Genomic DNA, 70,066 nt, shown 5'->3' on the forward strand with positions numbered 1-70,066 from the left:
CCAAACACTACTACTACCCCTAAACACTATTACTACCCCCAAACACTACTACTACCCCCAAACACACCTACTACCCCCAAACACTACTACTACCCCTAAACACTACTACTACCCCCAAACACTAGGCTACCCCCAAACACTACTACTACCCCCAAACACTAGGCTACCCCCAAACACTACTACTACCCCCAAACACTCCTACTACCCCCAAACACTACTACTACCCCCAAACACTCCTACTACCCCCCAAACACTGCTACTACCTCCAAACACTACTACTACCCCCAAACACTACTACTACCCCCAAACACTAGGCTACCCCCAAACACTACTACTACCCCCAAACACTCCTACTACCCCCAAACACTACTACTACCCCAAAAACTACTACTACCCCCAAAAACTACTACTACCCCCAAACACTCCTACTACCCCCAAACACTACTACTACCCCTAAACACTATTACTACCCCCAAACACTACTACTACCCCCAAACACTCCTACTACCCCCAAACACTCCTACTACTCTCAAACACTACTACTACCCCCAAACACTAGGCTACCCCCAAACACTCCTACTACCCCCAAACACTACTACTACCCCCAAACACTCCTACTACCCTCAAACACTAGGCTACCCCCAAACACTCCTACTACCCCCAAACACTAGGCTACCCCCAAACACTCCTACTACCCCCAAACACTAGGCTACCTCCAAACACTACTACTACCCCCAAACACTACTACTACCCCCAAACACTACTACTACCCCCAAACACTACTACTACCCCCAAACACTACTTCTACCCCCAAACACTACTACTACCCCCAAACACTGCTACTACCCCCAAACACTACTACTACCCCCAAACACTACTACTACCCCCAAACACTACTACTACCCCCAAACACTAGGCTACCCCCAAACACTACTACTACCCCCAAACTCTACTACTACCCCAAACACTGCTACTACCCCCAAAAACTACTACTACCCCCAAACACTCCTACTACCCCCAAACACTACTACTACCCCTAAACACTATTACTACCCCCAAACACTACTACTACCCCCAAACACTCCTACTACCCCCAAACACTACTACTACCCCTAAACACTACTACTACCCCCAAACACTAGGCTACCCCCAAACACTACTACTACCCCCAAACACTAGGCTACCCCCAAACACTACTACTACCCCCAAACACTCCTACTACCCCCAAACACTAATACTACCCCCAAACACTCCTACTACCCCCCAAACACTACTACTACCTCCAAACACTACTACTACCCCCAAACACTACTACTACCCCCAAACACTAGGCTACCCCCAAACACTACTACTACCCCCAAACACTCCTACTACCCCCAAACACTACTATTTTTATTTATTTTTGGTCATTTAGCAGACGCTCTTATCCAGAGCGACTTACAGGAGCAATTTAGGGTTAAGTGCCTTGCTCAAGGGCACATCGATACTACTACCCCCAAACACTATTAATACCCCCAAACACTCCTACTACCCCCAAACACTACTACTACCCAAAAAACTACTACTACCCCCAAACACTACTACTACCCCCAAACACTCCTACTACCCCCAAACTCTACTACTACCCCTAAACACTATTACTACCCCCAAACACTACTACTACCCCCAAACACTCCTACTACCCCCAAACACTACTACTACCCCAAACACTACTACTACCCCCAAACACTCCTACTACCCCCAAACACTACTACTACCCCCAAACACTACTACTACCCCCAAACACTCCTACTACCCCCAAACACTACTACTACCCCCAAACACTACTACTACCCCCAAACACTACTACTACCCCCAAACACTACTACTACCCCCAAACACTACTACTACCCCCAAACACTCCTACAACCCCCAAACACTACTTCTACCCCCAAACACTACTTCTACCCCCAAACACTTCTACTACCCCCAAACACTACTACTACCCCCAAACACTACTTCTACCCCCAAACACTTCTACTACCCCCAAACACTACTACTACCCCAAACACTACTACTACCCCAAACACTCCTACTACCCCCAAACACTGCTACTACCCCAAACACTACTACTACCCCCAAACACTACTACTACCCCCAAACACTACTACTACCCCCAAACACTACTACTACCCCCAAAAACTACTACTACCCCCAAACACTACTACTACCCCCAAACACTACTACTACCCCCAAACTCTACTACTACCCCCAAACACTACTACTACCCCAAACACTACTACTACCCCCAAACACTACTACTACCCCCAAACACTCCTACTACCCCCAAACACTCCTACTACCCCCAAACACTACTACTACCCCCAAACACTACTTCTACCCCCATACACTACTACTACCCCAAACACTACTACTACCCCCAAACACTACTACTACCCCCAAACACTCCTACTACCCCCAAACACTACTACTACCCCCAAACACTGCTACTACCCCCAAACACTCCTACTACCCCCAAACACTCCTACTACCCCCAAACACTACTACTACCCCCAAACACTACTTCTACCCCCATACACTACTACTACCCCCAAACACTACTACTACCCCCAAACACTACTACTACCCCCAAACACTCCTACTACCCCCAAACACTACTACTACCCCCAAACACTGCTACTACCCCCAAACACTGCTACTACTCCCAAACACTACTACTACCCCCAAACACTACTACTACCCCCAAACACTACTACTACCCCTAAACACTACTACTACCCCAAACACTCCTACTACCCCCAAACACTAGGCTACCCCCAAACACTACTACTACCCCCAAACACTACTACTACCCCCAAACACTACTACTACCCCTAAACACTACTACTACCCCCAAACACTACTACTACCCCCAAACACTACTACTACCCCCAAACACTACTACTACCCCCAAACACTGCTACTACCCCCAAACACTAGGCTACCCCCAAACACTACTACTACCCCCAAACACTAGGCTACCCCCAAACACTACTACTACCCCCAAACACTACTACTACCCCCAAACACTACTACTACCCCCAAACACTACTACTACCCCCAAACACTACTACTACCCCCAAACACTAGGCTACCCCCAAACACTACTACTACCCCCAAACACTACTACTACCCCCAAACACTACTACTACCCCCAAACACTACTACCCCCAAACACTACTACTACCCCAAACACTCCTACTACCCCCAAACACTACTACTACCCCCAAACACTACTACTACCCCCAAACACTACTACTACCCCAAACACTACTACTACCCCAAACACTACTACTACCCCCAAACACTCCTACTACCCCCAAACACTACTACTACCCCCAAACACTACTACTACCCCAAACACTCCTACTACCCCCAAACACTACTACTACCCCCAAACACTACTACTACCCCCAAACACTACTACTACCCCCAAACACTCCTGAAGTGGATTTAACAAGTGACATTAATAAGGAATCATAGCTTTCACATGGATTCACCTGGTCAATCTATGTCATGGAAGAAGTAGGTTTTTTTAATGTTTTATATACTCAGTGTATGTTAGCGTGGGAATGCTGTACTAGTAGAGAATATGTTAGTGCAGGAATGATGTACTAATAGAGAATATATCAGTGTATGAATGCTGTACTAGTAGAGAATATATTAGTTTATGAAGGCTGTACTATTAGAGAATATATTAGTGTAGGAATAATGTACTAGTAGAGAATATATTAGTGTAGGAATGCTGTACTAGTAGAGAATATATTAGTGTAGGAATACTGTACTAGTAGAGAATATATTAGTGTAGGAATACTGTACTAGTAGAGAATATATTAGTGTAGGAATGCTGTACTAGTAGAGAATATATTAGTGTAGGAATACTGTACTAGTAGAGAATATATTAGTGTAGGAATACTGTACTAGTAGAGAATATATTAGTGTATGAATGCTGTACTGGTAGAGAATATATTAGTGTAGGAATGCTGTACTAGTAGAGAATATATTAGTGTAGGAATGCTGTACTAGTAGAGAATATATTAGTGTATGAATACTGTACTAGTAGAGAATACATTAGTGTAGGAATACTGTACTAGTAGAGAATATATTAGTGTATGAAGGCTGTACTATTAGAGAACATATTAGTGTAGGAATGCTGTACTAGTAGAGAATATATTAGTGTATGAATACTGTACTAGTAGAGAATATATTAGTGTAGGAATACTGTACTAGTAGAGAATATATTAGTGTAGGAATACTGTACTAGTAGAGAATATATTAGTGTAGGAATACTGTACTAGTAGAGAATATATTAGTGTATGAAGGCTGTACTATTAGAGAATATATTAGTGTAGGAATAATGTACTAGTAGAGAATATATTAGTGTAGGAATGCTGTACTAGTAGAGAATATATTAGTGTAGGAATGCTGTACTAGTAGAGAATATATTAGTGTAGGAATACTGTACTATTAGAGAATATATTAGTGTAGGAATGCTGTACTAGTAGAGAATATATTAGTGTAGGAATGCTGTACTAGTAGAGAATATATTAGTGTAGGAATGCTGTACTAGTAGAGAATATATTAGTGTAGGAATGCTGTACTAGTAGAGAATATATTAGTGTAGGAATACTGTACTAGTAGAGAATATATTAGTGTAGGAATACTGTACTAGTAGAGAATATATTCAAATCAAATTATATTTGTCACATGCGCCGAATGCAACAGGTGTAGACCTTACTGTGAAATGCTTACTTACAAGCCCTTAACCAACAATGCAGCTATAAGAATGGTGGAACAAGCTCCCTCACGACGCCAGGACAGCGGTCACTCACCACCTTCCGGAGACATTTGAAACCCCACCTCTTTAAAGAATACCTGGGATAGGATAAAGTAATCCTTCTACCCCCCCCCCCCCCCCAAAAAAAAAAAAAAAAAAAAAAAAAAAATTGTAAAGTGGTTATCCCACTGGCTATAGGGTGAATGCACCAATTTGTAAGTCGCTCTGGATAAGAGCGTCTGCTAAATGACGTAAATGTAAAATCAAATACAGGGGGTACCGGTACTTAGTCAATGTGTGGGGGAACAGGTTAATGGAGGTCATTTGTACATGTAGGCAGGGGTAAAGTGACTATGCATAGATAATAGACAGCGAGTAGCAGCGGGGGGGGGGGGGGGGGGGTCAATGTTAATAGTCTGGGTAGCCATTTTAATAATTGTTCAGCAGTCTTATGGCTTCGGGGTAGAAGCTGTTGAGAAGCCTTTTGGACCTAGACTTGGCGCTCCGGTACCGCTTGCCGTGCGGTAGGAGAGAGAACAGTCTGACTAGGGTGGCTGGAGTCTTTGACCATTTTCTGGGCCATCTTCTGACACTGCCTAGTATATAGGTCCTGGATGGCAGGAAGCATGGCCCCAGTGATGTACTGGGCCGTACGCACTACCCTCTGTAGTGCCTTAAGGTCGGATGCCGAGCAGTTGCCATACCAGGCGGTGATGCAACCGGTCAGTCTCCTTAGGGGGAATAGGTTTTGTCGTGCCCTCTTCACGGCTGTCTTGGTGTGTTTGGACCATGATAGTTTGTTGGTGATGTGGACACCAAGGAACTTGAAGCTCTCAACCCGTTCCACTACAGCCCCGTCGATGAGAATGGGGGCGTGTTCGGCCCTCCTTTTCCTGTAGTCCACGATCAGCTCCTTTGTCGACGTTGAGGGAGAGGTTGTTGTCCTGGCACCACACGGCCAGGTCTCTGACCTCCTCCCTATAGGCTGTATCATCGTTGTCGGTGATCAGGCCTACCACTGTTGTGTCGTCTGCAAACTTAATGATGGTGTTGGAGTCGTGCCTGGCCATGCAGTCATGGGTGAACAGAGAGTACAGGAGGGGACTGAGCACGCACCCCTGAGGGGCCCCCGTGTTGAGGACCAGCGTGGCGGATGTGTTGTTGCCTACCCTTGGGGGCGGTCTGATATGATTGGCCAGGGGGTTAAGAGTCTTACATGATTGGCCAAGGGGTTAAGAGTCTGATATGATTGGCCTTGGGGTTAAGAGTCTTACATGATTGGCCAGGGGGTTAAGAGTCTGATATGATTGGCCAGGGGGTTAAGAGTCTGATATGATTGGCCTTGGGGTTAAGAGTCTGATATGATTGGCCAGGGGGTTAAGAGTCTGATATGATTGGCCAGGGAGTTAAAAGTCTGATATGATTGGCCAGGGGGTTAAGAGTCTGATATGATTGGCCAGGGGGTTAAGAGTCTGATATGATTGGCCAGGGGGTTTAGAGTCTGATATGATTGGCCTTGGGGTTAAGAGTCTGATATGATTGGCCAGGGGGTTAAGAGTGATATGATTGGCCTTGGGGTTAAGAGTCTGATATGATTGGCCTTGGGGTTAAGAGTCTGATATGATTGGCCAGGGGGTTTAGAGTCTGATATGATTGGCCAGGGGGTTAAGAGTGATATGATTGGCCAGGGGGTTAAGAGTCTGATATGATTGGCCTTGGGGTTAAGAGTGATATGATTGGCCTTGGGGTTAAGAGTCTGATATGATTGGCCAGGGGGTTAAGAGTCTGATATGATTGGCCAGGGGGTTAAGAGTCTGATATGATTGGCCTTGGGGTTAAGAGTCTGATATGATTGGCCAGGGGGTTAAGAGTCTGATATGATTGGCCTTGGGGTTAAGAGTCTGATATGATTGGCCTTGGGGTTAAGAGTCTGATATGATTGGCCAGGGGGTTAAGAGTCTGATATGATTGGCCAGGGGGTTAAGAGTGATATGATTGGCCTTGGGGTTTAGAGTCTGATATGATTGGCCTTGGGGTTAAGAGTCTGATATGATTGGCCTTGGGGTTAAGAGTCTGATATGATTGGCCAGGGGGTTAAGAGTCTGATATGATTGGCCAGGGGGTTAAGAGTCTGATATGATTGGCCAGGGGGTTTAGAGTCTGATATGATTGGCCTTGGGGTTTAGAGTCTGATATGATTGGCCAGGGGGTTAAGAGTCTGATATGATTGGCCAGGGGGTTAAGAGTGATATGATTGGCCAGGGGGTTAAGAGTCTGATATGATTGGCCAGGGGGTTAAGAGTGATATGATTGGCCTTGGGGTTTAGAGTGATATGATTGGCCAGGGGGTTAGAGAGTGATATGATTGGCCAGGGGGTTAAGAGGGCACCAGACATTCTCATTGACTCCAGGTCATGAAATATCCATTGTCAAGTCCTCACCAGTAACAGGGCACTATATCTCTGTGTGTCCCAAATGGACCCCATATAGTGCACTATCCTATAGCCTCTGGTCAAAAGAGTTGGGGAGCATTTGGGGCGCACTCCATTTCTCTATCACTGGGAGGACCATTGCTGCTTTCCTCTCCCTGACTCTCCTCCTTGGTGATTTCTAACAATTTACTGTGCTGGACAACAAATGGCCCAGTGTGTGAAGCAGCAAGCCATGCAACACTGTAGGTTTAGGAGCACTTAGGTTGATTTACTCTGCACAATGTACGGCTGGAGAGACTGAATAAAAAGAAGTGGGTTTCAAACCTCTTTCATTCGGCCGTAATAAATTCAGTATATTCTCGCAAATTTAGACAAAAATGGCCTGGCATTAAAAAAAGTTTTGTTTCTTCCGGGTGATGTTAGACAATAGGCTGCGGAGACGTTTTTTACAAGGTGATAGGAGGAACAGTTCAGCTGCATCTATCACAGGGCCTGGACCTGCAGGGATAGGAGGGCTGGACATAAAGGTGTCAGGCAGAGGGCTGGGGGGGTAAATCAGGCTGGGTTATAGTACTACAGCCCGCCTAACGGCCTGCCTGGATGCCCAGCCGGAGAGGAAAACTGCCAAGTTATGCATCTGCCAGCATTACAGCTCCTTGTTCTCCAGTGAACTCTGGTTCTGCAGCTCCAAAGTCAGGCGAGGACATGTCCTTTCCACATGACACCTCTGTATTGGGAGACGCGCCTGGCCACCCTGCCTGCCTTCCTGTGTTCTCAATGCTGCTGGGGGTTCGACATGCTGCTGGGGGTTCGAAATGCTGCTGGGGGTCCTTAATGCTGCTGGGGCTTCTTAATGCTGCTGGGGGTTCTTAATGCTGCTGGGGGTTCTTAATGCTGCTGGGGGTTCTTAATGCTGCTGGGGCTTCTTAATGCTGCTGGGGGTCCTTAATGCTGCTGGGGCTTCTTAATGCTGCTGGGGGTTCTTAATGCTGCTGGGGAATCTTAATGCTGCTGGGGATTCTTAATGCTGCTGGGGTTATTAATGCTGCTGGGGGGTTCTTAATGCTGCTGGGGGATATTAATGCTGCTGGGGATTCTTAATGCTGCTGGGGATTCTTAATGCTGCTGGGGGATATTAATGCTGCTGGGGATTCTTAATGCTGCTGGGGATTCTTAATGCTGCTAGGGATTCTTAATGCTGCTGGGGGATATTAATGCTGCTGGGGATTCTTAATGCTGCTGGGGATTCTTAATGCTGCTGGGGATTCTTAATGCTGCTGGGGGATATTAATGCTGCTGGGGATTCTTAATGCTGCTGGGGATTCTTAATGCTGCTGGGGCTCCTTAATGCTGCTGGGGGATATTAATGCTGCTGGGGATTCTTAATGCTGCTGGGGATTCTTAATGCTGCTGGGGGGTTCTTAATGCTGCTGGGGGATATTAATGCTGCTGGGGATTCTTATTGCTGCTGGGAATTCTTAATGCTGCTGGGATTTCTTAATGTTGCTGGGGGATATTAATGCTGCTGGGGATTCTTAATGCTGCTGGGGGATATTAATGCTGCTGGGGATTCTTAATGCTGCTGGGGATTCTTAATGCTGCTGGGGATCCTTAATGCTGCTGGGGGATATTAATGCTGCTGGGGATTCTTAATGCTGCTGGGGATTCTTAATGCTGCTGGGGCTTCTTAATGCTGCTGGGGGATATTAATGCTGCTGGGGATTCTTAATGCTGCTGGGGGATATTAATGCTGCTGGGGATTCTTAATGCTGCTGGGGATCCTTAATGCTGCTGGGGGATATTAATGCTGCTGGGGATTCTTAATGCTGCTAGGGATTCTTAATGCTGCTGGGCGATATTAATGCTGCTGGGGTTCTTAATGCTGCTGGGGATTCTTAATGCTGCTGGGAATTATTAATGCTGCTGGGGCTCCTTAATGCTGCTGGGAATTCTTAATGCTGCTGGGGATTCTTAATGCTGCTGGGGGTTCGACATGCTGCTGGGGTTATTAATGCTGCTGGGGGTTTCTTAATGCTGCTGGTGATTCTTAATGCTGCTGGGGATTCTTAATGCTGCTGGGGATTCTTAATGCTGCTGGGGATTCTTAATGCTGCTGGGGATTCTTAATGCTGCTGGGGATTCTTAATGCTGCTGGGGATTCTTAATGCTGCTGGGGATTCTTAATGCTGCTGGGGGTTCTTAATGCTGCTGGGGATTCTTAATGCTGCTGGGGATTCTTAATGCTGCTGGGGATTCTTAATGCTGCTGGGGATTCTTAATGCTGCTGGGGATTCTTAATGCTGCTGGGGATTCTTAATGCTGCTGGTGATTCTTAATGCTGCTGGGGATTCTTAATGCTGCTGGGGATTCTTAATGCTGCTGGGATTTCTTAATGCTGCTGGAGATTCTTAATGCTGCTGGGTCATCTTAATGCTGCTGGGGTTCTTAATGCTGCTGGGGGTTCTTAATGCTGCTGCTAGGGATTCTTAATGCTGCTGGGGGTTCTTAATGCTGCTGCTAGGGATTCTTAATGCTGCTGGGGCTCCTTAATGCTGCTGGTGATTCTTAATGCTGCTGGGGATTCTTAATGCTGCTGGGTCATCTTAATGCTGCTGGGGTTCTTAATGCTGCTGGGGGTTCTTAATGCTGCTGCTAGGGATTCTTAATGCTGCTGGGGTTCTTAATGCTGCTGGGGATTCTTAATGCTGCTGGGGATTCTTAATGCTGCTGGGGATTCTTAATGCTGCTGGGGTTCTTAATGCTGCTGGGGATTCTTAATGCTGCTGGGGGTTCTTAATGCTGCTGGGGGTTCTTAATGCTGCTGGGGGTTCTTAATGCTGCTGCTAGGGATTCTTAATGCTGCTGGGGATTCTTAATGCTGCTGGGTCATCTTAATGCTGCTGGGGTTCTTAATGCTGCTGGGGGTTCTTAATGCTGCTGGGGATTCTTAATGCTGCTGGGGGTTCTTAATGCTGCTGGGGATTCTTAATGCTGCTGGAGTTTCTTAATGCTGCTGGGGATTCTTAATGCTGCTGGGAGATATTAATGCTGCTGGGGATTCTTAATGCTGCTGGGGATTCTTAATGCTGCTGGGGGGTTCTTAATGCTGCTGGGGGATATTAATGCTGCTGGGGGATCTTAATGCTGCTGGGGATTCTTAATGCTGCTGGGGGATATTAATGCTGCTGGGGATTCTTAATGCTGCTGGGGTTTCTTAATGCTGCTGGGGCTTCTTAATGCTGCTGGGGGTTCTTAATGCTGCTGGGGATTCTTAATGCTGCTGGGGATCTTAATGCTGCTGGGGGTTCTTAATGCTGCTGGGGATCTTAATGCTGCTGGGGATTCTTAATGCTGCTAGGGATTCTTAATGCTGCTAGGGATTCTTAATGCTGCTGGGGGATATTAATGCTGCTGGGGCTCCTTAATGCTGCTGGGGATTCTTAATGCTGCTGGGAATTATTAATTCTGCTGGGGCTCCTTAATGCTGCTGGGAATTCTTAATGCTGCTGGGGGTTCGACATGCTGCTGGGGGTTCGACATGCTGCTGGGGATTCTTAATGCTGCTGGGGATTCTTAATGCTGCTGGGGATTCTTAATGCTGCTGGGGATTCTTAATGCTGCTGGGGATTCTTAATGCTGCTGGAGTTTCTTAATGCTGCTGGGTCATCTTAATGCTGCTGGGGTTCTTAATGCTGCTGGGGATTCTTAATGCTGCTGGGGGATATTAATGCTGCTGGGGGTTCTTAATGCTGCTGGGGATTCTTAATGCTGCTGGAGTTTCTTAATGCTGCTGGGGATTCTTAATGCTGCTGGGAGATATTAATGCTGCTGGGGATTCTTAATGCTGCTGGGGATTCTTAATGCTGCTGGGGATTCTTAATGCTGCTGGGGGATATTAATGCTGCTGGGGATTCTTAATGCTGCTGGGGATTCTTAATGCTGCTGGGAATTCTTAATGCTGCTGGGAGTTCTTAATGCTGCTGGAGATTCTTGATGCTGCTGGGGATTATTAATGCTGCTGGGTGTTCTTAATGCTGCTGGGGATTCTTGATGCTGCTGGGGATTATTAATGCTGCTGGGTGTTCTTAATGCTGCTGGGGATCTTAATGCTGCTGGGGATCCTTAATGCTGCTAGGGATTCTTAATGCTGCTAGGGATTCTTAATGCTGCTGGGGGATATTAATGCTGCTGGGGATCCTCAATGCTGCTGGGGGTTCTTAATGCTGCTGGGGATCCTTAATGCTGCTGGGGATTCTTAATGCTGCTGGGGATCCTTAATGCTGCTGGGGATTCTTAATGCTGCTGGGGATCCTTAATGCTGCTGGGGGTTCTTAATGCTGCTGGGGATCTTAATGGTGCTGGGGATCTTAATGCTGCTGGGGATTCTTAATGCTGCTGGGGATCCTTAATGCTGCTGGGGATTCTTAATGCTGCTGGGGATCCTTAATGCTGCTGGGGGTTCTTAATGCTGCTGGGGATTCTTAATGCTGCTGGGGATTCTTAATGCTACTGGGGATTCTTAATGCTGCTTGGGGGTTCTTAATGCTGCTGGGGATTCTTAATGCTGCTGGGAATTCTTAATGCTGCTGGGGATTCTTAATGCTGCTGGGGATTCTTAATGCTGCTGGGGATTCTTAATGCTGCTAGGGTTTCTTAATGCTGCTGGGGGATATTAATGCTGCTGGGGATCCTCAATGCTGCTGGGGATTCTTAATGCTGCTGGGGATTCTTAATGCTGCTGGGGATTCTTAATGCTGCTGGGGATCCTTAATGCTGCTGGGGATTCTTAATGCTGCTGGGGATCCTTAATGCTGCTGGGGATTCTTAATGCTGCTGGGGATCCTTAATGCTGCTGGGGATTCTTAATGCTGCTGGGGATCTTAATGCTGCTGGGGATTCTTAATGCTGCTGGGGGATATTAATGCTGCTGGGGATTCTTAATGCTGCTGGGAATCCTTAATGCTGCTGGGGGTTCTTAATGCTGCTGGGGATTCTTAATGCTGCTGGGGATTTCTTAATGCTACTGGGGATTCTTAATGCTGCTTGGGGGTTCTTAATGCTGCTGGGGATTCTTAATGCTGCTGGGGATTCTTAATGCTGCTGGGAATTCTTAATGCTGCTGGGAATTCTTAATGCTGCTGGGGATTCTTAATGCTGCTGGGGATCCTTAATGCTGCTAGGGATTCTTAATGCTGCTGGGGGATATTAATGCTGCTGGGGATTCTTAATGCTGCTGGGGATTCTTAATGCTGCTGGGGGATATTAATGCTGCTGGGGATTCTTAATGCTGCTGGGGATTCTTAATGCTGCTAGGGATTCTTAAGGCTGCTGTGGTTCATATTGCTGCTGGGGATTCTTAATGCTGCTGGGGATCTTAATGCTGCTGGGGGTTCTTAATGCTGCTGGGGGATATTAATGCTGCTGGGGATTCTTAATGCTGCTGGGGATTCTTAATGCTGCTGGGGGTTCTTAATGCTGCTGGGGATTCTTAATGCTGCTAGGGATTCTTAATGATGCTGGGGATTTCTTAATGCTGCTGGTGATTCTTAATGCTGCTGCTAGGGATTCTTAATGCTGCTGGAGTTTCTTAATGCTGCTGGGGATTCTTAATGCTGCTGGGGATTCTTAATGCTGCTGGGGGTTCTTAATGCTGCTGGGGATTCTTAATGCTGCTGGGAATTCTTAATGCTGCTGGGGATTCTTAATGCTGCTGGGGATTCTTAATGCTGCTGGGGGTTCTTAATGCTGCTGGGGGTTCTTAATGCTGCTGGGGATTCTTAATGCTGCTGGGGGTTCTTAATGCTGCTGGGGATTCTTAATGCTGCTAGGGATTCTTAATGATGCTGGGGATTTCTTAATGCTGCTGGTGATTCTTAATGCTGCTGCTAGGGATTCTTAATGCTGCTGGAGTTTCTTAATGCTGCTGGGAATTCTTAATGCTGCTGGGGATTCTTAATGCTGCTGGGGATTCTTAATGCTGCTGGGGGTTCTTAATGCTGCTGGGGGTTCTTAATGCTGCTGGGGATTCTTTTAATGCTGCTGGGGATTCTTAATGCTGCTGGGGATTCTTAATGCTGCTGGGGATTCTTAATGCTGCTGGGGATTCTTAATGCTGCTGGGGCTTCTTAATGCTGCTGGGGGATATTAATGCTGCTGGGGATTCTTAATGCTGCTGGGGGTTCTTAATGCTGCTGGGGATTCTTAATGCTGCTGGGGATTTCTTAATGCTGCTGGGATTTCTTAATGCTGCTGGGGATTCTTATTGCTGCTGGGGATTCTTAATGCTGCTGCTAGGGATCTTAATGCTGCTGGGGGATATTAATGCTGCTGGGGGTTCTTAATGCTGCTGGGAATTCTTAATGCTTCTGGGGATTCTTAATGCTGCTGAGGATTCTTAATGCTACTGGGGGATATTAATGCTGCTGGGGATTCTTAATGCTGCTGGGGGTCCTTAATGCTGCTGGGGATTATTAATGCTGCGGGGGATTCTTAATGCTGCTGGGGGTTCTTAATGCTGCTGGGGGTTCTTAATGCTGTTGGGGGTTCGACATGCTGCTGGGGATCCTTAATGCTGCTGGGGGTTCTTAATGCTGCTGGGGGTTCTTAATGCTGCTGGGGGTTCTTAATGCTGCTGGGGGTTCTTAATGCTGCTGGGGGTTCTTAATGCTGCTGGGGATTATTAATGCAGCGGGGGATTCTTAATGCTGCTGGGGATTCTTAATGCTGCTGGGGGTTCTTAATGCTGCTGGGGGTTCTTAATGCTGCTGGGGATTCTTAATGCTGCTGGGGATTCTTAATGCTGCTGGGGATTCTTAATGCTGCTGGGGGTTCTTAATGCTGCTGGGGGTTCTTAATGCTGCTGGGGGTTCTTAATGCTGTTGGGGGTTCTTAATGCTGCTGGGGGTTCGACATGCTGCTGGGGATCCTTAATGCTGCTGGGGGTTCTTAATGCTGCTGGGGGTTCTTAATGCTGCTGGGGGTTCTTAATGCTGCTGGGGGTTCTTAATGCTGCTGGGGATTATTAATGCAGCGGGGGATTCTTAATGCTGCTGGGGATTCTTAATGCTGCTGGGGGTTCTTAATGCTGCTGGGGGTTCTTAATGCTGCTGGGGATTCTTAATGCTGCTGGGGATTCTTAATGCTGCTGCTAAAGGCCTCCCTGTTGATGGTTCCCAATGTGCTGGCCTCTGGTCTGCGTCTGAAATGGCACACTATTCCCTTTATAGTGTATTACTTAAGACAAAATAAGTGCCCTATATAGGGAACAGGGTGTAATTTGGGACTCTGCCTTGGTTTACTCTGCTGTTCCAGTGTGAACCCTGTGCCATCTTCACTCTCTCTCTGCTCATCTGTTCCTGACCCCTGTTATTATACAGGTCTATTGATCCTGGCCGTGCCATCACACCACCCCCCCACCCCTGTTATTATACAGGTCTATTGATCCTGGCTGTGCCATCACACCATCCACCCCCCCCCCCCCCTGTTATTATACAGGTCTATTGATCCTGGCCGTGCCATCACACCATCCCCCCCCCCCCTGTTATTATACAGGTCTATTGATCCTGGCCGTGCCATCACACCATCCACCCCCCCTGTTATTATACAGGTCTATTGATCCTGGCCGTGCCATCACACCATCCCCCCCCCCCCCCCTGTTATTATACAGTTCTATTGATCCTGGCCGTGCCATCACACCATCCACCCCCCCCCCCCCCCGTTATTATACAGGTCTATTGATCCTGGCCGTGCCTTCACACCATCCCCCCCCCCCCCCTGTTATTATACAGGTCTATTGATCCTGGCCGTGCCATCACACCATCACCCCCCCCCCCCCTGTTATTATACAGGTCTATTGATCCTGGCCGTGCCATCACACCATCCACCCCCCTAGTTATTATACAGGTCTATTGATCCTGGCCGTGCCATCACACCATCCCCCCCCCCCCCCCTGTTATTATACAGGTCTATTGATCCTGGCCGTGCCATCACACCATCCACCCCCCTAGTTATTATACAGGTCTATTGATCCTGGCCGTGCCATCACACCATCCACCCACCTAGTTATTATACAGGTCTATTGATCCTGGCCGTGCCATCACACCATCCACCCTTCTAGTTATTATACAGGTCTATTGATCCTGGCCGTGCCATCACACCATCCCCCCCCCCTGTTATTATACAGGTCTATTGATCCTGGCCGTGCCATCACACCATCTACCCCCCCCCTCCCTGTTATTATACAGGTCTATTGATCCTGGCCGTGCCATCACACCATCCACCCCCCTAGTTATTATACAGGTCTATTGATCCTGGCCGTGCCATCACACCATCCACCCCCCTAGTTATTATACAGGTCTATTGATCCTGGCCGTGCCATCACACCCCCCCCCCCCCCCCCCCCTGTTATTATACAGGTCTATTGATCCTGGCCGTGCCATCACACCATCCCCCCCCCCTGTTATTATACAGGTCTATTGATCCTGGCCGTGCCATCACACAATCCCTCCCCCCCCCCCTGTTATTATACAGGTCTATTGATCCTGGCCGTGCCATCACACCATCCACCCCCCTAGTTATTATACAGGTCTATTGATCCTGGCCGTGCCATCACACCATCCACCCCCCTAGTTATTATACAGGTCTATTGATCCTGGCCGTGCCATCACACCATCCACCCCCCTAGTTATTATACAGGTCTATTGATCCTGGCCGTGCCATCACACCATCCACCCCCCCAGTTATTATACAGGTCTATTGATCCTGGCCGTGCCATCACACCATCCACCCCCCTAGTTATTATACAGGTCTATTGATCCTGGCCGTGCCATCACACCATCCCCCCCTGTTATTATACAGGTCTATTGATCCTGGCCGTGCCATCACACCATCCACCCCCCCCTCCCTGTTATTATACAGGTCTATTGATCCTGGCCGTGCCATCACACCATCCACCCCCTAGTTATTATACAGGTCTATTGATCCTGGCCGTGCCATCACACCATCCACCCCACTAGTTATTATACAGGTCTATTGATCCTGGCCGTGCCATCACACCATCCCCCCCCCCCTGTTATTATACAGGTCTATTGATCCTGGCCGTGCCATCACACCATCCACCCCCCCCTCCCTGTTATTATACAGGTCTATTGATCCTGGCCGTGCCATCACACCATCCACCCCCCCTGTTATTATACAGGTCTATTGATCCTGGTCGTGCCATCACACCATCCACCCCCCTAGTTATTATACAGGTCTATTGATCCTGGCCATGCCATCACACCATCCCCCCCCCCGTTATTATACAGGTCTATTGATCCTGGCCGTGCCATCACACCATCCCCCCCCCCCCCCCCCCCTGTTATTATACAGGTCTATTGATCCTGGCCGTGCCATCACACCATCCCCCCCCCCCCCCCGTTATTATACAGGTCTATTGATCCTGGTCGTGCCATCACACCATCCCCCCCCCCCCCCCCTGTTATTATACAGGTCTATTGATCCTGGCCGTGCCATCACACCATCCACCCCCCCTGTTATTATACAGGTCTATTGATCCTGGCCGTGCCATCACACCACCCCCCCCCCCCCCCCCCTGTTATTATACAGGTCTATTGATCCTGGCTGTGCCATCACACCATCCACCCCCCTAGTTATTATACAGGTCTATTGATCCTGGTCGTGCCATCACACCATCCACCCCCCTAGTTATTATACAGGTCTATTGATCCTTGTCGTGCCATCACACCATCCACCCCCCCCCCCTCTGTTATTATACAGGTCTATTGATCCTGGTCGTGCCATCACACCACCCCCCCCCCCCCTGTTATTATACAGGTCTATTGATCCTGGCCGTGTCATCACACCATCCACCCCCCCCCCTGTTATTATACAGGTCTATTGATCCTGGTCGTGCCATCACACCATCCACCCCCCCCCCCCCTCTGTTATTATACAGGTCTATTGATCCTGGTCGTGCCATCACACCATCCCCCCCCTGTTATTATACAGGTCTATTGATCCTGGCCGTGTCATCACACCATCCACTCCCCTAGTTATTATACAGGTCTATTGATCCTGGCCGTGCCATCACACCATCCCCCCCCCCACCCTGTTATTATACAGGTCTATTGATCCTGGCAGTGTCATCACACCATCCACCCCCCCTGTTATTATACAGGTCTATTGATCCTGGCCGTGCCATCACACCATCCCCCCCCCCACCCTGTTATTATACAGGTCTATTGATCCTGGCCGTGCCATCACACCATCCCCCCCCCCCCCCGTTATTATACAGGTCTATTGATCCTGGCCGTGCCATCACACCATCCACCCCCCCTGTTATTATACAGGATCAATAGACCTGTATAATAACAGGGGGGGGGGTGGGGATACACTTCCCTGACTTATTGATTTTCTTTAGATAATAGAATTCCCCTGTGTTTAAAATGTCTGTAAATCTGTCATTCCTTTAGGGATCTGGTCCTCCCATCGCTGATGTTCATGGTTCGATTATCTCTCATCAGTATTTGTTCAGACATGAACTCTTCCCCTTTACTCTGACTTCTAACCCTTTAATGACTGTCTGGAGGTTTTAATTAACCCCCCCCCCCCCCCCCATGACTACACTATACCCAGTCTGCAGTGTGGTGACCTGTGTAGAGGGAAAATTACAACCCCTTTATTTTAGGATATTTCTGTTAAGATTTAGCTTGAAATTGTGATGCAACATGCATTTTCTTTCAATACCAGATCTAAATGTAATGGAAGTAAAACAACATTTTTCTTGACAAAACATGTTTTTATTAAATAAAGCCCAGACAAGAAAGTGTAATATAAATAAAGCTGCAGTAAGATACAAAAAGCTATATAACAAAATCTACAAAATGTACATAACAGAGACGCCTTAATGCAATGCCAGTGATCCATGAGAGTAGTGCCGTTTCTTTCTATAAAACATAAGATAACATATACACAACTCTATGTATTAACATATCAAACATTATAATATATGGATCATTTCATCTAAAACCATTTCAAATATTTTAGATTTACAATTTCATAGCACAGCTTTGATACGAGGCGTGTTATTGTCACTAGGTGCGGCTGTAACTAGTGAACACAGTGGGCAGGTTGTCAACAGGGTAGACCGTAGGGCCGGTCTTCATGGTCGGGGGGCCGTTCGATAGAGTCCAGTCGCAGTGCAGTGTGAGCTCTACCAGGAATATCTTGAGGAGGACCTTGGCGAACTCTTTCCCTACACACATCCTGGAGCCGCCTCCGAACGGGATGTAGTTGAAGCGTGAGGAGTCCTCCGAGGCTTTGGCCATGAAACGCTCCGGGTTGAACTCCTCTTTGTTGGGGAACACGTCGGCCACGTCGTGGGTGTCACAGATACTGTAGATAACGGTCCAGCCTTTGGGGATCTGGTAACCCTGGAAACAGAAAATAACACAGCACTGTTAAGACAACTGGTCTGGAGTTTTAGTCACTAACCCGTCAAAAGATATCAATCAAATTGACAGATTAGTATTGTATTCAAATCATCTGTAAAAAAAGACACCATTGCATTGACTGGTTAGTATTGTATTCAAATCATCTGTAAAAAGACTAACTTACATTGAGTTCGAATGTCTTCAGTACCACTCTGAAGCCTCCAGGTACAGGGGGGTTTATCCTCAAGGTCTCTTTGATGACACAGCCCGTGTACTTTAACTGGTCCAACACCTCAATGTTCACATTCTGACCCAGCAGATCCACACCTTCTTCCTCCTGAGAGAGAGAGAGAGTTATTATTCCACAATCATTCCAGAAAGCCGATGAGATCTAAAGGCTGTTATCAATGTGCAAGTAAATTACTGGATTCATATTGATTGAATGAATGATTTCCAGCTATAAATAACCGGTTCTTGCCTTCTGGTGCAGTTCTTGTCTGAGTTTGTTGACCATGTCAGGGTTGAGTCCCAGGAACATGACCAGCGATGTGGCTGCACTGGCAGTGGTCTCATGGCCTCCAAATAAAAGCTCTGTGGCTGATTCCTTAATTGCCTTCAGATAGAGAGAAATAAAATCATTAACTCTCCGAGCAAGATTCAGATTCTTATAACACCCCAGCTGGTTTAAAATGTACATTTATCATCTGTTTATATACTGCATGAAAAATAAATTTCATAAATGCATGTATCTTGTTGTTGAAGATGGGGGATCCATGTACAGAAGAGAAGAGGATAGAGTGTTACCTGCATGCTGAACGGCTCGTCCCCGTTCCTGCTGCTGTCTATGAGCTGTTGGAGCGCGTCTCTGTGTTTCACCGCTTTGACGCTGTCTATTTTACTCTGGATGTTCTCCTCGATTTTGGAGTGGATGAAATTTCGGGCTTTCAATCCCTGTAGATGAAAGAGATGGATTTTTACATTAATTTAGGCCCTGAAAATATTCTAAATAGTATTTAGTAAATACATTCTTTAAAATGTCATAGAATTAATGCACCGCTGCTTACCCGGTACAAGCCGCTGAAGGGGACATCGATGGGCAGGGAGAAAAGGTTCTTGATCATCTCTTCGAAAGCCTCCACCAGCTCCTGCTCGTCGGTCTTGATCTGGTCCGGGTCGAAGCCCAGGAGGATCCTCATGGCGATACGGAACATGAGGCGCTTCATCTCCGGGTAGACCAGCACGTAGGAGTCCTTCTCCAGCCATCCCCTCACGGCGCTCCTCACCTCCTCCTGGATCACGGGGATGTAGTGTTCCAAAGCATCCCGGGAGAACGCTCTCATTATAGCCTAAAATACAGGAGCAACTTTCCGTTAAGACGGGACATTAAAGAAAACATTAAATTGGTGCAGGTTCTAGCCAAATATCTATGCGTAAAATAATACATTAAATTTGCTATTTTAAATATTTTATGCATGCAAAAAAAGGTTTTAATCACCAACGCACCTTTTTCTGGTTTTTGTGCTGGGTCCCGTGCATATTTGAGAGCGTGTCTGATCCCAGAATAGTTCTGACGGAAGCCGGCCACTGCACGGCGACAAGTTTATGTTCACCCAGCAGAATCTGTCTGACGTTGTTCGCTCCCAGGACACGCACCGTGGGGTTGCCAAAGAGGTGCGTTCTGTAAATGTATCCATACTTCTGCCGTTTCATCCGCAGGAACTTTCTCCTCTGCAATAAGGAATAAAAAATGTTTGTTTATTATCAACGGAAGACAGATACATCCCAACAGGTAATATTATACAATATTACTATTATTAAGTTTGAAAGTGGCAATAATTACCTGGAGAAGGAGTTGGAGCGTCTCTCCGATGAAAGGTAACCCCATAGATCCAGGAGGGAGAGGGGCTCGACAGCCGGGATCCCGACCACGGATCAAATAAACCTCCCATAACTTCACCGCGACTAAAAAGAGAAAGATTGGAAGCACGAGCGTGCACAGAAGGGTCGCCACCAAAGTGTGCAAAGCCATTGTACTGGTGCGCGTAACGAGTCGATGTGACCAAACCAAAGATAGAAACTTGTGAGGACTTCAGGTGGAGTGAGAGTTTGTTTGCTATTGAAAGTCTTGGGTGTTTCCACGGCCTTTTATCCCCCTTGTCCCCAGGTCTCGGCCTCCTGTTACCTTGGCTCGGCTACAGAAATTAGTTCACACAAAGTTCATCTTTAATTGTTGTGTCATCTCGCCCCGCCCCACGGAGTAGCGGCCTCTCCAAAAAACCCATTTGTTACAGAGGCGCATTTTAATACCACCTCCTGTTGGAGACGCACAATCGGGGATTTAACTCTGAAAAGGTGTTAAGTCCCTCTAACAATAGGAACCATCCAAGGTTCTTTGTTGCAAATATTCCGCAGTTTAGACTCATTACATTTGATGAGTTCTGCATGTAATGCCCCGCGGCGGGCTTAATTGAACAGCTTTCAATACATTTCAATTTGCGCTGTTGGCTCCGAATTTAAATAATTTCCTTAATCCTCTTTAAATTCCAACACACGTGTTTTGCTTTATTCGACTCAAGCATTAAATAAAGCTTAATGTGGGTAATTAAATCATTAAACAATCGTGTGAAAGCTTTAATCCAGCATTTTCTTCTAACAACTAAGTTGTTTGTATTGTATTTTATTAGGCTATACGAATTAATGACATTCATTCTTTGGAGGCTATACAAGCCAGTTTTCCTCGATATGCCCCTTTTTCTTTGAGAGTTTGAGATATTCAGTGACGTAGTGTGCACTCTGGTTAAACTTGTCTAATCTAGAATGAGACTTTAACCTGTTTACTGTCTTGACTCTATGGTGTTCCTCTGCAGTCCGTGGCGCGGCTCTCTCTCTCTCTCTCTCTCTCTCTCTCTCTCTCTCTCTCTCTCTCTCTCTCTCTCTCTCTCTCTCTCTCTCTCTCTCTCTCTCTCTCTCTCTCTCTGTATCTGTGGAAGGGCCTCTGTTATAAAAATGATATCTTGCTTGCAGTGGGTTCAAACTTGGGTCAGTTGGTGGGAAATAAAAAAAAAATGTCTCAGTGTAAACAAGGTTACTGGTAGGCTAAACATGTAAAGTCAACACCGCTGAACCACCCAGTGCATTTGGAATTACTTTTTACGACAGCTATAACGTGGAGCGGACAGGCGAATCAGCCAGTCAAGCAGGAGACAGCGTGGCTCCACATTTTAAAGCGACACATTATAGATGTCCCGTTCCCCATTCTCTCTCTGCCGGGTCGCACCGAGGTGCTGGAGCATTGCCCTGTAGTTCACCTCGTCATTATGTATGGGGGAATCCATGCAAATGGCTTGAGGAGAAATAGCCTATGAATGTCAGGATATTCTCAGGCGTTTAAATGTACATTTCTTGATTAGGAATTCAACCACATAGCCTATCCAAGACACCGAAGGACATGTATACATGGATTATGGCATTACCCTACTACACGTTTGAGGTATATGGGCTATTTCAAACAAAGCTGCCACCATGAATAATAACATTGTGTGAAATAGTTCAGTTATTATTTATTTATTTTAATTCCATTTTTAGTCATTTAGCAGACGCTCTTATCCAGAGCGACTTACAGTTAGTGAGCGCATAAATTTTTTTTCATACTGATACCATGTCCTTACTCCACACATGTGTCAGCTGAAGTTCAAGTGTACTACATCCAGTGGTGTAAAGTACTTAAGTAAAAATACTTTAAAGTACTACTTAAGTAGTTTTTGGGGGTATCAGTCCTTTACTTTCCTATTTATATTTTTGACAACTTTTACTTTTACTCCTCTACATTCCTAAACAACATTCTGTACTTTTTACTCCATACATTTTCCCTGACACATAAAAGTACTAGTTACATTTTGAATGCTTAGCAGGACGGGACAATTGTCTAATTCACACACTTATCAAGAGTACTTGTATATTTGTATATTTTAGCAATTACATTTACTTTTGATACTTAAAATACTTTTAGACTTCTACTCAAGTAGTATTTTACTGGGTGACTTTCACTTGAGTCATTTTCTATTTTCTATGTGGTCCTCTGTAGCTCAGCTGGTAGAGCACGGCGCTTGTAACGCCAGGGTAGTGGGTTCGATCCCCGGGACCACCCATACGTAAAAATGTATGCACGCATGACTGTAAGTCGCTTTGGATAAAAGCGTCTGCTAAATGGCGTATTATATTATTGTTATGAAGGTATCTTTACTAAAGTATGACGATTGGGTACTTTTTCCACCACCGACTACATCCCTCACTGTACATTCCATATGGACCCATCATGTAACTCTTATATCCAGGTGGTCTGTAATACACGCCTTTAATAGCCCATAAAACCCCCATCTGACCCGGGACTTTTCATACATTTCCCTTTAGATGAGACCAGGACATTGACTTAAATGGCCACCTGTGATGTTTGCGTGCTTCCCGTCCCACAAAATTAATAACTATTATGCGCGCGCCTCTCTGTCTGTGCGTGAGAGTGAAAACAGAGCGAGAGATGAGGTCTGTGTCGGTGTCGGGGGCGCGTCGTCAGCGATTAGCTGGATGCTCGAGAGGCTCTGCAACGCCCGGAGGGGGATCTCTCCTCATTCCCAAGCGCTCGTGCTGACCTGCCGGTGCCCTACAACACGGACCCTGACATCTCGGTGAACTCTCGCGCACCAAACCTCGCCAAGTTCACTGTCCATCAAATAACGAGATAGGGGACAGGGACCCTGCATGAACCGAACACCATTACAGCAGAACGGTTATTATCTCCCGCTGTCTGTCAATCACACAAATCAAATAAAGCGTTTAATTAAAACAATTTACAGTAACATTGTAATTGGGTCAAGAGATAAAATAGCTTCCCACTTGTTGGAATAAAACGTTTTAATTGAGCCATGCATAGAGACGGACTTCTACTTTATATTATCACTAGTAGCCTATGTAACCTACCCACTAGGATAATTTAAGACAGATCAAACTATTTTTAGCATCTTTCATTCACAGTTTCTTTTTTTTAATGACAATACATCTTCCATTAATACCTCGATGTGGCTCTCTCGTGCACTGCGCAGGGCTCCTCTGTCCGATTATAGCGGGAGGAGTTTTGATTTGTAGGTTTGCATGACATATGTGCAGTTGGAGGTGCTGTCACAACAGGAGAGGGGCGGGGGGGGACACAGCTCAGCGGTTCACCCAGAGGTCAGTCAGTCCCTCCAGTCCCGCGACCGACCCAGCGGCTCTAGGTGCAGCCGTTCCCCCTGTCAGGTCTAATTTCTCTGGGCTTGTTAAGGGAGGGCGGCTCGGTAGGTGGAGTTATCTCCATCCTGTGAAATGGATCCTCAAGTCCTGTTTTTTTAGTTGAATGGGAAACAGTGGGCCATTTATTATGTCAGATTGGTATTGACATGGAAAGGTGTGAGAGGAGAGAAAAGTGGATCATGATTTAGAATGTGTGTAATGTATAAATCGGTTGGGCCAACCACTGATCTTTGATGCCAGCTCGTTATTACCACATAACACAAGCCAGACGCCTGCCAAATAGCACTTTATTCCCTATATAGTGCACTACTTTTGACCAGGGCCCCACCATAGTACACTACCTGGTCAAATGTAGTGCACTATATAGGGGATAGCATGTCATTTGGAACTGAGATAAAGTTTCTTGTTCTGGATTCTTCGCTGACAGAGGAAGCTCCTTTTTATTCAAAAATATAGGTCCAATGGGAAAGTAATCCATTTGATTAACTTTCTAAAATTTACCAGTTAAAAAAATAAACTAGGAAAATAGGAATGTTTGAAGTTGGTAAACTCTATTACATAATTCACTCATCACCTGGTCATTATATAAACATCCTGTAGATACATGCTCTATAAATAACAGACTTCACATCCTGTAGATACATGCTCTATAAATAACAGACTTCACATCCTGTAGATACATGCTCTATAAATAACAGACTTCACATCCTGTAGATACATGCTCTATAAATAACAGACTTCACATCCTGTAGATACATGCTCTATAAATAACAGACTTTACACCCCTGTATATACTTTGTAAGGGTTGGTGTGAGGTGTGACCCAGGTGTGGTGCAGGACAGACAGGAGGCAGAGATGGTGAAACAAGGATCTTTACTGATGGTCCCAAAACCAGGATACAAAAGAACGGATTTATCACAATAAAAGAAAGGAGGAGCAAATAAGTTCCAAAAACAGTGGTTCAGCTAAACTGTGTAATGTTACAGTTAGAGAGCTGACAGAGCTTATACAGTGGGGAAAAAAGTATTTAGTCAGCCACCAATTGTGCAAGTTCTCCCACTTCAAAAGATGAGAGAGGCCTGTAATTTTCATCATAGGTACACGTCAACTATGACAGACAAATTGAGAAAAGAAAATCCAGAAAATCACATTGTAGGATTTTTAATGAATTTATTTGCAAATTATGGTGGAAAATAAGTATTTGGTCACCTACAAACAAGCAAGATTTCTGGCTCTCACAGACCTGTAACTTCTTCTTTAAGAGGCTCCTCTGTCCTCCACTCGTTACCTGTATTAATGGCACCTGTTTGAACTTGTTATCAATATAAAAATACACCTGTCCACAACCTCAAACAGTCACACTCCAAACTCCACTATGGCCAAGACCAAAGAGCTGTCAAAGGACACCTGCAACCGTGGCGTCAAAATGATCACAAGAACGGTGAGCAAAAATCCCAGAACCACACGGGGGGACCTAGTGAATGACCTGCAGAGAGCTGGGACCAAAGTAACAAAGCCTACCATCAGTAACACACTACGCCGCCAGGGACTCAAATCCTGCAGTGCAAGACGTGTCCCCCTGCTTAAGCCAGTACATGTCCAGGCCCGTCTGACGTTTGCTAGAGTGCATTTGGATGATCCAGAAGAGGATTGGGAGAATGTCATATGGTCAGATGAAACCAAAATATAACTTTTTGGTAAAAACTCAACTCGTCGTGTTTGGAGGACAAAGAATGCTGAGTTGCATCCAAAGAACACCATACCTACTGTGAAGTATGGGGGTGGAAACATCATGCTTTGGGGCTGTTTTTCTGCAAAGGGACCAGGACGACTGATCCGTGTAAAGGAAAGAATGAATGGGGCCATGTATCGTGAGATTTTGAGTGAAAACCTCCTTCCATCAGCAAGGGCATTGAAGATGAAACGTGGCTGGGTCTTTCAGCATGACAATGATCCCAAACACACCGCCCGGGCAACGAAGGAGTGGCTTCGTAAGAAGCATTTCAAGGTCCTGGAGTGGCCTAGCCAGTCTCCAGATCTCAACCCCATAGAAAATCTTTGGAGGGAGTTGAAAGTCCGTGTTGCCCAGCGACAGCCCCAAAACATCACTGCTCTAGACGAGATCTGCATGGAGGAATGGGCCAAAATACCAGCAACAGTGTGTGAAAACCTTGTGAAGACTTACAGAAAACGTTTGACCTGTGTCATTGCCAACAAAGGGTATATAACAAAGTATTGAGAAACTTTTGTTATTGACCAAATACTTATTTTCCACCATAATTTGCAAATAAATTCATAAAAAATCCTACAATGTGATTTTCTGGATTTTTTTTTCTCATTTTGTCTGTCATAGTTGACGTGTACCTATGATGAAAATTACAGGCCTCTCTCATCTTTTTAAGTGGGAGAACTTGCACAATTGGTGGCTGACTAAATACTTTTTTCCCCACTGTACGTCTCCGGTCAGACATTGATTAGTACTGCTTGGCATATAGGGGGGCCAGTATGAAAAAAAAAAAAAAAAAAATGTATGCACTCACTACCTGTAAGTGGCTCTGGATAAGAGCGTCTGCTAAAATGACAAAAATTTAAATGTAGGCCCAGGTGACACCAATAGGATGATGATTAGTCCAGATTGTGAGTGAGGAGGTGCCTAAGGTTGTCGGAGGATGACACCTAGTGGGTCGCTCCGGAACTGCGACCCCCTCCTGTAACAGTGCCCCCCCCCCCCCCCCCCCCCGACAAATGTTGTTATCAGCCCTGGGTCCAGAATGTCCCTCCTGGGCACCCAGTAATATCTCATGTTGTCAACTTCATGTGATGTCAACAACACAACCATTTCTGTCAATACTTACAATTAAAACACCTTGATATGTACCAGAGAAAAGTCTGTGTTTGAGTGAGTGAACACATTTTATTACTGCACACAAATAAAAACAAATAGAATTGGGTAAAACATGTCATTACAGGGGGATTATTCTCTTTCGTTTCTCACCAGGTGATGTATTGACTAATATCAGTTAATTGAATTAATTGAAAGACTAAGTAATTTACATATTTAGATTTAGGAGATGGATCTCAGAACAAGAAACTCCTTTATTTGTAGCAGAAGGAAACCACATTCTTATTTTCTTTACAAAATATGCAGTATGTACAATGACATTTACAAGCAACTATTTAAAAAAAGGCTAACTGAAATAATACATATTCAGTGCAAAACGCCTGTTAAAGTATCACAGACTAAAAACCATAACTCCAATTGTGAAATGTGATTTCAGATTTGAGACAGAAGTCGTTCTTTAAGCAGAACCTGCAGGTGAACTAGATCATTATTGCTTTTTTTGAAATGTCTTAAGCGGTAGATTCTAAAGCATTTGAACCCAAAAGCTTTCATTTACCCTCTGAGGAACAAAACAATTATAATTTGGGATGAAAGAAGTTGATGTAGCTAATAATGGCTGATACCAAAACATGATCTGGGGTGTCTTTCTTGTCAAAAGAAAATAGTTTGAGTGTAAATTAACATCAAGGGTCTCTGTCCTTTACTAGCTTAAAACAATGGAACCATGTTCATGCAGGTCATTTTGAGCTGTTTGATTCAAGCTGGGCTGAATGACCAGCAGAGACACAGGGAGCGAGTGCATCCCTGGCATTGACCAGAGCCCTGTGGAAATAGGATGACATTTGGGACACACCCAAATGTGTAGTGTTAAATATTCTCCAACATATTTACAGTAGAAACTAACGCCGCCCAGTATTGCTTTATGGAGCGTCGTAGAGAGATCTTCTAGGCTGTGTCCCAAATGTCACCCTATTCGCTATATAGTGCACTACTTTTTGAGCAGGGCGGATAGGATCCATAGGGCTCGGTGGGATTGGAGCCTATACCTCATGGCTCAGTCCCCTGTCTGGGCCTCTTCACCTGGTGAACATCAGTCTCCTGTTCAGTCTTCATCTGAGATATCATCTTTCCGTTCCCTACATCAGATCACCATCAGAATACTGTGGTGATACAATCACTGCACTCTCACTATATACAAAACATAGTACTCTTAGCCTTTAAAAATAAATTTAAAACATTTCACTGTTTTCTCATTCCTTACAGAGAAACTGTTTTAGCTTGATGCCTCGTGTGTGTTGACTTTTCCTTATTTACACTATGCATGGAATCTGGTGAAACTGAAAGGTGATGGCTGGTTGGTGTGTGTGTGTGTGTCTCTGACTGTGTGTGTGTGTGTCTCTGACTGTGTGTGTGTGTGTTCTAGGAGTGCTGAGACATCCCATTGACAAGGCTCCTCAGCTGTTTCACCACCGTCTCAATCAGCTTCTGTTTGTCTCTGTCATTCTTCCTGAACTGAGAAAATATGTTGTTCTTCTTACTGGTGTCCTTCATTCTGGGAGAGAGAGAGAGAGAGAGAGAGAGAGAGAGAGAGAGAGAGAGAGAGAGAGAGAGAGAGAGAGAGAGAGAGAGAGAGAGAGAGAGGGAGAGAGAGGAGAGAGAGAGAGCGAGGGAGAGAGAGAGAGCGCGAGAGAGCGCGAGAGAGAGAGAGAGGCAGAGAGGGGGAGAGAGAGAGCGCGAGGGAGAGAGGGGGTGAGAGGGGGAGAGAGAGGGAGAGAGAGAGAGAGAGCGCGCAAGAGAGAGAGCGCGCGAGAGAGAGAGAGGGAGAGAGGGGGAGAGAGAGAGAGCGCGAGAGAGAGAAAGAGGCAGAGAGGGGGAGAGAGGGAGAGAGGGGGAGAGAGAGAGAGAGAGCGCGAGAGAGAGAGAGAGAGAAGAGAGAGAGAGAGAGCGCGCGAGAGAGAGAGAGGCAGAGAGGGGGAGAGAGAGAGAGAGAGAGCGCACGCGCGCGCGAGAGAGAGAGCGCGCGAGAGAGAGAGAGAGAGAGAGAGAGAGAGGTAGAGAGGGGGAGAGAGAGGGGGGGAGAGAGAGAGGGAGGGGGGGAGAGAGAGGGAGATACATCAGGATAAACATCTAACTGAAACCACAGACTGTTGGATGGAGTAGGTGCAGGGTTTGGGCTTATTGCTCACTCAAAGGACAGACGTGTTTTATTTTTATTTTTATTTTTTACCCTAACCCATATGGAGTAAATGACTAACCCATATGGAGTAAATGACTAACCCATATGGAGTAAATGACTAACCCATATGGAGTAAAAAACCTAACCCATATGGAGTAAATGACTAACCCATATGGAGTATATGATCCTAACCCATATGGGGTAAATGACTCTAACCCATATGGAGTAAATGACTCTAACCCATTTGGAGTAAATGACCCTAACCCATATGGAGTAAATGACTAACCCATATGGAGTAAATGACTCTAACCCATAGATTAAATGACTAACGCATGTAGAGTAAATGATCCTAACCCATATAGAGTAAATGATCCTAACCCATATGGAGTAAATGATCCTAACCCATATGGAGTAAATGACCCTAACCTATATGGAGTAACTGACTCTAACCCATATAGAGTAAATTACTAACCCATACGGAGTAAGTGACTGTAACCCATACGGAGTAAGTGACTGTAACCCATACGGAGTAAATGACCCTAACCCATATGGAGTAAATGACTAACCCATATGGAGTAAATGACTCTAGCCCATATGGAGTAAATTACTCTAATCCATATGGAGTAAATGACGCTAACCCATATGGAGTAAATTACTAACCCATATGGAGTAAATTACTAACCCATATGGAGTGAATGACCCTAACCCATAGATTAAATGACTAACCCATATGGAGTAAATGACTCTAACCCACATGGAATAAATAACTAACCCATATGGAGTAAATGACTCTAACCCATAGATTAAATGACTAACGCATGTAGAGTAAATGATCCTAACCCATATAGAGTAAATGACCCTAACTCATATGGAGTAAATGACTCTAACCCATACACTAAATGACTAACCCATATGGAGTAAATGACTCTAACCCATATGGAGTAAATGACCCTAACCCATATGGAGTAAATTATCATAACCAATATGGAGTAAATGAACCCAACCCAACATGGAGTAAATGACTAACCCATATGGAGTAAATGACCCTAACCCATATGGAGTGAATGACCCTAACCCATAGATTAAATGACTAACCCATATGGAGTAAATGACTAACCCACATGGAATAAATAACTAACCCATATGGAGTAAATGACTAACCCATATAGAGTAAGTGACTCTAACCCATACGGAGTAAGTGACTAACCCATATGGAGTAAATTACCCTAACCCATATGGAGTAACTGACTCTAACCCATATAGAGTAAGTGACTCTAACCCATATGGAGTAAGTGACTAACCCACATGGAGTAAATGACTAACCCATATGGAGTAAATTACTAACTAATATGGAGTAAATGACCCTAACCCATATGGAGTAAATGACTAACCCATATGGAGTAAATGACTCTAACCCATAGATTAAATGACTAACGCATGTAGAGTAAATGATCCTAACCCATATAGAGTAAATGATCCTAACCCATATGGAGTAAATGACCCTAACCTATATGGAGTAACTGACTCTAACCCATATAGAGTAAATTACTAACCCATACGGAGTAAGTGACTGTAACCCATACGGAGTAAGTGACTGTAACCCATACGGAGTAAATGACCCTAACCCATATGGAGTAAATGACTAACCCATATGGAGTAAATGACTCTAGCCCATATGGAGTAAATTACTCTAATCCATATGGAGTAAATGACTCTAACCCATATGGAGTAAATTACTAACCCATATGGAGTAAATTACTAACCCATATGGAGTGAATGACCCTAACCCATAGATTAAATGACTAACCCATATGGAGTAAATGACTCTAACCCACATGGAATAAATAACTAACCCATATGGAGTAAATTACTCTAACCCATAGATTAAATGACTAACGCATGTAGAGTAAATGATCCTAACCCATATAGAGTAAATGACCCTAACTCATATGGAGTAAATGACTCTAACCCATACACTAAATGACTAACCCATATGGAGTAAATGACTCTAACCCATATGGAGTAAATGACCCTAACCCATATGGAGTAAATTATCATAACCAATATGGAGTAAATGAACCCAACCCAACATGGAGTAAATGACTAACCCATATGTAGTAAATGACCCTAACCCATATGGAGTGAATGACCCTAACCCATAGATTAAATGACTAACCCATATGGAGTAAATGACTAACCCACATGGAATAAATAACTAACCCATATGGAGTAAATGACTAACCCATATAGAGTAAGTGACTCTAACCCATACGGAGTAAGTGACTAACCCATATGGAGTAAATTACCCTAACCCATATGGAGTAACTGACTCTAACCCATATAGAGTAAGTGACTCTAACCCATATGGAGTAAGTGACTAACCCACATGGAGTAAATGATTAACCCATATGGAGTAAATTACTAACTAATATGGAGTAAATGACTAACCCATATGGAGTAAATTACTCTAACCCATATGGAGTAAATGACTAACCCATATGGAGTAAATGACTAACTAATATGGAGTAAATGACTAACCCATATGGAGTAAATTACTCTAACCCATATGGAGTAAATGACTAACCCATATGGAGTAACTGACTCTAACCCATATGGAGTAAATGACTTTCAATGGACACCAGACCATGGGAAGAAACAAATAAGCCAAAATGTCTAACATACCCCCTGTAGACTCTGCATGGTAGAGGTTCAAAGACATGTAGAGAAGAGAAGAGAAGTTGTGAATATGAAGATATTTAGTGTACAGATAAAGGACAGGCTAAGAGGTCTAGTGGGTTAGAGAAGACAGAGACTAAGTTAGGTCTAACCAGGACAGTAGAACTACAAACTGACTACACATTGAGTAGAGACAGAAGAACTACAAACTGACTACACATTGAGTAGAGACAGAAGAACTACAAACTGACTACACATTGAGTAGAGACAGTAGAACTACAAACTGACTACACATTGAATAGAGACAGTAGAGACAGTAGAACTACAAACTGACTACACATTGAGTAGAGACAGTAGAAACGTCAGTACTCACTTTTCCAAAAGTGCTAGCGCAGTGGAGGGGTTGACCCGGAGGTACTTGGAGGTGGGCTGTCCGTAGTCAGCCAGATACGTAGACCAGTCCCATACCATGAACAGGTCCAGGAGCTGCAACACACAGAGAGGACATTACAACATTAGTGTGTGTGTGTGTGTGTTTGTCAGGTACGTAGACCAGTCCCATACCATGAACAGGTCCAGGAGATGCAACACACACAGAGAGGACATTATCTTGTGAGTGGAGAAAGCCAGCAGCATACCACCCTGTATCCCACTGCTGACTGGCCTCTGAAGCTAAGCAGGGTTGGTCCTGGTCGGTCCCTGGATGGGAGACCAGATGCTGATGGAAGTGGTGTTGGAGGGCCAGTAGGAGCCACTCTTTCCTCTGGTCTAATATAAAATATCCCAATGCCCCAGGGCAGTGATTGGGGACGTTGCCCTGTGTAGGGTCTTTCGGATGGGACGTTAAACAGGTGTCCGGACTCTCTGTGGTCACTAAAGATCCCATGGCTCTTACCGTAGGAGTGTTAACCCCGTTAAACAGGTGTCCTGACTCTCTGTGGTCACTACAGATCCCATGGCTCTTACCGTAGGAGTGTTAACCCCGTTAAACAGGTGTCCTGACTCTATGTGGTCACTACAGATCCCATGGCTCTTACTGTAGGAGTGTTAACCCCGTTAAACAGGTGTCCTGACTCTCTGTGGTCACTACAGATCCCATGGCTCTTACCGTAGGAGTGTTAACCCCCGGTGTCCTGGCTAAAGTCCCAATCTGGTCCTCATACCATCATGGCCACCTAATCATCCCCAGCTTTCAATTGGCTCACTCCTCTCCACTGAAACTATTCCCCAGCTTGTTGCTGTAAATGAGAACGTGTTCTCAGTCAACTGATCTAGTAAAACAAGGGCTAGATAGAGTGTGTGATGGCAGGGCTGCTGCTGTGTTGAATCGCAGCACTTCAAATGTGAGTAGCGGGAGAGAGCAATCTCCCAGTAACCTTTATCTAACAGAGGAGATTGGAGTTATCCCAGTCCCGTATCAAGTGACTTCCGAACCACCTGTAACCTTTATCTAACAGAGGAGATTGGAGTTATCCCAGTCCCGTATCGAGTGACTTCCGAACCACCTGTAACCTTTATCTAACAGAGGAGATTGGAGTTATCCCAGTCCCGTATCGAGTGACTTCCGAACCACCTGTAACCTTTATCTAACAGAGGAGATTGGAGTTATCCCAGTCCCGTATCGAGTGACTTCCGAACCACCTGTAACCTTTATCTAACAGAGGAGATTGGAGTTATCCCAGTCCCGTATCGAGTGACTTCCGAACCACCTGTAACCTTTATCTAACAGAGGAGATTGGAGTTATCCCAGTCCCGTATCGAGTGACTTCCGAACCACCTGTAACCTTTATCTAACAGAGGAGATTGGAGTTATCCCAGTCCCGTATCGAGTGGCTTCCGAACCACCTGTAACCTTTATCTAACAGAGGAGATTGGAGTTATCCCAGTCCCGTATCGAGTGGCTTCCGAACCACCTGTAACCTTTATCTAACAGAGGAGATTGGAGTTATCCCAGTCCCGTATCGAGTGGCTTCCGAACCACCTGTAACCTTTATCTAACAGAGGAGATTGGAGTTATCCCAGTCCCGTATCGAGTGGCTTCCGAACCACCTGTAACCTTTATCTAACAGAGGAGATTGGAGTTATCCCAGTCCCGTATCGAGTGGCTTCCGAACCACCTGTAACCTTTATCTATCAGAGGAGATTGGAGTTATCCCAGTCCCATATCGAGTGGCTTCCGAACCACCTGTAACCTTTATCTAACAGAGGAGATTGGAGTTATCCCAGTCCCGTATCGAGTGGCTTCCGAACCACCTGTAACCTTTATCTAACAGAGGAGATTGGAGTTATCCCAGTCCCGTATCGAGTGGCTTCCGAACCACCTGTAACCTTTATCTAACAGAGGAGATTGGAGTTATCCCAGTCCCGTATCGAGTGGCTTCCGAACCACCTGTAACCTTTATCTAACAGAGGAGATTGGAGTTATCCCAGTCCCGTATCGAGTGGCTTCCGAACCACCTGTAACCTTTATCTAACAGAGGAGATTGGAGTTATCCCAGTCCCGTATCGAGTGACTTCCGAACCACCTGTAACTTTTATCTAACAGAGGAGATTGGAGTTATCCCAGTCCCGTATCGAGTGGCTTCCGAACCACCTGTAACCTTTATCTAACAGAGGAGATTGGAGTTATCCCAGTCCCGTATCGAGTGACTTCCGAACCACCTGTAACCTTTATCTAACAGAGGAGATTGGAGTTATCCCAGTCCCGTATCGAGTGACTTCCGAACCACCTGTAACCTTTATCTAACAGAGGAGATTGGAGTTATCCCAGTCCCGTATCGAGTGGCTTCCGAACCACCTGTAACCTTTATCTAACAGAGGAGATTGGAGTTATCCCAGTCCCGTATCGAGTGACTTCCGAACCACCTGTAACTTTTATCTAACAGAGGAGATTGGAGTTATCCCAGTCCCGTATCGAGTGGCTTCCGAACCACCTGTAACCTTTATCTAACAGAGGAGATTGGAGTTATCCCAGTCCCGTATCGAGTGGCTTCCGAACCACCTGTAACCTTTATCTAACAGAGGAGATTGGAGTTATCCCAGTCCCGTATCGAGTGGCTTCCGAACCACCTGTAACCTTTATCTAACAGAGGAGATTGGAGTTATCCCAGTCCCGTATCGAGTGGCTTCCGAACCACCTGTAACCTTTATCTAACAGAGGAGATTGGAGTTATCCCAGTCCCGTATCGAGTGGCTTCCGAACCACCTGTAACCTTTATCTAACAGAGGAGATTGGAGTTATCCCAGTCCCGTATCGAGTGGCTTCCGAACCACCTGTAACCTTTATCTAACAGAGGAGATTGGAGTTATCCCAGTCCCGTATCGAGTGGCTTCCGAACCACCTGTAACCTTTATCTAACAGAGGAGATTGGAGTTATCCCAGTCCCGTATCGAGTGGCTTCCGAACCACCTGTAACCTTTATCTAACAGAGGAGATTGGAGTTATCCCAGTCCCGTATCGAGTGGCTTCCGAACCACCTGTAACCTTTATCTAACAGAGGAGATTGGAGTTATCCCAGTCCCGTATCGAGTGGCTTCCGAACCACCTGTAACCTTTATCTAACAGAGGAGATTGGAGTTATCCCAGTCCCGTATCGAGTGACTTCCGAACCACCTGTAACTTTTATCTAACAGAGGAGATTGGAGTTATCCCAGTCCCGTATCGAGTGGCTTCCGAACCACCTGTAACCTTTATCTAACAGAGGAGATTGGAGTTATCCCAGTCCCGTATCGAGTGACTTCCGAACCACCTGTAACCTTTATCTAACAGAGGAGATTGGAGTTATCCCAGTCCCGTATCGAGTGACTTCCGAACCACCTGTAACCTTTATCTAACAGAGGAGATTGGAGTTATCCCAGTCCCGTATCGAGTGGCTTCCGAACCACCTGTAACCTTTATCTAACAGAGGAGATTGGAGTTATCCCAGTCCCGTATCGAGTGGCTTCCGAACCACCTGTAACCTTTATCTAACAGAGGAGATTGGAGTTATCCCAGTCCCGTATCGAGTGGCTTCCGAACCACCTGTAACCTTTATCTAACATAGGAGATTGGAGTTATCCCAGTCCCGTATCGAGTGGCTTCCGAACCACCTGTAACCTTTATCTAACAGAGGAGATTGGAGTTATCCCAGTCCCGTATCGAGTGGCTTCCGAACCACCTGTAACCTTTATCTAACAGAGGAGATTGGAGTTATCCCAGTCCCGTATCGAGTGACTTCCGAACCACCTGTAACCTTTATCTAACAGAGGAGATTGGAGTTATCCCAGTCCCGTATCGAGTGACTTCCGAACCACCTGTAACCTTTATCTAACAGAGGAGATTGGAGTTATCCCAGTCCCGTATCGAGTGACTTCCGAACCACCTGTAACCTTTATCTAACAGAGGAGATTGGAGTTATCCCAGTCCCGTATCGAGTGGCTTCCGAACCACCTGTAACCTTTATCTAACAGAGGAGATTGGAGTTATCCCAGTCCCGTATCGAGTGGCTTCCGAACCACCTGTAACCTTTATCTAACAGAGGAGATTGGAGTTATCCCAGTCCCGTATCGAGTGACTTCCGAACCACCTGTAACCTTTATCTAACAGAGGAGATTGGAGTTATCCCAGTCCCGTATCGAGTGGCTTCCGAACCACCTGTAACCTTTATCTAACAGAGGAGATTGGAGTTATCCCAGTCCCGTATCGAGTGACTTCCGAACCACCTGTAACCTTTATCTAACAGAGGAGATTGGAGTTATCCCAGTCCCGTATCGAGTGACTTCCGAACCACCTGTAACTTTTATCTAACAGAGGAGATTGGAGTTATCCCAGTCCCGTATCGAGTGACTTCCGAACCACCTGTAACCTTTATCTAACAGAGGAGATTGGAGTTATCCCAGTCCCGTATCGAGTGGCTTCCGAACCACCTGTAACCTTTATCTAACAGAGGAGATTGGAGTTATCCCAGTCCCGTATCGAGTGGCTTCCGAACCACCTGTAACCTTTATCTAACAGAGGAGATTGGAGTTATCCCAGTCCCGTATCGAGTGGCTTCCGAACCACCTAGCACCTCTCATTCACAGGAAGAGGAACTGGGTGACAGACTGAAAGACCCTCTCAGTGTGTGCTGGTGGCTGGGCAAGGCCTTTCACCAAGGGATCTATAGAGCCAGAGGCTTAGCACTAATACCATTCAAACCTGCTAGGATGGCCTGATTGGAGGGTTCTGTTTAGTGAGGTGCTATTCAGAGATATGGACCGCTCCTGCTCTGCTCCCTGCTCTCATCAGAGTAGAATGGAAGGGTCTCAAACGGCTTCTCTTCGCCGCTCCCGGACCCTATTGGCAGAGTAGAATGGAAGGATCTCAGATAGCTGCATGTCTGTTTTGGTGTTTTTTTCATACGTGAACTGCTTCGGTCTCTAGTGACTGCTGACTAAAACAACCCCCAGTATGTCCTCAGGTCTGTCCCTGCTGTCATAAAGCAGGTGGGAATCCTGTATGGGCCTCTTCTAACCCGAACCTTAGCCCAGGAATGGGCCTCTTCTAACCCTAACCTTAGCCCAGGATCACAGAGCAGCTGTGAGCACCTGGTACCTGACTTCACCTGGCCCCTGCTGTATGGAACCCTGGGAAGCATGCAGGAAGCACGCGGACGCCTTAACCCCTATCCCAACCCAGGATCACAGAGCCGCTGAGGCCCCCCGTTAGCTGTGAGTGATATCAGATGATATGAATGTCTGTCTGGAAGTGTTTTCGCTGCTCTGACTCTCAGCCAGCCACTGGTTATTAGGGCTGATACTAATCCCCTGGAAATGCTTTCCCCCACAGGGCAGAACAGCTGAGGAAAACCCGTCTGTGGCTCCGACTGGGCTGAGGGAGGGACATCAGAGACTGAGGCAGAAACAGACAGCCTGATACTAATCCCCTGGAGAGAGAGAGAGAGAGAGACAGAGCGAGATAGACCGAGGGTGTGTGTGAGAGAGAGAGAGAGAGACAGTGTGTGTGTCAGGTCGATAACTAATTCCCTACTAGTCTTCTCGATTTCTAATCTGTGTTATTTTGTATCGTATCATATTGTCATGAATTGCGACAGCCAAGAAGAGACAATAGTTCAGAGAACTGTCTGTCTGTAAGCGGAAGGGATTTCTGAGGCAGAAGCATGTAACAAAGTAGTGCTGTGCCAGAGGGGAAACAGAGGGCGTACTACCGTGCTCCGAGCCAATCACAGCACGGGAGGGCAGGAGTAGGAGTCCAAATCAAAGTATGCGAAACGGAGCCCGGAGGGCACTTCTCGAATGCGTAATCAGTTTGTACATATTTTGAAGCATGCATCGATGCAAGCTTCAACGGCAAAGTATGCAAAGAAATATGACGCAACTATGTAAAAAACGACGCAACATTTCTTGAGATCAATGGCGGACATTATCTGAGCTGAAGCAAGAGAAAATACATGGTATGACTTCGGAATGAAATGTTGCCTATTCACAATATTTTATCTTGATACGTTAATAAATACTTGCTGTGTTCTACTTGCTGTGTTCATTTTGGCATGTTTACCTGCCTACGCACTGTAGATCACAAGCCCATAAGTTAATAGGGCTAACTGGCTAGCTACTACTGTTAATAGGGCTAACTGGCTAGCTACTACTGTCAATAGGGCTAACTGGCTAGCTGCTACTGTTAATAGGGCTAACTGGCTAGCTACTACTGTCAATAGGGCTAACTGGCTAGCTACTACTGTTAATAGGGCTAACTGGCTAGCTACTACTGTTAATAGGGATAACTGGCTAGCTACTACTGTTAATATGGCTAACTGGCTAGCTGCTACTGTTAATAGGGCTAACTGGCTAGCTACTACTGTTAATAGGGCTAACTGGCTAGCCAGATAGCCACGAAGAATTGTTAGCTAGCTACCCACGAAAAATGTACATCTATCTTGCATAATATTAGTTTTTTAGGTCATTTTTGCCTGTTTAACTAGCTGGCTAGCTATTCAAACATCTAGCTGATAATTCTGAAGTAAAACGATTGCTTTGTTTATATCTTGGAGAAGGTTCAGTGAACGGGGAGGAGCAGCCTGAGGTAATACAGTAGGGGGAGGGGTCAGTGAACGGGGAGGAGCAGCCTGAGGTAACACAGTAGAGGGGAGGGGTCAGTGAAGGGGGAGGAGCAGCCTGAGGTAACACAGTAGGGGGAGGGGTCAGTGAACGGGGAGGAGCAGCCTGAGGTAATACAGTAGGGGGAGGGGTCAGTGAACGGGGAGGAGCAGCCTGAGGTAATACAGTAGGGGGAGGGGTCAGTGAACGGGGAGGAGCAGCCTGAGGTAATATAGTAGGGGGAGGGGTCAGTGAACGGGGAGGAGCAGCCTGAGGTAATACAGTAGGGGGAGGGGTCAGTGAACGGGGAGGAGCAGCCTGAGGTAATACAGTAGGGGGAGGGGTCAGTGAACGGGGAGGAGCAGCCTGAGGTAATATAGTAGGGGGAGGGGTCAGTGAACGGGGAGGAGCAGCCTGAGGTAATACAGTAGGGGGAGGGGTCAGTGAACGGGGAGGAGCAGCCTGAGGTAATACAGTAGAGGGAGGGGTCAGTGAACGGGGAGGAGCAGCCTGAGGTAATACAGTAGGGGGAGGGGTCAGTGAACGGGGAGGCGCAGCCTGAGGTAACACAGTAGAGGGAGGGGTCAGTGAACGGGGAGGAGCAGCCTGAGGTAATACAATAGGGGGAGGGGTCAGTGAAGGGGGAGGAGCAGCCTGAGGTAATACAGTAGGGGGAGGGGTCAGTGAAGGGGGAGGAGCAGCCTGAGGTAACACAGTAGAGGGAGGGGTCAGTGAAGGGGGAGGAGCAGCCTGAGGTAACACAGTAGAGGGAGGGGTCAGTGAAGGGGGAGGAGCAGCCTGAGGTAATATAGTAGGGGGAGGGGTCAGTGAACGGGGAGGAGCAGCCTGAGGTAACACAGTAGAGGGGAGGGGTCAGTGAAGGGGGAGGAGCAGCCTGAGGTAATACAATAGGGGGAGGGGTCAGTGAAGGGGGAGGAGCAGCCTGAGGTAATACAGTAGGGGGAGGGGTCAGTGAAGGGGGAGGAGCAGCCTGAGGTAACACAGTAGAGGGAGTGCTTCTCAAGAGTAATGTTTTATGCATTCTCCACACTCTCGTACTCACATTTTACATTTACATTTACATTTTAGTCATTTTAGCAGACGCTCTTATCCAGAGCGACTTACAGGAGCAATTAGGGTTAAGTGCCTTGCTCAAGGGCACATCGACAGATTTTTCACCTAGTTGGCTCGGGGATTAGAACCAGCGACCTTTCAAGAACGTACTCAAGAGAACGTAGTCTGAGAACGCACTCGGAGCATGAGGGTGTGTAGCAAGGTAGTATGCATATTGAGAAACACCCGGAGACAAATGTTTCTGATTGTAGGGTTTAATCTTCACACTGTGTCTAAGGATCTTCTCCAGTGGAATGATGCCTGCCTGATGCCTGCCTGATGAATGAATGAATGACTGGTAACATGCACTATGCATTAGGGTTCACTTCCATGTCACCTCATGTCACCAGGCCTTGAGGATTCTCCTTTAGGGACTCCTACCCTTTAGTGGCTCACTTATCTTTAAGATGTTTTTCATATTTAAAACATCAAGTAACCAGGCACCCATTAGTAGTGCCATGCAGTAATTAGCAGAGAGACATTGGGATGGATCTCTTCATCTGAGGTCAACCCTCCCTGGCCTAAACACAGATCTGGCCTGATACAGGCGCTCTCTACACAGGCACACCAGATCTGGCCTGATAAACGAACGCATCAAGCTGCCCTGTGGCCGGGGCCACAGCCTTCCAATTTGATAGGCTCCTATGGTAATAGGCCAATGTGATTGGCTTTTACTAATGGGCCGCTTCAGTGAATCAAAATTAAGCACTTCTGTTAAAACGGTAAACAAACATCAATGTTAACAAAAGTATACATAAATTAAACAAAAAGCTGGGAGATACGGACAAAATATATCACAATATTTTTCACATTTTTGAAGGTATTTTATGTTTTTGAATAATAAAAGTTCTAAATTATGACCCTAGGGTGGCAACACATACATTCTAAGTGATTTCAAATGGATCTTTCTCCATTCTGATTGTTTTATACTGTTCAAGAGGGTGTTCTTTAATGGAAGCCTCTCCAACATCATCCAGGTAGTATCAGGAATTCCCCAGGGCAGCTGTCTAAGCCCCTTACTTTTTCCAATCTTTACTAACGACATGCCACTGGCTTTGAGTAAAGCCAGTGTGTCTATGTATACGGATGACCCAACACTTTACAAGTCAGCTACTACAGCAAGTGAAATCCCTGCAACACAAAGAGCTGCAGTCAGTTTCAGAATGGGTGGCAAGAAATAAATTAGTCCTAAATATTTCAAAAACAAAAAAGCATTGTATTTGGGACAAATATAATAATAAATAATAATAATATGCCATTTAGCAGACGCTTTTATCCAAAGCGACTTACAGTCATGCGTGCATACATTTTTTTTTTGTGTATGGGTGGTCCCGGGGATCGAACCCACTACCTTGGCGTTACAAGTGCCGTGCTCTACCAGCTGAGCTACAGAGGACCACAAATCATTCACTAAACCCTAAATCTCAACTAAATCTTGTAATTAATAATGTGTTAATTGAGCATGTTGAGGTGACTAAACTGCTTGCAGTAACCCTGGATTGTAAACTGTCATGGTCAAAACATGTTGATACAACAGTAGCTAAGATGGGGAGAAGTCTGTCCATAATAAAGCGCTGCTCTGCCTTCTTAACAACAATATCAATAAGGCAGGTCCTAGTTTTAACTCGTGTGATCAGGTGCCACAAAATTACATTTGGCTGAGAATAGGGCAGCACGGCTGGCCCTTAAATGTACACAGAGACCTAACATGAATAATATGCATGTCAATCTCTAATTGCTCAAAGTAGAGAGAAATTGACTTCATCACTACTTGTTTTTGTAAGAAGTATTGACATGCTGAATGCACCGAGCTGTCTGTTTAAACTACTATCACACAGCTCGGACACCCATGCATACCCCACAAGACATGCCACCAGAGGTCTCTTCACAGTCCCAACGTCCAGAACAGACTATGGGAGGCGCACAGTAATACATAGAGATATGACTACATGGAACTCTATTCCACAATTTTAAAAAACAGATAAAAATACACCTTATTGAACAGCGGGGACTATGAAGAGACACACACACAGGTACAGACACACATACACATGATAACACACACCCCTACACTACCGGTCAAAAGTCTTTCTTCATTTTTACTATTTTCCACGTTGTAGAATAATAGTGAAGACATCAAAACTATGAAATAACACATATGGAATCATGTAGTAACCAAAAAAGTGTTAAACAAATCAAAATATATTTTATATTTGAGATTCTTCAAATAGACACCCTTTGCCTTGATGACAGCTTTGCACATGCTTGGCATTCTCTCAACCAGCTTCACCTGGAATGCTTTTCCAACAGTCTTGAAGGAGTTCCCACATATGCTGAGCACTTGTTGGCTGCTTTTCCTTCACTCTGCGGTCCGACTCATCCCAAACCATCTCAATTTGGTTAAGGTCGGGGGATTGTGGAGGCCAGGTCATCTGATGCAGCACTCCATCACTCTACTTCTTGGTCAAATAGCCCTTACACAGCCTGGAGGTGTGTTGGGTCATTGTCCTGTTGAAAAACAAATGATAGTTCCACTAAGCCCAAACCAGACGGGATGGCGTATCACTGCAGAATGCTGTGGTAGCCATGCTGGTTAAGTGTGCCTTGAATTCTAAATAAATCACTGACAGTGTCACCAGCAAAGCACCCACACAACATAACACCTCCTCCTTCATGCTTTACGGTGGGAAATACACATGCGGAGATCATCCGTTCACCCACACCGCGTCTCACAAAGACACAGCGGTTGGAACCAAAAATCTCCAATTTGGACTCCAGACCAAAGGACAAATTTCCACCGGTCTATTGCTCGTGTTTCTTGGCCCAAGCAGGTCTCTTCTTCTTATTGATGTCCTTTAGTAATGGTTTCTTTGCAGCAATTTGACCATGAAGGCCTGATTCACACGGTCCCCTCTGAACAGTTGATGTTGAGATGTGTCTGTTACTTGAACTCTGTGAAGCATTTATTTGGGCTGCAATTTCTGAGGCTGGTAACTCTAATGAACTTATCCTCTGCAGCAGAGGTAACTCTGGGTCTTCCATTCCTGTGGCGGTCCTCATGAGAGCCAGTTTCATCATAGCGCTTGATGGTTTTTGCGACTGCACTTGAAAAAACGTTCAAAGTTCTTGATATTTTCCGTATTGACTGACCATGTCTTAAAGTAATAATGGACTGTCATTTCTCTTAGCTTATTTGAGCTGTTTTTGCTATAATATGGACTTGTTTTTTTTAACCAAATATGACTATCTTCTGTATACCCCCCTACCTTGTCACAACAAGTGATTGGCTCAAACGCATTAAGAAGTTAAGTAATTCCACAAATTAACTTTTAAGAAGGAACACCTGTTAATTGAAATGCATTCCAGGTGACTACCTTATGAAGCTGGTTGAGAGAATGCCAAGAGTGTGCAAAGCTGTCATCAAGGCAAAGGGTGGCTATTTTGAATATGAAATATATTTTGATTTGTTTAACACTTTTTTGGTTACTACATGATTCCATATGTGTTATTTCATAGTTTTGATGTCTTCACTATTATTCTACAATGTAGAAAATAGCAAAAATTAAGGAAAAACCCTTGAATGAGTAGGTGTTCTAAAACTTTTGACCGGTAGTGTACACACTCAATATATTCATCTCTAAAGTGCCTTGCAAAAGTATTCATCCCCCTTGGCGTTTCTCCTATTTTGTAGCATTACCACCGGTAATTTAAATTGATTTTTATTTGGATTTCATGTAATGAACATACACAAAATAGTCCGAATTGGTGAAAGTGAAATGAAAAAAATAACATGTTTCAAAAAATTCTGCAAAATAAATAACGGAAAAGTAGTGCGTGCATATGTATTCACCCCCTTTGCTATGAAGCCCCTACATAAGATCTGGTGCAACCAATTACCTTCAGAAGTCACATAATTAGTTAAATAAAGTCCACCTGTGTGCAATCTAAGTGTCACATGATCTCAGTATATATACACCTGTTCTGAAAGGCCCCAGAGTCTGCAACACCACTAAGCAAGGGGCACCACCAAGCAAGCGGCACCATGAAGACCAAGGAGCTCTCCAAACAGGTCAGGGACAAAGTTGTGGAGAAGTACAGATCAGGGTTGGGTTATAAAAAAATATCAGAAACTTTGAACATCTCACAGAGCACCATTAAATCCATTATTAAAAATGGAAAGAATATGGCACCACAACAAACCTGCCAAGAGAGGGTCGCCCACCAAAACTCACAGACCAGGCAAGGAGGGCATTAATCAGAGAGGCAACAAAGAGACCAAAGATAACCATGAAGGAGCTGCAAAGCAAGAAGAATAAAGAAGAAGATTGGAGTATCTGTCCATAGGAATGCCTGAATATCAACCAGTACTGGGACCATTGGAGATTAGGGATGCCTGATAATCAACCAGTACTGGGACCATTGGAGACTAGGGATGCCTGATAATCAACCAGTACTGGGACCATTGGAGACTAGGGATGCCTGATAATCAACCAGTACTGGGACCATTGGAGACTAGGGATGCCTGATATTCAACCAGTACTGGACCATTGGAGACTAGGGATGCCTGATAATCAACCAGTACTGGGACCATTGGCGACTAGGGATGCCTGATAATCAACCAGTACTGGGACCATTGGAGACTAGGGATGCCTGATAATCAACCAGTACTGGGACCATTGGAGACTAGGGATGCCTGATAATCAACCAGTACTGGGACCATTGGAGACTAGGGATGCCTGATAATCAACCAGTATTGGGACCATTGGAGACTAGGGATGTCTGATAATCAACCAGTACTGGGACCATTGGAGACTAGAGATGCCTGAGAATCAACCAGTACTGGGACCATTGGAGACTAGGGATGCCTGAGAATCAACCAGTACTGGGACCATTGGAGACTAGGGATGCCTGAGAATCAACCAGTACTGGGACCATTGGAGACTAGGGATGCCTGATAATCAACCGGTACTGGGACCATTGGAGACTAGGGATGCCTGATAATCAACCGGTACTGGGACCATTGGATACTAGGGATGCCTGAGAATCAACCAGTACTGGGACCATTGGAGACTAGGGATGCCTGAGAATCAACCAGTACTGGGACCATTGGAGACTAGGGATGCCTGATAATCAACCAGTACTGGGACCATTGGAGACTAGGGATGCCTGATAATCAACCAGTACTGGGACCATTGGAGACTAGGGATGCCTGATATTCAACCAGTACTGGACCATTGGAGACTAGGGATGCCTGATAATCAACCAGTACTGGGACCATTGGCGACTAGGGATGCCTGATAATCAACCAGTACTGGGACCATTGGAGACTAGGGATGCCTGATAATCAACCAGTACTGGGACCATTGGAGACTAGGGATGCCTGATAATCAACCAGTACTGGGACCATTGGAGACTAGGGATGCCTGAGAATCAACCAGTACTGGGACCATTGGAGACTAGGGATGCCTGAGAATCAACCAGTACTGGGACCATTGGAGACTAGGGATGCCTGATAATCAACCGGTACTGGGACCATTGGAGACTAGGGATGCCTGATAATCAACCGGTACTGGGACCATTGGATACTAGGGATGCCTGAGAATCAACCAGTACTGGGACCATTGGAGACTAGGGATGCCTGAGAATCAACCGGTACTGGGACCATTGGAGACTAGGGATGCCTGAGAATCAACCGGTACTGGGACCATTGGAGACTAGGGATGCCTGAGAATCAACCGGTACTGGGACCATTGGAGACTAGGGATGCCTGATAATCAACCGGTACTGGGACCATTGGAGACTAGGGATGCCTGATAATCAACCGGTACTGGGACCATTGGAGACTAGGGATGCCTGATAATCAACCAGTCCTGGGACCATTGGAGACTAGGGATGCCTGATAATCAACCGGTACTGGGACCATTGGAGACTAGAGATGCCTGATAATCAACCGGTACTGGGACCATTGGAGACTAGAGAGTGGCGCATGATTTATATATCAATACCATCTAAATGAATCCAGATCTGATTGGCAGGAGTGTGTATAAGCTTTTGTTCCAGCCCAGCTCATATCTGATTATAAATCATAGCCTATCGCCGTGATTCGTTATGTTGATTATTTAAGTCAGGTGTTACAGCTGGGCTGGGACAAAACCCTGCACACACTCCTGCTCTTTAAGACTTCCTGCAATGACTGAAACAGACCAAAGCAGGAGAACAGTGTTCCAGGTTGAAACAGCTGACCTAGTGGAGAGGTGATGAGACTCAGAATAGTGTTCCAGGTTGAAACAGCTGACCTAGTTGAGAGGTGATGAGACTCAGAATAGTGTTCCAGGTTGAAACAGCTGACCTAGTTGAGAGGTGATGAGACTCAGAATAGTGTTCCAGGTTGAAACAGCTGACCTAGTTGAGAGGTGATGAGACTCAGGCACGCCCATTGGTTCTGGAATAGAGAAGGTGCTAACAAGGTTTACAATATGGCATCAATACCATGACAGTAATTCTACCTAAAAAAACAAATGTGTGAATCCCAATTCATTTAAAAGCCACCATAGCAGGTAGGACTAAATAAGGTCACATAACCTTGTCTACTATAAGCCACCATAGCAGGTAGAACTAAAATGATTGGCTGTCCAGAGGGTAACAGCAAACAGATCAATGTCTTCCCGCAGTACAGTAAGCACACTGTTGACTCGAGAGACGCTAAAATCAGTCCATCTCTGAAACCTCTCAAAAAGCCAGACTAAATAATATAGCTAGCTGGGGTAGCTAGCTTCAAGTATTACTGAAATTAGAACACCCACCCTTCACCCACAGACACAAACATACACTATCAAGAACGTCTAGCTTCACCATCTAAGTTAGCTAGCAAGTTAACTAGCAAGCTAGAGAAAGCTAAACTAGTCTTTATGAATTCCCAATGCATTTTAATGGCTAGACAAATAGATGGCTAATGTAGCCATGTAGCCAGGCTAATGTTGCTAACCAGCTAACCATGAGCTAACTATCTAGATGACGGGTAGTGTGTAAAGTAGCCATGTAGCCAGGCTAATGTTGCTAACCAGCTAACCATGAGCTAACTATCTAGATAACGGGTATTGTGTAAAGTAGCCATGTAGCCAGGCTAATGTTGCTAACCAGCTAACCATGAGCTAACTATCTAGATAACGGGTATTGTGTAAAGTAGCCATGTAGCCAGGCTAATGTTGCTAACCAGCTAACCATGAGCTAACTACCTAGATAACGGGTATTGTGTAATGTAGCCATGTAGCCAGGCTAATGTTGCTAACCAGCTAACCATGAGCTAACTATCTAGATAACGGGTATTGTGTAATGTAGCCATGTAGCCAGGCTAATGTTGCTAACCAGCTAACCATGAGCTAACTATCTAGATAACGGGTATTGTGTAAATGTAAAACTTGCCCAAGAAAGTTCACAGAACTGTCAATTTAAACAAATGTAGCTCATTTAATCATTACAAAATGTAGCTAACATCTTACCTTTGCCTGGTTTTGGCAGTCTAGTCCAGATCATAAAAAAATAAAAAAATAAAAAATAAATAAATAATAATATGCCATTTAGCAGACGCTTTTATCCAAAGCGACTTAGTCATGCGTGCATACATTTTTGTGTATGGGTGGTCCCGGGGATCGAACCCACTACCTTGGCGTTACAAGCGCCGTGCTCTACCAATTGAGCTACAGAGGACCTGGTGATGTGAAGCTTGAGACAGGCATTTGTATTTCAATACAGGCCAATATATTAATAAAAGTCACCTTGTCCAATTGAGATTTACACAATTATCAAAATGCCACGCCAGGGTAAGCCTCCACGAAACACAGCCCTTATTTAAAGGGTTTAGAAAATCCCCATAGAAAATGATGGGAAAAAATAAATAAATCAATGGTGGAAAAACAATTAGAACCATTTCCGTGTTTGACCGCTAGGTTTGATGATATTATGACTCATACTGTGGTACTCTATTAGATTGTCCAGGTTTTCTCTTCCTTCATCAGAGACAGAAGAGGAAACCAGACACCCCACTCGCTGGTATTTTCAGGTTTTTTTTTCTAGTTCAATGAAAGTCAATGAACTAAGCAGACCAGTCCCAGCTGCTATTGCATTGGTGTCTATGGGAGACACACCCAGTTAAGTAGACTGGAACCAGTCCCAGCTGCTATTGCATTGGTGTCTATGGGAGACCCACCCAGTTAAGGAGACTGGAACCAGTCCCAGCTGCTATTGCATTGGTGTCTATGGGAGACCCACCCAGTTAAGTAGACTGGAACCAGTCCCAGCTGCTATTGCATTGGTGTCTATGGGAGACCCACCCAGTTAAGGAGACTGGAACCAGTCCCAGCTGCTATTGCATTGGTGTCTATGGGAGACCCACCCAGTTCAGTAGACTGGAACCAGTCCCAGCTGCTATTGCATTGGTGTCTATGGGAGACACACCCAGTTAAGTAGACTGGAACCAGTCCCAGCTGCTATTGCATTGGTGTCTATGGGAGACCCACCCAGTTAAGTAGACTGGAACCAGTCCCAGCTGCTATTGCATTGGTGTCTATGGGAGACACACCCAGTTAAGTAGACTGGAACCAGCCCCAGCTGCTATTGCATTGGTGTCTATGGGAGACCCACCCAGTTAAGTAGACTGGAACCAGTCCCAGCTGCTATTGCATTGGTGTCTATGGGAGACACACCCAGTTAAGTAGACTGGAACCAGTCCCAGCTGCTATTGCATTGGTGTCTATGGGAGACACACCCAGTTAAGTAGACTGGAACCAGTCCCAGCTGCTATTGCATTGGTGTCTATGGGAGACCCACCCAGTTAAGGAGACTGGAACCAGTCCCAGCTGCTATTGCATTGGTGTCTATGGGAGACACACCCAGTTAAGGAGACTGGAACCAGTCCCAGCTGCTATTGCATTGGTGTCTATGGGAGACCCACCCAGTTAAGTAGACTGGAACCAGTCCCAGCTGCTATTGCATTGGTGTCTATGGGAGACACACCCAGTTAAGTAGACTGGAACCAGTCCCAGCTGCTATTGCATTGGTGTCTATGGGAGACCCACCCAGTTAACTAGACTGGAACCAGTCCCAGCTGCTATTGCATTGGTGTCTATGGGAGACACACCCAGTTAAGTAGACTGGAACCAGTCCCAGCTGCTATTGCATTGGTGTCTATGGGAGACACACCCAGTTAAGTAGACTGGAACCAGTCCCAGCTGCTATTGCATTGGTGTCTATGGGAGACACACCCAGTTAAGGAGACTGGAACCAGTCCCAGCTGCTATTGCATTGGTGTCTATGGGAGACACACCCAGTTAAGTAGACTGGAACCAGTCCCAGCTGCTATTGCATTGGTGTCTATGGGAGACCCACCCAGTTAAGTAGACTGGAACCAGTCCCAGCTGCTATTGCATTGGTGTCTATGGGAGACACACCCAGTTAAGTAGACTGGAACCAGTCCCAGCTGCTATTGCATTGGTGTCTATGGGAGACACACCCAGTTAAGTAGACTGGAACCAGTCCCAGCTGCTATTGCATTGGTGTCTATGGGAGACCCACCCAGTTAAGTAGACTGGAACCAGTCCCAGCTGCTATTGCATTGGTGTCTATGGGAGACCCACCCAGTTAAGTAGACTGGAACCAGTCCCAGCTGCTATTGCATTGGTGTCTATGGGAGACCCACCCAGTTAAGTAGACTGGAACCAGTCCCAGCTGCTATTGCATTGGTGTCTATGGGAGACCCACCCAGTTAAGTAGACTGGAACCAGTCCCAGCTGCTATTGCATTGGTGTCTATGGGAGACACACCCAGTTAAGTAGACTGGAACCAGTCCCAGCTGCTATTGCATTGGTGTCTATGGGAGACACACCCAGTTCAGCAGACTGGAACCAGTCCCAGCTGCTATTGCATTGGTGTCTATGGGAGACCCACCCAGTTAAGTAGACTGGAACCAGTCCCAGCTGCTATTGCATTGGTGTCTATGGGAGACCCACCCAGTTAAGTAGACTGGAACCAGTCCCAGCTGCTATTGCATTGGTGTCTATGGGAGACACACCCAGTTAAGGAGACTGGAACCAGTCCCAGCTGCTATTGCATTGGTGTCTATGGGAGACACACCCAGTTAAGTAGACTGGAACCAGTCCCAGCTGCTATTGCATTGGTGTCTATGGGAGACACACCCAGTTAAGTAGACTGGAACCAGTCCCAGCTGCTATTGCATTGGTGTCTATGGGAGACCCACCCAGTTAAGTAGACTGGAACCAGTCCCAGCTGCTATTGCATTGGTGTCTATGGGAGACACACCCAGTTAAGTAGACTGGAACCAGTCCCAGCTGCTATTGCATTGGTGTCTATGGGAGACCCACCCAGTTAAGGAGACTGGAACCAGTCCCAGCTGCTATTGCATTGGTGTCTATGGGAGACACACCCAGTTAAGTAGACTGGAACCAGTCCCAGCTGCTATTGCATTGGTGTCTATGGGAGACCCACCCAGTTAAGGAGACTGGAACCAGTCCCAGCTGCTATTGCATTGGTGTCTATGGGAGACACACCCAGTTAAGTAGACTGGAACCAGTCCCAGCTGCTATTGCATTGGTGTCTATGGGAGACACACCCAGTTAAGGAGACTGGAACCAGTCCCAGCTGCTATTGCATTGGTGTCTATGGGAGACCCACCCAGTTAAGTAGACTGGAACCAGTCCCAGCTGCTATTGCATTGGTGTCTATGGGAGACACACCCAGTTAAGGAGACTGGAACCAGTCCCAGCTGCTATTGCATTGGTGTCTATGGGAGACCCACCCAGTTAAGTAGACTGGAACCAGTCCCAGCTGCTATTGCATTGGTGTCTATGGGAGACCCACCCAGTTAAGTAGACTGGAACCAGTCCCAGCTGCTATTGCATTGGTGTCTATGGGAGACCCACCCAGTTAAGTAGACTGGAACCAGTCCCAGCTGCTATTGCATTGGTGTCTATGGGAGACCCACCCAGTTAAGTAGACTGGAACCAGTCCCAGCTGCTATTGCATTGGTGTCTATGGGAGACCCACCCAGTTAACTAGACTGGAACCAGTCCCAGCTGCTATTGCATTGGTGTCTATGGGAGACACACCCAGTTAAGTAGACTGGAACCAGTCCCAGCTGCTATTGCATTGGTGTCTATGGGAGACCCACCCAGTTAACTAGACTGGAACCAGTCCCAGCTGCTATTGCATTGGTGTCTATGGGAGACACACCCAGTTAAGTAGACTGGAACCAGTCCCAGCTGCTATTGCATTGGTGTCTATGGGAGACCCACCCAGTTAAGTAGACTGGAACCAGTCCCAGCTGCTATTGCATTGGTGTCTATGGGAGACCCACCCAGTTAAGTAGACTGGAACCAGTCCCAGCTGCTATTGCATTGGTGTCTATGGGAGACCCACCCAGTTAAGTAGACTGGAACCAGTCCCAGCTGCTATTGCATTGGTGTCTATGGGAGACACACCCAGTTAAGTAGACTGGAACCAGTCCCAGCTGCTATTGCATTGGTGTCTATGGGAGACACACCCAGTTAAGTAGACTGGAACCAGTCCCAGCTGCTATTGCATTGGTGTCTATGGGAGACCCACCCAGTTAAGTAGACTGGAACCAGTCCCAGCTGCTATTGCATTGGTGTCTATGGGAGACACACCCAGTTAAGTAGACTGGAACCAGTCCCAGCTGCTATTGCATTGGTGTCTATGGGAGACACACCCAGTTAAGGAGACTGGAACCAGCCCCAGCTGCTATTGCATTGGTGTCTATGGGAGACACACCCAGTTAAGTAGACTGGAACCAGTCCCAGCTGCTATTGCATTGGTGTCTATGGGAGACCCACCCAGTTAAGTAGACTGGAACCAGTCCCAGCTGCTATTGCATTGGTGTCTATGGGAGACCCACCCAGTTAAGTAGACTGGAACCAGTCCCAGCTGCTATTGCATTGGTGTCTATGGGAGACCCACCCAGTTAAGTAGACTGGAACCAGTCCCAGCTGCTATTGCATTGGTGTCTATGGGAGACCCACCCAGTTAAGTAGACTGGAACCAGTCCCAGCTGCTATTGCATTGGTGTCTATGGGAGACACACCCAGTTAAGTAGACTGGAACCAGTCCCAGCTGCTATTGCATTGGTGTCTATGGGAGACACACCCAGTTAAGTAGACTGGAACCAGTCCCAGCTGCTATTGCATTGGTGTCTATGGGAGACCCACCCAGTTAAGTAGACTGGAACCAGCCCCAGCTGCTATTGCATTGGTGTCTATGGGAGACCCACCCAGTTCAGTAGACTGGAACCAGTCCCAGCTGCTATTGCATTGGTGTCTATGGGAGACCCACCCAGTTAAGTAGACTGGAACCAGTCCCAGCTGCTATTGCATTGGTGTCTATGGGAGACACACCCAGTTAAGTAGACTGGAACCAGTCCCAGCTGCTATTGCATTGGTGTCTATGGGAGACACACCCAGTTAAGTAGACTGGAACCAGTCCCAGCTGCTATTGCATTGGTGTCTATGGGAGACACACCCAGTTAAGTAGACTGGAACCAGTCCCAGCTGCTATTGCATTGGTGTCTATGGGAGACACACCCAGTTAAGTAGACTGGAACCAGTCCCAGCTGCTATTGCATTGGTGTCTATGGGAGACCCACCCAGTTAAGTAGACTGGAACCAGTCCCAGCTGCTATTGCATTGGTGTCTATGGGAGACCCACCCAGTTAAGGAGACTGGAACCAGTCCCAGCTGCTATTGCATTGGTGTCTATGGGAGACCCACCCAGTTAAGTAGACTGGAACCAGTCCCAGCTGCTATTGCATTGGTGTCTATGGGAGACACACCCAGTTAAGGAGACTGGAACCAGTCCCAGCTGCTATTGCATTGGTGTCTATGGGAGACACACCCAGTTAAGTAGACTGGAACCAGTCCCAGCTGCTATTGCATTGGTGTCTATGGGAGACCCACCCAGTTAAGTAGACTGGAACCAGTCCCAGCTGCTATTGCATTGGTGTCTATGGGAGACACACCCAGTTAAGTAGACTGGAACCAGTCCCAGCTGCTATTGCATTGGTGTCTATGGGAGACCCACCCAGTTAAGTAGACTGGAACCAGTCCCAGCTGCTATTGCATTGGTGTCTATGGGAGACCCACCCAGTTAAGTAGACTGGAACCAGTCCCAGCTGCTATTGCATTGGTGTCTATGGGAGACCCACCCAGTTAAGGAGACTGGAACCAGTCCCAGCTGCTATTGCATTGGTGTCTATGGGAGACCCACCCAGTTAAGTAGACTGGAACCAGTCCCAGCTGCTATTGCATTGGTGTCTATGGGAGACACACCCAGTTAAGTAGACTGGAACCAGTCCCAGCTGCTATTGCATTGGTGTCTATGGGAGACACACCCAGTTAAGTAGACTGGAACCAGTCCCAGCTGCTATTGCATTGGTGTCTATGGGAGACCCACCCAGTTAAGTAGACTGGAACCAGTCCCAGCTGCTATTGCATTGGTGTCTATGGGAGACCCACCCAGTTAAGTAGACTGGAACCAGTCCCAGCTGCTATTGCATTGGTGTCTATGGGAGACACACCCAGTTCAGTAGACTGGAACCAGTCCCAGCTGCTATTGCATTGGTGTCTATGGGAGACCCACCCAGTTAAGTAGACTGGAACCAGTCCCAGCTGCTATTGCATTGGTGTCTATGGGAGACCCACCCAGTTCAGTAGACTGGAACCAGTCCCAGCTGCTATTGCATTGGTGTCTATGGGAGACCCACCCAGTTAAGTAGACTGGAACCAGTCCCAGCTGCTATTGCATTGGTGTCTATGGGAGACACACCCAGTTAAGGAGACTGGAACCAGTCCCAGCTGCTATTGCATTGGTGTCTATGGGAGACCCACCCAGTTAAGTAGACTGGAACCAGTCCCAGCTGCTATTGCATTGGTGTCTATGGGAGACCCACCCAGTTAAGTAGACTGGAACCAGTCCCAGCTGCTATTGCATTGGTGTCTATGGGAGACACACCCAGTTAACTAGACTGGAACCAGTCCCAGCTGCTATTGCATTGGTGTCTATGGGAGACACACCCAGTTAAGTAGACTGGAACCAGTCCCAGCTGCTATTGCATTGGTGTCTATGGGAGACACACCCAGTTAAGTAGACTGGAACCAGTCCCAGCTGCTATTGCATTGGTGTCTATGGGAGACCCACCCAGTTAAGGAGACTGGAACCAGTCCCAGCTGCTATTGCATTGGTGTCTATGGGAGACCCACCCAGTTAAGTAGACTGGAACCAGTCCCAGCTGCTATTGCATTGGTGTCTATGGGAGACCCACCCAGTTAAGTAGACTGGAACCAGTCCCAGCTGCTATTGCATTGGTGTCTATGGGAGACACACCCAGTTAAGTAGACTGGAACCAGTCCCAGCTGCTATTGCATTGGTGTCTATGGGAGACACACCCAGTTAAGTAGACTGGAACCAGTCCCAGCTGCTATTGCATTGGTGTCTATGGGAGACCCACCCAGTTAAGGAGACTGGAACCAGTCCCAGCTGCTATTGCATTGGTGTCTATGGGAGACACACCCAGTTAAGTAGACTGGAACCAGTCCCAGCTGCTATTGCATTGGTGTCTATGGGAGACACACCCAGTTAAGGAGACTGGAACCAGTCCCAGCTGCTATTGCATTGGTGTCTATGGGAGACCCACCCAGTTAAGTAGACTGGAACCAGTCCCAGCTGCTATTGCATTGGTGTCTATGGGAGACACACCCAGTTAAGTAGACTGGAACCAGTCCCAGCTGCTATTGCATTGGTGTCTATGGGAGACCCACCCAGTTAAGTAGACTGGAACCAGTCCCAGCTGCTATTGCATTGGTGTCTATGGGAGACACACCCAGTTAAGGAGACTGGAACCAGTCCCAGCTGCTATTGCATTGGTGTCTATGGGAGACACACCCAGTTAAGTAGACTGGAACCAGTCCCAGCTGCTATTGCATTGGTGTCTATGGGAGACCCACCCAGTTAAGTAGACTGGAACCAGTCCCAGCTGCTATTGCATTGGTGTCTATGGGAGACCCACCCAGTTAAGTAGACTGGAACCAGTCCCAGCTGCTATTGCATTGGTGTCTATGGGAGACACACCCAGTTAAGGAGACTGGAACCAGTCCCAGCTGCTATTGCATTGGTGTCTATGGGAGACACACCCAGTTAAGTAGACTGGAACCAGTCCCAGCTGCTATTGCATTGGTGTCTATGGGAGACCCACCCAGTTAAGTAGACTGGAACCAGTCCCAGCTGCTATTGCATTGGTGTCTATGGGAGACCCACCCAGTTAAGGAGACTGGAACCAGTCCCAGCTGCTATTGCATTGGTGTCTATGGGAGACCCACCCAGTTAAGTAGACTGGAACCAGTCCCAGCTGCTATTGCATTGGTGTCTATGGGAGACACACCCAGTTAAGGAGACTGGAACCAGTCCCAGCTGCTATTGCATTGGTGTCTATGGGAGACCCACCCAGTTAAGTAGACTGGAACCAGTCCCAGCTGCTATTGCATTGGTGTCTATGGGAGACCCACCCAGTTAAGTAGACTGGAACCAGTCCCAGCTGCTATTGCATTGGTGTCTATGGGAGACACACCCAGTTAAGTAGACTGGAACCAGTCCCAGCTGCTATTGCATTGGTGTCTATGGGAGACCCACCCAGTTAAGTAGACTGGAACCAGTCCCAGCTGCTATTGCATTGGTGTCTATGGGAGACACACCCAGTTAAGTAGACTGGAACCAGTCCCAGCTGCTATTGCATTGGTGTCTATGGGAGACACACCCAGTTAAGGAGACTGGAACCAGTCCCAGCTGCTATTGCATTGGTGTCTATGGGAGACACACCCAGTTAAGTAGACTGGAACCAGTCCCAGCTGCTATTGCATTGGTGTCTATGGGAGACACACCCAGTTAAGTAGACTGGAACCAGTCCCAGCTGCTATTGCATTGGTGTCTATGGGAGACCCACCCAGTTAAGTAGACTGGAACCAGTCCCAGCTGCTATTGCATTGGTGTCTATGGGAGACACACCCAGTTAAGTAGACTGGAACCAGTCCCAGCTGCTATTGCATTGGTGTCTATGGGAGACACACCCAGTTAAGTAGACTGGAACCAGTCCCAGCTGCTATTGCATTGGTGTCTATGGGAGACCCACCCAGTTAAGGAGACTGGAACCAGTCCCAGCTGCTATTGCATTGGTGTCTATGGGAGACACACCCAGTTAAGGAGACTGGAACCAGTCCCAGCTGCTATTGCATTGGTGTCTATGGGAGACACACCCAGTTAAGTAGACTGGAACCAGTCCCAGCTGCTATTGCATTGGTGTCTATGGGAGACACACCCAGTTAAGTAGACTGGAACCAGTCCCAGCTGCTATTGCATTGGTGTCTATGGGAGACACACCCAGTTAAGTAGACTGGAACCAGTCCCAGCTGCTATTGCATTGGTGTCTATGGGAGACCCACCCAGTTAAGTAGACTGGAACCAGTCCCAGCTGCTATTGCATTGGTGTCTATGGGAGACACACCCAGTTAAGTAGACTGGAACCAGTCCCAGCTGCTATTGCATTGGTGTCTATGGGAGACCCACCCAGTTAAGTAGACTGGAACCAGCCCCAGCTGCTATTGCATTGGTGTCTATGGGAGACCCACCCAGTTAAGTAGACTGGAACCAGTCCCAGCTGCTATTGCATTGGTGTCTATGGGAGACACACCCAGTTAAGGAGACTGGAACCAGTCCCAGCTGCTATTGCATTGGTGTCTATGGGAGACCCACCCAGTTAAGTAGACTGGAACCAGTCCCAGCTGCTATTGCATTGGTGTCTATGGGAGACCCACCCAGTTAAGTAGACTGGAACCAGTCCCAGCTGCTATTGCATTGGTGTCTATGGGAGACCCACCCAGTTAAGGAGACTGGAACCAGTCCCAGCTGCTATTGCATTGGTGTCTATGGGAGACACACCCAGTTAAGGAGACTGGAACCAGTCCCAGCTGCTATTGCATTGGTGTCTATGGGAGACACACCCAGTTAAGGAGACTGGAACCAGTCCCAGCTGCTATTGCATTGGTGTCTATGGGAGACCCACCCAGTTAAGTAGACTGGAACCAGTCCCAGCTGCTATTGCATTGGTGTCTATGGGAGACACACCCAGTTCAGCAGACTGGAAATGACCATTTCTTCTTCAATGGTAAAAGGCCTGAGTGAACGATATGAACTCATCCCCAGTCTTTGACGTCATGTAGCTAGCTGACATTTTCATGCTTTGCCTACTCTGATTCGGAAGATATCGTTGCTAAATCAACATGGCTGAACGAGGCCTACACCAGCGCTAGTATCCGGCTGTATTAGATAGCTACGTTTGCGCTGACTCTTAGTACATTTAGCCAGCTAACTAGCGATTAGCGGCTAACACAATTGATTTTAGCTACAACTTGCTAAGACAAAGTAGCTGTTTGCAGACAGTAAGACACACAAACTAATAGTGGAATCATAGAACACTGGTGGATTTATATGAAGAAGCAATGTGGAAATGACCTGTACCTAACCTGACCCATTACTGGACCAGATCTAACCTGTACCTAACCTGACCCATTACTGGACCAGACCAGACCCTACTGGACCTGAGGCCCAGATTAACCAGGTCACATCAACACTAAGAGAGTAAGACAGAGCTGATAGCTGAGCTGGTAATGGCTTAATGGATCCATAACAGTTGACTTGGAGCCAGGGTAATGTAGGGCTAATCCTGACCTACAGGGACAGTGGGTCACTGGGTCAGAGGAGAGGTGTGCTGCTGGCTCAGAGGAGAGGTGTGTCACTGGCTCAGAGGAGGGGTGTGCTACTGGGTCAGAGGAGGGGTGCGTCACTGGGTCAGAGGAGAGGTGTGTCACTGGGTCAGAGGAGAGGTGTGCTGCTGGGTCAGAGGAGAGGTGTGTTACTGGGTCAGAGGAGAGGTGTGTTACTGGGTCAGAGGAGAGGTGTGTTACTGGGTCAGAGGAGAGGTGTGCTGCTGGGTCAGAGGAGAGGTGTGTTACTGGGTCAGAGGAGAGGTGTGTCACTGGGTCAGAGGAGAGGTGTGTCACTGGGTCAGAGGAGAGGTGTGCTGCTGGGTCAGAGGAGAGGTGTGTCACTGGGTCAGAGGAGAGGTGTGCTGCTGGGTCAGAGGAGAGGTGTGTCACTGGGTCAGAGGAGAGGTGTGCTGCTGGCTCAGAGGAGAGGTGTGTCACTGGGTCAGAGGAGAGGTGTGTTACTGGGTCAGAGGAGAGGTGTGCTGCTGGGTCAGAGGAGAGGTGTGTTACTGGGTCAGAGGAGAGGTGTGTTACTGGGTCAGAGGAGAGGTGTGTTACTGGGTCAGAGGAGAGGTGTGCTGCTGGGTCAGAGGAGAGGTGTGTTACTGGGTCAGAGGAGAGGTGTGTCACTGGGTCAGAGGAGAGGTGTGTCACTGGGTCAGAGGAGAGGTGTGCTGCTGGGTCAGAGGAGAGGTGTGTCACTGGGTCAGAGGAGAGGTGTGCTGCTGGGTCAGAGGAGAGGTGTGTCACTGGGTCAGAGGAGAGGTGTGCTGCTGGCTCAGAGGAGAGGTGTGTCACTGGGTCAGAGGAGAGGTGTGTTACTGGGTCAGAGGAGAGGTGTGCTGCTGGCTCAGAGGAGAGGTGTGTCACTGGGTCAGAGGAAAGGTGTGCTACTGGGTCAGAGGAGAGGTGTGTTACTGGGTCAGAGGAGAGGTGTGCTGCTGGGTCAGAGGAGAGGTGTGCTGCTGGGTCAGAGGAGAGGTGTGCTGTTGGGTCAGAGGAGAGGTGTGTTACTGGGTCAGAGGAGAGGTGTGCTGCTGGGTCAGAGGAGAGGTGTGCTACTGGGTCAGAGGTGAGGTGTGTTACTGGGTCAGAGGAGAGGTGTGTTGCTGGGTCAGAGGAGAGGTGTGCTACTGGGTCAGAGGAGAGGTGTGCTACTGGGTCAGAGGACGGTGTGCTACTGGGTCAGAGGAGAGGTGTGCTACTGGGTCAGAGGAGAGGTGTGTTACTGGGTCAGAGGAGAGGTGTGTCACTGGGTCAGAGGAGAGGTGTGTCACTGGGTCAGAGGAGAGGTGTGCTGCTGGGTCAGAGGAGAGGTGTGTCACTGGGTCAGAGGAGAGGTGTGCTGCTGGGTCAGAGGAGAGGTGTGTCACTGGGTCAGAGGAGAGGTGTGCTGCTGGCTCAGAGGAGAGGTGTGTCACTGGGTCAGAGGAGAGGTGTGTTACTGGGTCAGAGGAGAGGTGTGCTGCTGGGTCAGAGGAGAGGTGTGTTACTGGGTCAGAGGAGAGGTGTGTTACTGGGTCAGAGGAGAGGTGTGTTACTGGGTCAGAGGAGAGGTGTGCTGCTGGGTCAGAGGAGAGGTGTGTTACTGGGTCAGAGGAGAGGTGTGCTACTGGGTCAGAGGAGAGGTGAGGAGTCAGCCAGAGGAGAGGGAAAAGTAGGCCGTAGGATGAGTGGTGGTGCTGTTTACCTGTCGGAGGTCGATGAATGCCAGTTGTAAAGTGTCCCCCTGGAATCCTGGCACAGGCTCTGAGCTGGCAAACACTGGAGCAGGGACAGAAGACAGTAACAGTCAATCACCTTCATCACCTGCTGTCACTGATAAGCCCCCAGAAGCTATATGTATTCTGTCAGGGGATATGTCAAGTCAACCTTTATATAAAGTGCATTAACCCAAGATCTCTAAACACTTTACAGTGGGAATACATTAAATCAAAACAGTGTCAAGTTAAGATTAAGGCACTCGTGCATGATCACCTAAAAACCTTAAAACAACCTCTTGGAGAACTCTACGTTTGAGAAGTCAATAGATTCCCTAGAGACATGTGAACCGGTCTGCTGAACCCAGGAGCTGAACTCTGGTTCACCCTACATCAGGGGCCCTGAGGGGCCTCAGAGGAGCACCAGGTACAAGACACACACACCTCTCTCCTCACACACGCACACACACACAGGAGCTCAGCTGTCACAGCCCTGGCCCACATAATACCATTGAACCAGGCTTGGCTGGGCTCGCTCCATTATACTAGCCTGTTCCGGTCGGTCAGTCGGTCCGTCCGTCCCAGGGGAACCTCTTTTAGTGGGTCACCTCCACAACTCCTCCTCTACACACAGAGCCTGACAGACAGACTACTGGACCTACAGAGAGACTACTGGACCTACAGAGAGACTACTGGACCGGCAGAGAGACTACTGGACCGACAGAGAGACTACTGGACCGACAGAGAGACTACTGGACCTACAGAGAGACTACTGGACCTACAGAGAGACTACGGGACCTGCAGAGAGACTACGGGACCGGCAGAGAGACTACTGGACCTACAGAGAGACTACTGGACCTACAGAGAGACTACTGGGCCTACAGAGAGACTACTGGACCTGCAGAGAGACTACTGGACCGACAGAGAGACTACTGGGCCTACATAGAGACTACTGGACCTACAGAGAGACTACTGGACCTACAGAGAGACTACTGGGCCTACAGAGAGACTACTGGACCTACAGAGAGACTACTGGACCTACAGAGAGACTACTGGACCTATAGAGAGACTACTGGACCGGCAGAGAGACTACTGGACCGGCAGAGAGACTACTGGACCTGCAGAGAGACTACTAGACCTACAGAGAGACTACTGGACCTACAGAGAGACTACTGGACCTACAGAGAGACTACTGGACCTACAGAGAGACTAGGCTTGGGCAGTATGCAGATTGTCATACCTTCATACCGACCTTGTGCCATACTGGGATATTCGGTAATACCGGCAATGAAAACACGGGGCGCTGTTTCTGACCTAAACTATACAAATAACAAACAAAAAAATGCTACTCACAGTTTGCTACACATACAAAACGAATATTAGCCAGCAATTTGAATAAACAAAAATACAGTGACGAAATCCTGAGGCCAGCCACCCGGACAGCTGATGAAACTGAGGAGTATTTCTGTCTATAATAAAGCCCTTTTGTGCAGAGAAACTCATTCTGATTGGCTGGGCCTGGCTCCCCAGTGGGTGGGCCCCTGCCCAGTCCTGTGAAATCCATAGATTAGGGCCTAATGAATTTATTTCAATTGACCGATTACAGTGGTGTGAAAAAGTGTTTGCCCCCTTCCTGATTTGTTATTTGTTTGCCACACTTAAATGTTTCAGATCATCAAACTAATTTTTATATTAGTCAAAGATAACACAAGTAAACACAAAATGCAGTTTTGAAATGAAGGTTGTTATTATTAAGGGAAAACCAAATCCAAACCCACATGGCCCTGTGGGAAAAAGGGTTTGCCCCCCCGTTACAACAGAACTCAACTGTGGTTTATCACACCTGAGTTCAATTCCTCTAGCCACACCCAGGCCTGATTACTGCCTCACCTGTTCTCAATCAAGGAATCACTTAACTAGGACCTTCCTGACAAAGTGAAGTAGACCAAAAGATCCTCAAAAGCTAGACATCATACTGAGATCCAAAGAAATTCAGGAACAAATGAGAAAGAAAATAATTGAGATCCATCAGTCTGGAAAAGGTTATAAAGCCATTTCTAAAGCTTTGGGACTCCAGCGAACCACAGTGAGAGCCATTATCCACAAATGGCGAAAGCATGGAACAGTGGTGAACCTTCCCAGGAGTGGCCGGCCGACCAAAATTACCCCAAGAGCGCAGCGACGACTCATCCAAGAGGTCACAAAAGAACCCACAACAACATCCAAAAGAGCTGCAGGCCTCACTTGCCTCAGTTAAGGTCAGTGTTCATGACTCCACCATAAGAAAGAGACTGGGCAGTGAGTTCCAAGACGAAAACCACTGCTGAGCAAAAATAACATCAGGCTCGTCTCATTTTTGCCAGAAAACATATTGATGATCCCCAAGACCTTTGGGAAAATACTCTGTGGACTGACGAGACAAAAGTTGAACTTTTTGGAAGGTGTGTGTCCCATTACATCTGGCGTAAAAGTAACGCCGCATTTCAGAAAAAGATTATCATACCAACAGTAAAATATGGGCCTGTTTTGCTGCTTCAGGACCTGGAAGACTTGCTGTGATAAATAGACAGCAGAATTCATGGTTCCACCAAAAAAATCCTGAGGGAGAATGTCCGGCCATCTGTTCGTGACCTCAAGCTGAAGCGAACTTGGGTTCTGCAGCAGGACAATGATCCAAAACACACCAGCAAGTCCACCTCTGAATGGCTGAAGAAAAACAAAATGAAGACTTTGGAGCGGCCTAGTCAAAGTCCTGACCTGAATCCTATTGAGATGCTGTGGCATGACCTTAAAAAGGCAGTTCATGCTCGAAAACCCTCCAATGTGGCTGAATTACAACAATTCTGCAAAGATGAGTGGGCCAAAATTCCTCCACAGCGTTGTAAAAGACTCATTGCAAGATATCACAAACGCTTGATTGCAGTTGCTGCTGCTAAGGGTGGCCCAACCAGTTATTAGGTTGAGGGGGCAAACACTTTTTCCCACAGGCCATGTGGGTTTGGATTTTGTTTTCCCTTAATAATAACAACCTTCATTTCAAAACTGCATTTTGTGTTTACTTGTGTTATCTTTGACTAATATTAAAATGTGTTTGATGATCTGAAACATTTAAGTGTGACAAACATGCAAACAAATAAGAAATCAGGAAGGGGGCAAACACTTTTTCACACCACTGTATATGAACTGTTACTCAGTAAAATCGTTGAAATTGTTGCATGTTGCGTTTATATTTTTATTCTGTATAGTTATAAGATATCTAGCTGGCAAACATTTAGTTGTGAATTCCATCCTGTGATTAGATCACCTGGCCCATGCTGCACAACAGGGAGTGACTCCCAAGGCTCCGGTATCTCCTCGTTGTGTGCTTGTAAACAAACACCATGTGACTGGGGATTACCGTAAACTTCATAATAGTGTGACTGGGGGATTACCGTAAGCTTCATAATAGTGTGACTGGAGATAAAGAACAATGCATTCTTCATTTCACCTAACGTATTGCACAAGTTGACTGCAGGTATTTACTTAATGTAGCTACAAATATTACAATTTATAAAAAAAAAACTTCAAATAAATTGTTTCAACGATATTGAAAAACCATCCTGTGGCTTTTTCCAAATACCCGGTTATACGGTATATACGGTATACCGCCCAAGCCTAAGAGACACTACAGGACCTACAGAGCCAGACAGACAGACAGCAACACCACCCAGAGCCAGCCAGACAGACAGCAACACCACCCAGAGCCAGCCAGACAGACAGCAACACCACCCAGAGCCAGACAGCAACACCACCCAGAGCCAGACAGACAGACAGCAACACCACCCAGAGCCAGACAGACAGACAGCAACACCACCCAGAGCCAGAGAGACAGCAACACCACCCAGAGCCAGACAGCAACACTACCCAGAGCCAGACAGACAGACAGCAACACCACCCAGAGCCAGACAGACAGCAACACCACCCAGAGCCAGACAGACAGACAGCAACACCACCCAGAGCCAGACAGACAGACAGCAACACCACCCAGAGCCAGACAGCAACACCACCCAGAGCCAGACAGACAGACAGCAACACCACCCAGAGCCAGACAGACAGACAGCAACACCACCCAGAGCCAGACAGACAGACAGCAACACCACCCAGCGCCAGACAGACAGACAGCAACACCACCCAGCGCCAGACAGACAGCAACACCACCCAGAGCCAGACAGCAACACCACCCAGAGCCAGACAGACAGACAGACAGCAACACCACCCAGAGCCAGACAGACTGACAGCAACACCACCCAGAGCCAGACAGCAACAACACGCAGAGCCAGACAGACAGACAGCAACACCACCCAGAGCCAGACAGACTGACAGCAACACCACCCAGAGCCAGAGAGACGGCAACACCACCCAGAGCCAGACAGCAACACCACCCAGAGCCAGACAGACAGACAGCAACACCACCCAGAGCCAGACAGACAGCAACACCACCCAGAGCCAGAGAGACAGCAACACCACCCAGAGCCAGACAGACAGACAGCAACACCACCCAGAGCCAGACAGACAGACAGCAACACCACCCAGAGCCAGACAGCAACACCACCCAGAGCCAGAGAGACAGACAGCAATACCACCCAGAGCCAGACAGCAACACCACCCAGAGCCAGACAGCAACACCCCCCAGAGCCAGACAGACAGACAGCAACACCACCCAGAGCCAGACAGACAGCAACACCACCCAGAGCCAGAGAGACAGCAACACCACCCAGAGCCAGACAGACAGACAGCAACACCACCCAGAGCCAGACAGACAGACAGCAACACCACCCAGAGCCAGACAGCAACACCACCCAGAGCCAGAGAGACAGACAGCAACACCACCCAGAGCCAGACAGCAACACCACCCAGAGCCAGACAGACAGCAACACCACCCAGAGCCAGACAGCAACACCACCCAGAGCCAGACAGCAACACCACCCAGAGCCAGACAGACAGACAGACAGCAACACCACCCAGAGCCAGACAGCAACACCACCCATAGCCAGACAGCAACACCACCCAGAGCCAGACAGACAGCAACACCACCCAGAGCCAGACAGCAACACCACCCAGAGCCAGATAGCAACACCACCCAGAGCCAGACAGCAACACCACCCAGAGCCAGACAGCAACACCACCCAGAGCCAGACAGACAGCAACACCACCCAGAGCCAGACAGCAACACCACCCAGAGCCAGACAGACAGCAACACCACCCAGAGCCAGACTACTGGGACCAACACAGTGCTGAGGTGTTAGAGGTCAGGGGAGGTTAGAGCAGAAAGCAGTGAGCCAATGAAAAGAGCAGGTTCTCTGAGAGGGAGGGGGCTGTTTCTCGTTCCCAGCCAGGTAACCACAGTGTTGCTGGTTTGGGGGACAGGAGGCCCGCCACCAGTTACTTCCCGTCCCCAGCCAGGTAACCACAGTGTTGCTGGTTTGGGGGACAGGAGGCCCGCCACCAGTTACTTCCCGTCCCCAGCCAGGTAACCACAGTGTTGCTGGTATGGGGGACAGGAGGCCCACCACCAGTTACTTCCCGTTCCCAGCCAGGTAACCACAGTGTTGCTGGTTTGGGGGACAGGAGGCCCGCCACCAGTTACTTCCCGTTCCCAGCCAGGTAACCACAGTGTTGCTGGTTTGGGGGACAGGAGGCCCGCCACCAGTTACTTCCCGTTCCCAGCCAGGTAACCACAGTGTTGCTGGTTTGGGGGACAGGAGGCCCACCACCAGTTACTTCCCGTTCCCAGCCAGGTAACCACAGTGTTGCTGGTATGGGGGACAGGAGGCCCACCACCAGTTACTTCCCGTTCCCAGCCAGGTAACCACAGTGTTGCTGGTATGGGGGACAGGAGGCCCACCACCAGTTACTTCCCGTTCCCAGCCAGGTAACCACAGTGTTGCTGGTTTGGGGGACAGGAGGCCCGCCACCAGTTACTTCCCGTTCCCAGCCAGGTAACCACAGTGTTGCTGGTTTGGGGGACAGGAGGCCCACCACCAGTTACTTCCCGTTCCCAGCCAGGTAACCACAGTGTTGCTGGTATGGGGGACAGGAGGCCCGCCACCAGTTACTTCCCGTTCCCAGCCAGGTAACCACAGTGTTGCTGGTTTGGGGGACAGGAGGCCCGCCACCAGTTACTTCCCGTTCCCAGCCAGGTAACCACAGTGTTGCTGGTTTGGGGGACAGGAGGCCCGCCACCAGTTACTTCCCGTTCCCAGCCAGGTAACCACAGTGTTGCTGGTATGGGGGACAGGAGGCCCGCCACCAGTTACTTCCCGTTCCCAGCCAGGTAACCACAGTGTTGCTGGTATGGGGGACAGGAGGCCCGCCACCAGTTACTTCCCGTTCCCAGCCAGGTAACTACAGTGTTGCTGGTTTGGGGGACAGGAGGCCCGCCACCAGTTACTTCCCGTTCCCAGCCAGGTAACCACAGTGTTGCTGGTTTGGGGGACAGGAGGCCCGCCACCAGTTACTTCCCGTTCCCAGCCAGGTAACTACAGTGTTGCTGGTTTGGGGGACAGGAGGCCCGCCACCAGTTACTTCCCGTTCCCAGCCAGGTAACTACAGTGTTGCTGGTATGGGGGACAGGAGGCCCACCACCAGTTACTTCCCGTTCCCAGCCAGGTAACCACAGTGTTGCTGGTTTGGGGGACAGGAGGCCCACCACCAGTTACTTCCCGTTCCCAGCCAGGTAACCACAGTGTTGCTGGTTTGGGGGACAGGAGGCCCGCCACCAGTTACTTCCCGTTCCCAGCCAGGTAACCACAGTGTTGCTGGTTTGGGGGACAGGAGGCCCACCACCAGTTACTTCCCGTTCCCAGCCAGGTAACCACAGTGTTGCTGGTATGGGGGACAGGAGGCCCGCCACCAGTTACTTCCCGTTCCCAGCCAGGTAACCACAGTGTTGCTGGTATGGGGGACAGGAGGCCCGCCACCAGTTACTTCCCGTTCCCAGCCAGGTAACCACAGTGTTGCTGGTTTGGGGGACAGGAGGCCCGCCACCAGTTACTTCCCGTTCCCAGCCAGGTAACTACAGTGTTGCTGGTATGGGGGACAGGAGGCCCGCCACCAGTTACTTCCCGTTCCCAGCCAGGTAACCACAGTGTTGCTGGTATGGGGGACAGGAGGCCCGCCACCAGTTACTTCCCGTTCCCAGCCAGGTAACCACAGTGTTGCTGGTATGGGGGACAGGAGGCCCACCACCAGTTACTTCCCGTTCCCAGCCAGGTAACCACAGTGTTGCTGGTATGGGGGACAGGAGGCCCACCACCAGTTACTTCCCGTTCCCAGCCAGGTAACCACAGTGTTGCTGGTATGGGGGACCGGAGGCCCACCACCAGTTACTTCCCGTTCCCAGCCAGGTAACCACAGTGTTGCTGGTATGGGGGACAGGAGGCCCGCCACCAGTTACTTCCCGTTCCCAGCCAGGTAACCACAGTGTTGCTGGTATGGGGGACAGGAGGCCCGCCACCAGTTACTTCCCGTTCCCAGCCAGGTAACCACAGTGTTGCTGGTTTGGGGGACAGGAGGCCCGCCACCAGTTACTTCCCGTTCCCAGCCAGGTAACCACAGTGTTGCTGGTTTGGGGGACAGGAGGCCCACCACCAGTTACTTCCCGTTCCCAGCCAGGTAACCACAGTGTTGCTGGTTTGGGGGACAGGAGGCCCGCCACCAGTTACTTCCCGTTCCCAGCCAGGTAACCACAGTGTTGCTGGTTTGGGGGACAGGAGGCCCACCACCAGTTACTTCCCGTTCCCAGCCAGGTAACCACAGTGTTGCTGGTTTGGGGGACAGGAGGCCCGCCACCAGTTACTTCCCGTTCCCAGCCAGGTAACCACAGTGTTGCTGGTTTGGGGGACAGGAGGCCCGCCACCAGTTACTTCCCGTTCCCAGCCAGGTAACCACAGTGTTGCTGGTTTGGGGGACAGGAGGCCCACCACCAGTTACTTCCCGTTCCCAGCCAGGTAACCACAGTGTTGCTGGTTTGGGGGACAGGAGGCCCGCCACCAGTTACTTCCCGTTCCCAGCCAGGTAACCACAGTGTTGCTGGTTTGGGGGACAGGAGGCCCGCCACCAGTTACTTCCCGTTCCCAGCCAGGTAACCACAGTGTTGCTGGTTTGGGGGACAGGAGGCCCACCACCAGTTACTTCCCGTTCCCAGCCAGGTAACCACAGTGTTGCTGGTTTGGGGGACAGGAGGCCCGCCACCAGTTACTTCCCGTTCCCAGCCAGGTAACCACAGTGTTGCTGGTTTGGGGGACAGGAGGCCCGCCACCAGTTACTTCCCGTTCCCAGCCAGGTAACCACAGTGTTGCTGGTTTGGGGGACAGGAGGCCCGCCACCAGTTACTTCCCGTTCCCAGCCAGGTAACCACAGTGTTGCTGGTTTGGGGGACAGGAGGCCCGCCACCAGTTACTTCCCGTTCCCAGCCAGGTAACCACAGTGTTGCTGGTTTGGGGGACAGGAGGCCCGCCACCAGTTACTTCCCGTTCCCAGCCAGGTAACCACAGTGTTGCTGGTTTGGGGGACAGGAGGCCCGCCACCAGTTACTTTCCAGTTAGTTCAAACAGCCCTGGAAGTGCTGTTATTGTAAAGTGGAAACATCTAGAAACAACAACGGCTCAGCCGCGAAGTGGTAGGCAACACAAGCTCACAGAACGGGACCGGCGAGTGCTGAAGCGCGTAGCACGTAAAAATATTCTGTCCTCGGTTGCAACACTCACTACCGTGTTCCAAACTGCCTCTGGAAGTAATGTTAGCACAAAGACTGTCCGTCGGGAGCTTCATGAAATGGGTTTCCATGGCAGAGCAGCCGCACACAAGCCTAAGATCACCATGCGCAATGCCAAGCGTCGGCTGGAGTGGTGTAAAGCTCACCGCCATTGGACTCTGGAGCAGTGGAAACATGTTCTCTGGAGTGATGAATCACGCTTCACCATCTGGCAGTCCGATGGACGAATCTGGGTTTGGCGGATGCCAGGAGAACGCTACCTGCCCCAATGCGTAGTGCCAACTGTAAAGTTTAGTGGAGGAGGAATAATGGTCTGGGGTTGTTTTTCATGGTTCGGGCTAGGCCCCATAGTTCCAGTGAAGGGAAATCTTAACGCTACGATTTTGTGCTTCCAACTTTGTGGCAACAGTTTGGGGAAGGCCCTTTCCTGTTTCAGCATGATAATCAGAGGTATAGCGTCCTTTTCGCTCCGACCTCCGGACGCTGTTTTATTAAACCTTCTGCCCATTTGCTACACAAAAACCTGTCACTGATATTCACACTTCTACTCAATACAACACATATTGAATTAACTTCACACGGTTCACTGTATAATATAATACAGTCTCCCTCCCTCACACCTCTCTCTGTCTCCCTCTCTCTCATAAACACACCTCTCTCTGTCTCCCTCTCTCTCATAAACACACCGCTCTTTCAAACACACCTCTCTCTCATAAACACACCACTCTTTCAAACACACCTCTCTCTCATAAACACACCTCTCTCTCAAACACACCTCTCTCTCTCTAAAACACACCTCTCTCTCATAAACACACCTCTCTGTCTCCCTCTCTCTCATAAACACACCTCTCTCTCATAAACACACCGCTCTTTCAAACACACCTCTCTCTCATAAACACACCTCTCTCTCATAAACACACCTCTCTGTCTCCCTCTCTCTCATAAACACACCTCTCTCTCATAAACACACCGCTCTTTCAAACACACCTCTCTCTCATAAACACACCTCTCTCTCAAACACACCTCTCTCTCATAAACACACCTCTCTCTCAAACACACCTCTCTCTCAAACACACCTCTCTCTCATAAACACACCTCTCTCTCATAAACACACCTCTCTCTGTCTCCCTCTCTCTCATAAACACACCTCTCTCTCATAAACACACCTCTCTCTCATAAACACACCTCTCTCTCATAAACACACCTCTCTCTCATAAACACACCTCTCTCAGTCTCCCTCTCTCATAAACACACCTCTCTCTCATAAACACATCTCTCTCTCAGTCTCCCTCTCTCATAAACACACCTCTCTCTCATAAACACATCTCTCGCTCGGTCTCCCTCTCTCTCATAAACACACCTCTCTCTGTCTCCCTCTCTCTCATAAACACACATCTCTCTCATAAACACACCTCTCTCTCATAAACACACCTCTCTCTCATAAACACACCTCTCTCTCATAAACACCTCTCTCTCATAAACACACCTCTCTCTCATAAACACACCTCTCTCTCATAAACACACCTCTCTCAGTCTCCCTCTCTCATAAACACACCTCTCTCTCATAAACACACCTCTCTCTCATAAACACACCTCTCTCTCAGTCTCCCTCTCTCATAAACACACCTCTCTCTCATAAACACATCTCTCGCTCGGTCTCCCTCTCTCTCATAAACACACCTCTCTCTGTCTCCCTCTCTCTCATAAACACACATCTCTCTCATAAACACACCTCTCTCTCATAAACACACCTCTCTCTCATAAACACACCTCTCTCTCATAAACACCTCTCTCTCATAAACACACCTCTCTCTCATAAACACACCTCTCTCTCATAAACACACCTCTCTCAGTCTCCCTCTCTCATAAACACACCTCTCTCTCATAAACACACCTCTCTCTCATAAACACCTCTCTCTCATAAACACAC

General features: G+C 47.6%; 2 protein-coding genes across 2 annotated transcripts; both read right to left on the reverse strand.

Annotated features, from left to right (window-relative positions):
* Window positions 1–18,341: 18,341 nt before the first annotated feature.
* On the reverse strand, window positions 18,342–20,709 carry cyp26a1 (cytochrome P450, family 26, subfamily A, polypeptide 1; the record flags this gene model as incomplete). Its single annotated transcript, XM_084200834.1, has 7 exons — window positions 18,342–18,680; window positions 18,865–19,017; window positions 19,159–19,293; window positions 19,485–19,631; window positions 19,745–20,026; window positions 20,184–20,408; window positions 20,521–20,709. The coding sequence occupies 7 exons, from the start codon at window positions 20,707–20,709 to the stop codon at window positions 18,342–18,344; spliced, it is 1,470 nt and encodes a 489-aa protein (XP_084056960.1).
* A 6,151-nt stretch (window positions 20,710–26,860) lies between these two features.
* Window positions 26,861–60,643, reverse strand: LOC311126856 (exocyst complex component 6-like; the record flags this gene model as incomplete). Its single annotated transcript, XM_084200835.1, has 4 exons — window positions 26,861–28,357; window positions 32,031–32,143; window positions 59,372–59,445; window positions 60,622–60,643. The coding sequence occupies 4 exons, from the start codon at window positions 60,641–60,643 to the stop codon at window positions 28,225–28,227; spliced, it is 342 nt and encodes a 113-aa protein (XP_084056961.1). The 3' UTR covers window positions 26,861–28,224.
* Window positions 60,644–70,066: the final 9,423 nt, after the last annotated feature.

The sequence above is a fragment of the Coregonus lavaretus genome, assembly GCF_964263955.1.
Source record: "Coregonus lavaretus genome assembly, contig: HAP1_SCAFFOLD_2711, whole genome shotgun sequence".
Lineage (NCBI taxonomy): Eukaryota > Metazoa > Chordata > Actinopteri > Salmoniformes > Salmonidae > Coregonus > Coregonus lavaretus.